Source organism: Chiloscyllium plagiosum, unplaced genomic scaffold (genome assembly GCF_037043375.1).
Source record: "Chiloscyllium plagiosum isolate Xiang-an unplaced genomic scaffold, Cpla_swu_hap1 HiC_scaffold_40, whole genome shotgun sequence".
Lineage (NCBI taxonomy): Eukaryota > Metazoa > Chordata > Chondrichthyes > Orectolobiformes > Hemiscylliidae > Chiloscyllium > Chiloscyllium plagiosum.
The window spans coordinates 19480339-19546946 of record NW_028270178.1 but is presented as its reverse complement, the minus strand read 5'-3'; the positions used below and the strand labels follow the sequence as shown (position 1 = coordinate 19546946).

Here is a 66608-nt window from a genome sequence, read left to right as displayed (position 1 = left end):
TTTGGGTGGTGGTGAGAGTAAAGGTTATGGGTGGGTGATGGGAGTGAGGATTATGGGTGGTGATGGGAGTGAGGTCCATGGGTGGGTGAGGGGAGTGAGGGTTGCGGGTGGTGATGGGAGAGAGATTTATGTGTGGTGATGGGAGTGAGGGTTACGGGCGGTGATGGGTGTGAGGGTTATGGGTGGGTGATGTGAGTGAGGATTATGGATGGTGATGGGAGTGAGGTCTATGGGTGTATGAGGGGAGTGAGGTTTACGGGTGGTGATGGCAGTAAGGATTATGTGTGGTGATAGGAGTGAGGGATATGGGTGGAGAGGGGAGTGAGTGTATGGGTGGTGATGAGAGTGAGGGTGATGTGTGGTGATGTGAGTAAAGATTCTGTGTGGTGATGAGAGTAAGGGTTATGGGTAGTTATGGGAGTAAGGGTTATGTGTGGTGATGGGATTGAGGGTTATGTGTGGTGATGGTGGTGAGGATTATGGTGGTGATGAGGGTAAGTGTTATGGGTGGTTATGGGAATAAGGGTTAAGGGTGGTGATGGGAGTGGGTGTTATGGATGGTGATGGGAGTGAGGGTTATGGTTGGTGGTGAGAGTTAAGATTACAGGTGGTGAAGGAAATGAGGGTTATGGGTGGTGATGGTTGGTGAGGCTAATAGGTGATGGGTGATGGGTGTGAGTGTTTTGGGTGTTGATGAAAGTTAGGATTATGGGTGGTGATGAGAGTGAGGGTTATGGGTGGTGATGGGACTGAGGGTTACGGCTGGTGATGGGAATGAGGGTTATGAGTGGGTGAAGGGAGAGAGGATTATGGCTGGTGATGGGAGTTATGATTATGGGTGGTGAGGAGATTGAGGGTTCTGGGTGGTGATGGGAGTGAGGGTTATGGGCGGTGATGGGAGTGAGGTTTATGGGTGGGTGATGAGAGTGAGGTTATGAGTGGTGATGGGAGTAACGTTTCTGGGTGGTGATGGGAGTGAGGGTTATGGGTGGAGAGAAGAGTGGGTGTTATGCGTGGTGATGGGAGTGAGGGTTATGTGTGGTTATGTGAGGAAAAAATCTGTGTGGTGTCTAGAGTAAGGTTTATGGGCATTCATTGGAGTGAGTGTTTTGGGTGGTGATCGGAGTGAGGAATATGGGTGGTGATGAGAGAAAGGGTAATGGGTGGTTATGGGAGTAATGGTTATGGGTGGTGATGGCAGTGAGGGTTATGGATGGTGATGGAAGTTAGGGTTTTGGGTGGTGATAGGAGTGACTGTTATGGGTGGTGATGGGAGTGAGGGTTATGGGTGATGATGGGAGTGAGGGTTTAGGGTGGAGGTGGGAGTGAGGGTTATGTGTGGTACCGGGAGTGAGGGTTATGGTTGGTGATTGGAGTGTGTGTTATGGATGGTGATGGGATTGAGTGTTATGGGTGGTGATGGGAGTGAGGGTTATGGGTGGTGATGTGAATGAGGGTTATGCGTGGGTGATGGGAGTGAGGGTTATGGATGTTAGGGTTATGGGTGGTTCTAGGAGTGACGGTTATGGGTGGTGATGGGATTAAGCATTATGGATCGTGATGGGAGTGAGTGTTATGGGTGGTGATGGGAGTGAGGGTGATGTGTGGTAACGGGAGTGAGCGTTATGGGTGATGATGGGAATGAGGGTTAGAGTGTAGTGATGGGATTGAGGGTTATGGTTGTTGATGGGAGAGAGTGTTATGGTTGGTGATGGTAGTGAGGGTTATGTGTGGGTGCTGGGTGTGAGGGTTATGCGTGGTGATGGAAGTGACTTTTATGGGTGGTGTTGAGAGAAAGGATTACGGGCGGCGATGCGAGTAAGGTTTATGGCTGGTGATGGGATTGAGGGTTACGGGCGATGATGGGAGTGAGGGTTACGGGTGATGATGGGAGTTAGGGTTATCGGTGGCGATGTGAGTGATGTTTATGGGTCAGTGAGGTTTGTGAGGGTTATGTGTGGTGATGGGAGTGAGGGTTACGGATGGTGATGGAAGTTAGGCTTATGGGTGGTGATAGGAGTGACAGTTATGGGTGGTGATGGGATTCTGCGTCATGGATCGTGATGGGAGTGAGGGTTATGGGTGGTGATGGGAGTGAGGGTTCTGGGTGATGATGGGGGTGAAGGTTTTCGGTGGTGATGGGAGTGAAGTTTATGGGTGGTGATGCAGTGAGGGTTTTGGATGGTGATGGGAGTGAGTGTTATGGGTTGTGAGGGGAGTCAGCTAGTTGTAGGTGGGAGTGAAAGTTATGGATGAGAGGGAGGTAATTGTTGAGGGGAGAGATGGTTACAGATGGGGATATGAGAGACGATTACAGATGTGGAGTGAGCGTTATTGAGGGGGTTGGGAGTGTGGATTATTGAGGGGAGTGAGGATAATGGAAGGGGATGGCGGTTAGTGTTACGGAGTGTGTTCTGTGTGAGGGTTATTGAGGGGAGTGGGTGTTATGGATGGTGATGTGAGAGAGGGTTGTGGAGGTGGATGGGAGTGAGTGTTTTGGACAGGGATGGGCGTGAGGTTTACTGAGGGGAGTTAGGTTTATGGAAGGTGATTGGAGTGATGGTTGTGGAGTTGGATGGGAATTAGTGTCATGGAGGGTTTGGGAGTGAGCATCATTGAGGGGAGAGTAGGTTATGGAGGAGAATGGAATTGAGGATTATTGAGGGGACTGAGGTTTATTGATGAAATGAGAGTGACGATTATTGAGGGGAATGAAGATTATGGAAGGGTATGGCAGTGAATGTGATGGAGGGGAATGGGTGTGAGTGTGATAGAGGAGAATGGGATTATGTGTTGTGGAGGAGAATGTTTTGAGGATTATTGAGGGGGTGAAGTGTATGGAAGAGGTTAAGAGTGTGAGCTTTTGAGGAGATTGAGGACTGTTTCGGGGAGTAAGGGTTATTGAACACTTCGGCCAGAAAACTTCATCTTTATTCTCTCTGTGGGTTTCAATGGGCCAGAAGTTGAACTGTGTCAGCCAATCAAATATTGTGGCTACAAGAGCAGGTCAGGCAATTGGTGTCCTGCAGCAAGGCACAAGTCAGAAATGTGATAGACTAATCCCACTTTCCTGGATGTGTACGCCTCCAATAACACACAAGATGCTTAACACCATCCAGGATACAGCAGCATGCTGAACGAGCATCATATCCACAAGCGTTCAGTCCCTCCCTGCACAGTAGCAGCAGTGTGTGACATCTACGAGATGCATTGCAGAGGTTTGCCAAGGCTGCTCAGACAGTACCTTCCAATCCCACCAACATTTCATGTGAAAATGAACAAAGGAGGCAGACGGTTGAATGCCACCATTTGCAAGTTCCCCTTCAAGTCACTCACCATCCTCAATTGAAAATATGTCAGAGTTCTTTCAGTATTGTTGGGTCAAATTCCTGGAATGCTCTCCCTAAAAACATTGTGGATACACTAACACCAGCTGGACTGTAGCAGTTCAAGAAGGCAGTTCAACCACGTTGAGGGGCAACTGGGGACTGCTGATAAATGCTGGTCCAGCCAGTGAAGTCCATATCACATGAATGAATCAAAAATAGAGCTTATAACCATCTGCATTTGACCTTCAATGATATTGCCAACAATGTATCCAAAATGCAAGCATTTTGGTGCTAGCCATTGACCAGGAGATTTCAACTTTGAAATTCTGTTGCAAGTAACTCTTAATTCCTCAAGGCTCTGTCCACTATTTTAAAGGTGCAAATATGTAGCCTGCTGGTAAACTGTTTTCATATTCTCATGTCATTGATGGTGCTATCAAGCAGTACCTGTTCAGCAATAACCTGCTCAGTGACACCCAGTTGGGTTCCACCAGGGCCACTCAGTTCCTGTCCTCATTACAGCCTTGGTTCAAACATGGACAAATGAGCTGAATCGATGTGGGAACTGATGAGGTGGGGGGAGGGTGGAGTGCTTTATTTCCTTTTCCAATTTCTGACCGGGCGCTCTTTCTGTCACACAAGAATTGCCCCAACCGGAGCTCTGCTTGTCACTGGTTCCTTGGACACATGGGTGCTTTTCCTGGTGATGGAATATTAATAAAGTTATTTGCGCAATAGTGTTTTTCACTATATCCTGCACCTACACACACAGCACAGTTACTGGGGATGGGCAGGGGGGAGGGCTGGGGATAAAGGTGCTACGGAAAATAAAGAGAATAAAATGTGAGCAAGAGATTAGAATTTCCTCAGTGGAAAACTGACTGCAAGGGAAAAAAGCTGAAATTGGAAATATATCGCTGTATCTTCACTGTTGCTGGCTCAAAATCCTGGAATTCCCTCCCTGGGGGTCACTGTGGAGCAAAATACAGCAGGTAGACAGCAGCGATTCAAGGAGGCAGCTCACCCCCACCTTCTCAAGGGCACCTCGGGACAGGAAATAACCGGTGGCACGACTAATGCGTACAAGTGAATAAAACAAAACATTGGTCGTTATCCAGAGTATGTCTCCTTGAAGATAAATGCTTCAGACGCAGCCCTGGGATACTCCCCCAGTGAGAGATTCATTTCAACCAAACCACACACCATAAAACATTGGGCTGGCTCATGTAATATTCAAAACAATTGACGAATTTTTTCAAAACATCTGTTTGTTACATTTAACTCATATTTATTTAGCATCCCATGAAAAGATTTAGATACAGATTCCTTTCCTTTATAACCAGAAAAAGCCCAAAGTCTATGCAAATTTATGCAAAAATATAATTCCTTATGTATTTCATTATTCTAAATCTTTTACAAATTCAGTGTATTCCATCAATATTTCTGTTCTCATAACTTTAGATGGATTAGATTACTTACAGTGTGGAAACAGGCCCTTCGGCCCAACAAGTCCACACCGACCTGCCAAAGCGCAACCCACCCCGACCCATTCCCCTACATTTACCCCTTCACCTAACACTACGGGCAATTTAGCGTGGCCAATCCACCTAACCTGCACATTTTTGGATTGTGGGAGGAAACCGGAGCACCCGGAGGACACGGGGAGAACGTGCAAACTCCACACAGAGAGTCGCCTGAGGCGGCGAATTGAATCCGGGTCTCTGGCGCTGTGAGGAAGCCGGGCTAACCACTGTGCCACTTGGGCGCCCGTGATACTTACTACAACACAAGACCATCCTGTTTGAGACCTTCTAACAACTTATTTAAGCAAGGACTTCTTTTGTAAAGCAATCCACTAGATGAACACTTGTGTCAAACGAGTTTAATTTTGAAAAGTTCTTTCATTCCAGTATCTGTTTTATTACTGTGAGATCAATCCTCACTCTCTTGGTCACTTCTCATTTTGTCGAACTGAGATTGGACCAGAGTAAAAGGTAATTAATATAACTTTTTTTTTTCCAGATCACCCTGTTATCCACGAAATCCTTTGAAAAATTAGGGCCTTAATTTTCCCAGGCCCTGGGAAGTTGATAACAGTTGTTCAGGATGTCTGGAGAATGAGGTTGGGTGGAATGAGAGGACACTGTAAGAATCAGAGGGCCCTCTATACTGTCCAAATCAAACACTCCCAACACAGGAACATCATGGGATTTTCTTATTCATTGATGGGAGGTCTGCTTTGCTGGCGAGGACAACATTTATTGCCCATCAATAATTGTCCTTAAGCCACTATCTTGAACCATTTAGTATAGGCCGACACACAAGGTCATTGAAGACACAGTTCCAGGACTTTGTCACAATAACAGTAAAGGAATGGCAACATATTTCCAAGTCAGGATGGTGAGCGGCTCGGAGTGGAACTTGTATGTGATGGTTTTCCGATTGTCCCTCCAAACGTAAGTGAACATGGGTTTGGAAGTCACTGTCCAGGAATCCTTGGAGATTTTCTGTAGTACATCTTGGGAACGCTGCCACTGATGTCAGTGAGAGAAGGGCAGCATTTTTGTGGATCCAGTGGATTCTTTGTCCTGGATAGTGTTAAACTTCCTGAGTGTTGCTGAAGCTGGACTCATCCAAGCAACAAACCTGGAGATCATTGCTGCTTCTTGTTGACCCATGTACTGTGAGGCCACTTTTCTCACTCCCCCATGGTAATTCCTCTTATGATCACTAAGTAACCATGCTTACTTTAGCGACTCTCTTTTATCTATCTTTAGCAGTTTGGCCTTGTATTCTTTCACCCCCTAAACTTTATCAACTTTTGGAATCCCTTTAATGGTTTCTAAAACGTTCTCAATCCTGATTTGTTTCGCAACATTATTAAGTGCACCTTTGTGTGTAAAACCTTCTCAAGTTGATTAACTTATAATTCTTTCTGAAGATTATTTTTTAAACGGAGTATAGTTTTGAACATTTTGAAATATCGATTTAAATATTCAGCAGTTTTTGAAATTTTGACCCATTTAATCAATCAAGCTTCGACAATTTTCCTGTCATGCTTATGTATTTATTTTTGATTCAGTTAAAACGTTTGCACTGTGACTGGAGTGTGCCACTCCTCAGTCCATTGCATTGCATTATATGGTTCTTTTTAAATAATATTACTAATTAGCTCAGCCTTATCTCACAACCCGACAATGTAAAAACAGCTTTTTCTCAATCCTTTCCACACTGCGTTGTTACAGAAAATGGGCACAAAGCATTCTACAAAATAAATCTCCAGTCCACCTCATCTAAATTTGCTCATCTAATGTATTAGACACTGCCAATGTGTGTTGAACTGAATTGATGACAACAATTCAATTATTTCTTGTGTGCTGCTCTGTAAAAAAGTATAACTACAATTCGACATTAGCCACCAGGGTGCAGAAAAGATCTACTGGGATGTTGCAAGGATTGGAGAATTAGTGTTGTCGGGAGAGGCTGAACAGGCTGGACTTATTTTTCCTGGAGCGTCGGAGGCAGAGGGGTGACCTTATAGAGGTTTATAGAATCGTGAGGGGCAAGGGTTGGGGAAATTGGCAAGGTTTTTTTCCGTAACGTGGGGGAATCCAGAACTAGGGGGCATAGGTTAAATGTGAGAGGGGAAATGTATAAAAGGGAACTCCGGGGAAATGTTTTCATACAGAGAATGGTGTGGGTATAGAATGAGCTGTCAGAGAAGTTTGCGGAAGCTGGTACAATAACAACATTTAAAAGGCATCTGGATGTGTATATTTACAGGAAGGGTTTGGAGGGATATGGGACAAACACTGGCCATTGGGACGAGATTTAATTAGGGTTATCTGGTCGGCATTAGGCATAATGGGCACATATGAAACACGTTCTTTACCATCCTGTCTACCTGCGACTCTATTTTCAAGGAAGTATGAGCCGACACTGCAAGGTCTCTTTGTTCAGCAACACTCCCCAGGACCTTACCATTAAGTGTGTAAATCCTGCACTGATGTGCTTTACCAAAATGCAGCACCTCACCTTTATCTAAATTCAACTCCATCTGTCACTCCTTGGCCCTTCAGCCCTGCTGATCAAGGTCCCATTGTACACTGCGGTAACATTCTTGGCTGTCCACTACACTACCCATGGGGCATATTCAATGGGCTGAATACTCTAATGCTGCTCCGGTATCTAATGGTCTTGTGGACCCTTCTTCAGAACTGACAGCAGCTCAGAAAAGGTGGTATAAATACTGATGAGAGGGTATGGTGCTAAAGGAGTCAGTAGCTGAGTAGACAGGGAAAGAGAGAAAGAAGAGAGACAGACCAAAGTATTGTTGATGGTCAACCAGGGATGAAGAGAAACTAGACGGGTAATAAGGAGGTGGCTGTGCTGGAAGGAAGCCATGTTATGGCAGGATCTGGGATTGTGGGGAGTGGAGAAAGAAAACAGAAGAAGGTGCTCATACACTAAAACTGTTGCACTCAATATTGAGGCCTGAAGGCTGTCGGGTCCCATGTGGAAAAGGAGATGCTGTTCTTCCAGCTGGTGCTGAGCTTCACTGGAGCACTGCAGCAAGCCTGAGACAACCATGGTGGCCAGGGAACAGGGTGGAGTGTTGAAGTGTCAGGCAATAGGAGCCTCTGGGTTATTATTATGGACAGATCATTGGTGTTCTGCAAAGCGGTCACTCAGTCTACGTTTCATCCCCCTGTGTAGAGGAGACCTCATTGTGAGCAGCCAATACAATAGCCCAGATTGAGTGATCTGCAGGTAAATCACTGCTTTACCTGGAAGGTGTTTCTCTGGAGCCTTGGGTAGTGAGGACAGAGGAAGGTAACAGGTGGGTGTTAAACTGTGTGGGGTTGCAATGTAAGGTGCCATGATGATGTCGGGAGGAGTTGGAAATGGGGGAGTGGATCAGGGTGTCCCAGAGGGAAGGCTCCCTGTGGAAAGCTGACAGGTAAAGGGAGGGGAGTGGAGTATGTATCTGGTGGTGGAATTCCGCTGGAATAGTGGAAATAATGGGAAATGATCCTATCAATGTGGAAGCTGGTGGGAGAGGGAGAGAGAACCGGGGTCCTGAACCTTGTTGTGGGGGAGAAGTGAAGGGGTACGGAGGGGTGACAGGCTACATATTGGGATCTGCCTCTCACCTTCTGGAGAAAAACCAACAAAATGGAAAATAGATATCGTCATTCTTAACGTGCACTGATTATTCAATTTCAATGACATAAGACTCGCTTCATAAACTGTGTACTGACAGCACTTTATACTTCAGCTCTCTGTGCAGTGATTAATGCTTCCTGCTTATAGAATTTGCACCTACTGATTAGCGACCTTATACTGTTATTAAGATTTATTTGGGTGACTACTATGTGTGCATTTCGAACTTTCAGAATCTTAACCAGACTGCCATTGCTTTATACTTCTTAAAGTTGTCAAATAGATCTTCTTGTTTGATGTGAGAACTGTTTCCCAAGAGGTCCCCCGACCCCATATTCACAATTTGGCCCTCAGTTAAGTAAAGCACCCTGTTCTCGGTCTGCCTGAACCCTGTGTGATGGCAAATGTTGCTTCGAGACAAGATTAAACATCACTTCAGAGGGCTGTTTGGTTCTGGAGCTTTCTGCCTCAGGCGAGAGTCAAGGCACGTTCTTTGAATTATGCTGATGGTGGTGGGAGGTAGATTCAGGGTCGGTAAGGCATCGAAGGTCACCAGGGACAGACAGAAATGTAAAATGTGGAACTTAGACGGATCAATCACGATCTTATTGGATGATGGAGCATGGCTAGAAGGATGAATGACCTGTTTCAGCTTCTTGTTTGAAGGTGAATGTCTATTATTTCCTTAGTTCCCAAGCTACATTCCCCAAATACATCCTTTTGAAATCAGATATTGGCCTTTTACTTTTTTGTTGTTCAAATGTGTCTTCAGAAATTCTTGCTATTTGTCGTTACATTTCCAGTGGTATTGTGGTTCCCCTTCCTTCTGCATTTTTTTACATCTAATGTTTGGTATACTACCTGTTCTTCTGTACGACCTACTCCTTTTTTTTTAATCAATGTTTTCAATGTTTCATTTCCTCAGTTCACTTTAGATAATTTTTTCCCTTGCATTCTTTTGTTCTTATTAAAATGCACTTCTGCTGAGCATTCCGAAATATCTTCTTCAATGTCAGACACTGTCTCTACTAATTTGACACAAAACCTGATTTCCAAATTCTCTTTGTTTTTATGCCCTCACAATCGCCCCAATAAAGCTGATATCACCATGTTTAGAACCTCTCAACTTCCCATCAAACCTGATGTGTTACATTGTTATGGTCACTTTTAACTCAAGCTACCTTCAAGATGATGTCATGAACCATCCTGTGTCTTTGTAATCATTCCAGGTCGAGTATTGCCTGCTCTTCTGTTAGCTCTAGAGTATGACACCCCTAGAAACTGTCTTGAAAACACATCACAAATTGGCATCTGTACTATCTCAAACTAAAGAGCATTTCTTTTCTGAAGAGAAACAAAAGGAGTGTGGATGCTGGAGATCTGAGACAAACAAAAACACAAATTTCAGGAGAAACTCAGCTGGTTTGGTGGCCCCTGTAGTACAATAATATAGATTAACTCTGTTTTCCCTCCATCAGTGCTATCAGATCTAAATGAAATTCATCAGTGTCAGCCAGTGTATACAATGAGGAAAACCATCCGTGATTATGCCAAGCCTTTCGCAAAATCCCCATTACTTCGCCCTAACCATCCCTGCTACAATTAGTTAATGTCAAAGCATCTTTATCCCAAAATTCCAAAAAACTTGTTCCTTTTACTCTTTCTCATCTCTAACCAAACAATTACAACACCTTGGTCTTTATGCTAAAGTTTCTCTCCATCGTATGAATGTCATCCTTGATTTAACAGTTACACCCACCCATCTTTCTCCAAGCTTCCCATATCTCACAGATTCTTGGTAGTCTCGCATATTTAGGTATCAGTGTTTGTCATCTTGGAACCAGGGCTGAGTACTGGATACCATTTCCTAATTATTCTATGTTTTTAATTGCTGATGTAAGTTTAACTATCTTCCTGATGAAAAACGAACATTATGTTGAACATCTGTTTCCACACTGTGAGTAATCTAATCTATTTCTAGCGATCAGAAGTCCTGAAACACTCGTATTTTTCAAATCAACATATTTACAGATGTTATTACACACCTCTGGAACTGCATTATTTTCCGTTAATGTGACATATGCAAAACAGATGACCTAACTCTATTTACTGAATGCTTGTAACTAACACTAATTATGATTTCATCATTGGTTGCCTGGAGAATCAAAATGTCTATAAATAAATGGTTATTTTCGTTGCCTTGGTTGTGCAGCAGCGAGAAGGTTAATCTCAAAAAGAATACTCCAACCACCAGAAGATGGGGCAACCAGTTATTCTGCTGATAAAAGGCATTTATTACCCAATGCTCGTGGCCATTGGAATTCCTGGTAAGCATTTCTAAGTCATTTGTTCCTTGCCACTTGTTGGATAATGTCAAATGATATAATTTTTTGAACAATGCATGTAAACATTATCAACCTGCACTCTCTTTCTCTTTCCAGCAAACACCTTGACAATTGTGATTCTTTGCAGGGGAAACTGCAGCCTTTCCAAGTGTATCTCTGTCTATATGTTGGCCATGGCAATAGCAGATCTACTGCTCATGATCAACAATGTGCTGTTATACCATATCATCAGTTATAATTTTCCCCTGTCATTCCTGTCACTCACTTCAATATGTAAGTTACTTCTGTATATAGCACCTGTCGCAATTGATTTGTCCATTTGGTTCACCGTTTCATTTACATTTGACCGATTCGTAGTGATCTGCTGGCAAAAGTTTAAGGCGAGGTATTGCACCAAGAGAACTGCAGTTCTGGTTATAACAACCCTCTTTGTTGTGATTATGTTCAAGAACATTCCCATCTTATTTGCCTATGAACATCAGCGAGTAATTCACAAGCTGCAGTGGGGGTGTCAAACACGTGTAGCATTTTTCTCCTCACCCCCAGGGGCTGCGTTTGCCTGGTTTCACACTGTGTGGGTCATCTGGCTTCCCTTTACATTAATTGCCTTGTTCAATTCTATGACAATCAAACATGTCTTGATTGGCAGCAGAGCACGGAACAGTCTGCGAGGTACCCACGGTGAGAATCATCGAAATCCAGAGATGGAGAACCGAAAGAAATCCATCATTTTCCTTTTTGCTGTATCAGGCTCTTTCTTACTGCTGTGGCTGACGGCGGTGATTAGTTTTGCTACAACTAGAATGGTAAACAGCATTTACTACAGAAGTGATTTCAGAAATCCTGGGTATATCGCCACCGAAACTGGAACCATGCTAAAATTTTTGAGCTCCTGCCCAAACACATTTATTTATGCTGCAACACAAAGGAAGTTCAGGGAGGAGCTGAAGAAGGTGGTGAACGCTCCATTGTTTCTAATTTTAAGTGTAATCCAAAACCGAGCAAATGCAAAGTAGCCTCTGTTTGGAATATTGGGTCTCAGTTTTGTTTCCCTTGCTGATCTGGCCTGGAACCTGATTTTCTTTAATCTGATAGTAACCTGATGGATTTCTGGACTGCAATCCGACCTCTCTCATATATCAATGTAATGCAGAGTCTCCTTGAGCATTGCTATGAATCTCCGTGGCTTCTCGATTCTTATTCCAACACTGAGACCACTGGAGCTTGAGAAAGGCTCAGGGAGAGCTCTCGTGCCACAGTGGTAGTGTCCCTGCCTCTGAGCAATGTGACAATGCTGTCACATTCAGAGTTATTTTGTCCAGGCTTTTTTTGAAGAGAGGTTGCAAGGCAGACATGTGGAGCTATCTGTAAGAAAATAAACGAGGTTTGAGGCCTTTGGGAGTGTTTTCCATGATAATGTTGGAACAATGGAAGCAGCCTGGGCATAGCCAGCTCTCATAGAGCAGCCTTTCTACTCTTATTTCGTGTTTAGGTTTGGTATTAAGAAAAAAGGTATTGGATATTAAAAGCTTTGGTATCTTCAGTGAATAACTCCTATCTGTTATACTCTCTGAATTCTCTCTTGTGTGTTCTTTGCCTCCTGGATTAGAAAACTGTATGTGAGAATCCTTGTCTGAATGTTTCTTTTTTGCCAGGAGGTGTGTTTATGGGATGGTTACTATATTGGAACTATAGTGTTACTGTATCTTTTATTCAGCGATGTTTTTCAATAGTTAAGCTGTTCTAAATTCCTCTTTCCTTTGTTTGTAGTTTAACAGCAGTGTTTAAATACATTGTTTTGCTGAACATCGAGGCTTTTGACCAGTTGCATCGCATTTGGAAAACGGCATTTCACATCTTCCTTTAAAATGGGAAAACATGAGGTTCTCGGCTTCTTTCTTAAAATATTTTGAAGGGGCCTGGCCTGGTCCAAAACAGCCAGGAGCCCCCAGGTTTCCATTTGTACCTGCTTCAGGGGTGAGTCATCCTGTTTCAGAGCATCTCAGTTAGGAAAATATTTACATAGTGCTTCAGAGGCCTGGGTTCAACAATATTTATAAAAGGCTTCAGGGCAAAGCTCATGGGTTTAACGATCCTTCGGTAGCTAGTTTCTCTTTGAAACAAGTTAGTTTCTATGGAGCTATTCAGCACCCTTTACCAGGGCCCATGTGCACAGTCAGACATTGAGTGTCAATCTGCATTGAGTGTCACAATATTTCTGGATAATGAGACCATTGTTCTCCCATCTGAGAGAGATGACCGCTCATCAGCTTTAACCTGATGTTGAGAAGGTGGGGCTTCCATGGTGACCTCATCCGATGCTATTGTCATCATTCCACATCACAGACCAGCCATTCAGCCAACTGAGCTAACCAACACCTGAGCAGTGTGTACAGTCTACAAGGTACGCTGTAGAAATTCGATAAGTATCAGCATCTTAACAGCATCTTCCAAATCCAAGGCCAATTCCATCTAGTAGTACAGGGTGGGGTTGGGGGGAAGCAGAAGATACATGGGAACACCCACCTCCCGCAAGTTCCCCTCCAAGCCATCCTGACTTGGAAAAGATATTGTGTCACTGTCGCTGAGTCAAAATCCCAGAATTCCCTGGGACTGTGGCGGTTCAAGAAGGCAGCCCACGCCACCTTCTCAATTGGCAACTGGCGACGGGTAATAAATGCTGACCCAGCCAGCGATGCCCATGTCCCACAGGTGATGGGAAACAATGGTCAGCATTTCTAAGGTGTGCTACCTTTTAGTGAGGAATTACACAACTCTATCTTAATTGTGACAAACCAACAGTCAGGTCAAAATTTGTTACTTGATCCTTTCAAAAAGATGAAACATAAAGGTTAAACAAAACATGTTTAAAAAGTGGCGCAGGTAACAGGCTCAATATGAAACACATCTTTTTTCATGATATTGATAAGCTGAAACAGAATGCAAGGCAGATGTGCAGAATCAAGAATGTTACCTGAGGTACACAGCCACTCAGCAGGTTTATTCACAGTGACTGGTCTTTATATCAGAGAGTGACAGGAACCTCCTAAATTTGAGTCTTTAAAGAAAAATAACAATTTATTTTCTTGACTCTAATAGTAAACACTAAATAAGAACTAGTCACAAATCCAAGTCCCGTTTTCTGAACTACTCAGTATCTGACCCCAAATCTGTAAATAAAAATGCTGTTCCAATAAGACATTTATTAAACATTACATTAACTTAATCTCAAGGCCACACAGTCTCTGTCTGCTCTGCTGTCTTCAATCTTCTGTCTCTGATTGCCCTGGGTCATCTGCTTCCTTTCTTTTTACTGGAAGTGGGTCCTCCACGAAAAGATACATTGATACACAGTGTTTTCTAATTTCTTTGAGAGCGAGATGTGCAATGGGCAGTTTGCTCTCTGGCTCTATGTAAATTAGCTGTCTGGCTCTATGGCCGTTAGCTGTTTGGCTCTATGGGAGTTAGCTGCCTGGCTATACGGCAGTTAGCTGTCCAACACTATGGCCGTTAATTGTCTGGCTCTATGGCAGTTAGCTGTCCGGCTCTGTGGCAGGTGGTCTGCAAATCAGTGGCAGTTGCTCTACCTCACCAATTTTCAAAATGCCTTCACTTTTTTATACTCCCCATCCCATTGGTCAAATGTTGCCAAACAATAAATTTAAACACAATTGGATTTTAGTATCCTGGGCATAATTCAAACTAATTGATTAAATTCCCATTTTTGTCAAAACAGCAACCAAAACTTGGGTATCCATTTTACAGCTATTTGTTATGTGTATCTATTTTGGGAACAGAGCTGAAAATGTGTTGCTGGAAAAGCGCAGCAGGTCAGGCAGCATCCAAGAAGCAGGAGAATTGACGTTTCGGGCATAAGCCCTTCTTCAGGAATCAGATTCCTGAAGAAGGGCTTATGCCTGAAACGTCGATTCTCCTGCTTCTTGGATGCTGCCTGACCTGCTGCGCTTTTCCAGCAACACATTTCAGCTCTGATCTCCAGCATCTGCAGTCCTCACTTTCTCCTCCTATTTTGGGAACAGCCTGTTTGCCATCCTTTCCATTCAGAAAGTTGAGCCTGCACTTGAACTTCACTTCAAACTTCAGGAAACGCTTTCTGTTTTCGAGTGAACATATATGCCTTCAACTTCATAACAGATACGACAGCGGAAAATATTGCAAAGATGATCAGTGTGGATAAGAACAAATATATTCCACTGGAAAGGCAGAAACATAGGCACATGGGAATGTATCTGTGAAATCCATATTCAATTGTATCTCAGGCCAATGCCAAAACACTGAATCTTACCAAATAGTGAGAGTTGGAGGGAAGTTAAAAGTAGCAAGGACAGCCTCTGACCACTGTTTGGGTGGAGTTTGCACTTTCTCCCCATGTATGTGTGGGTTTTCTCTGGGTGCTCCGGTTTCCTCCCATGGTCCAAAGATGTGCACGTTAAATGAAATAGCCGTGCTAAATTGCCCATAGGGTTCAGCGATGTGTAGGTTAGGTACATTAGTCAGGGATTAATAGAGAATAATAGGATAGGGAAATGAGTCTGGTTGGTTTACTGTTCAGAGTGTCGGTGTGTGTGTGTGTGTTGGACCGAAGGGACTGTTTCCATGCTGCAGGAATTCTATGATTCTATGTAAATTCAACAGGAATCTGAAGCAAAAGTAAATTATTCTGCTGACACTTTGATGGCTTAATTCATCCCTAATAAATGATTGGGCTTCTTGGGAATGATGAAATCGTTGATCATAACATTGCCCACAGGTCAGACATGACCTTCAATCCCAAGATGAAGAACAAGACCAAATCTTTAAGATGAAGGAGAGAAAATAACGAATAAATCAGTTAAACCCAAAAAAAAGGTGAGTCTAAGTCTGAGTGAGGTAATGTTCACACTTTCAGCAATAAAATAGAGGAATGATTGTTTTTCATTGCTCATTACCAGGCAGAGGGTGTCACTGGCTATAATCAGCATTAATTGCACATTCTCTTATTGCCCAGTGGACAGCTAAGTGTTAACCACATTACTGTGGGTCTGGAGTCCTGACTAGGCCTGAGCAGGCCTGGACACCAATTTCCTTCCCTAATGGGCATTAGTAACCCAGAGGGGTTCCTCCTGACAAATGTAAACTCATGTCGTCATACAGAACAGAAACTTACCCTTCGGTCCAACCAGTCTCTGCTGACAAACCCAACTAAACTAGTCCCACCTGGCTGGGCTTGGCCCATATCCCTTCCAATCTTTCTTATTCATGAATTTATCCAAATGTCTTTCAAATTTTGTAATTGTCCCTGCATCCACCACTTCCCCTGGCAGATCATTCAATACTGTTAAAAAATGTCCCTCATGTTTTGTTTAAATCTTTCCTCTCTGACATTAAAACAATATGCGCCTGGTCTTGAAATCCACCACCCTAGGGAACAGTCACCTGCCTTTCACCTTACCTGCACCCCTCATGATTTTATAAACCTCTAAGATCACCCCTCAACCTCCTATGATCCAGTGAAAAAAGTCCCAGCCTATCCAGCTTCTCCTGATAAAAAAATTTTTCCATTTGTGGTAACATTGTGGTAAATCTCTTCTAAACCCTCTCCAGCTTAATAAAATCCTTCCCAGAACAAGGTGACTAGAATTGTGCACAGTACTCCAGAGAGGCCTCACCAATGTCTGTGCAACTAAACATGATGTACCAACTCCAATACTCAAAGCTCAGAGCAATGAAGGAAAGCATGTTAAACACCTTCTTAACAACCCTGTCTACCCGTGATACAAAGAATTATCGACCTGAACCCGTGGGTCTCTCTCTGTTCTACGATGCTGTCTAAGGCCCCACTTATAATTTGTAAGTCCTGCCCCTTTGTTTGTTTTTCCAAATGCAATACCTCACACTTATCTAAACTAAACTCCTTTTGCCCCTCTTCAGCCCATTGAACTAATTGATGAATATCTCAATGTAATCTAAAATGACCGTCTTCACCAGTCTTGGTGTCACCCACAAACTTAATAAGCAGGCCTTATATATTCTCATCTAAATCTTTGGTGCAAATTACAAACAACACCAATTCCAGTGGATACCGCTGGTCACAGGCCTCCAGTCTGAAAAACAACCACCCCCCCATGACTCACTGTATCCTACAGTGAAGGCAACTCATATTCAATTGGCAAGCTCCCCCTGAATCCCATGTGATATTACTTTGCTAATTAGTCCACCAAGTGAAAGGCTCTTATAAAGTCCAAGTAAACAATGTTTACTGCTCTGACTTAGCAATCTTCTTGGTCTTGTGAATCTCGTCTACCTCCACTCTGCCTTCTCCTCCTACCCAGAGGGCATGTCTGTGGAGGAGGCAGTGACAAGGTTAGGCCTGTACTCACTGGAATGTAGAAAGAAGAGAGGAGACCTTATTGAAACATACAATATTCTTAGGGGACTTGAGAGAGTAGATGTGGAGAGATTGTTTCCCCTTTTGGGAGAGTCTCGGAATAGAGGGTATAATCTCAGAACAAGGTGTCATACCTTTTAGACAGAGATGAGCAGCAATTTCTTCTTTCAGAGGGCAGTGAATCTCTGGAATTCTTTACTGCAGCGGGCTGTCAAAGTTGGGTCATTAAGTATATTCAAGGATGAGAGAGACAGATTTTAATCAGGAAGGGAATGAAGAGTTCTGGAGAACAGGCAGAAAAGTGGAGTTGAAGCTTGTTAGATCAGACATAATCTCATTGAGGTGATGGAGATTACATGGAAGGACAAGTTACCTACTTCTGTATGTAATTTGGATTTTAATATCTGTCATTTCCTTATTTTTCAACATATATTCCCCAAATATATTATCCAGAAAACCAGGTCATGAAAATATTGCTTTTATGTTCAATAATGCCGATAGATACACTTCCTATCTGTTGTTACATTTCTCACTATTTTGTTTGTCTGCTAAACAAGTTTCCCTTCTTTATGAGCCATTTTAAAAATAAAATCCTTGCCATGTTCCAACTCTTTCACATTCTTCTTACTTTGGCAATGAATGTGTTTTCAATGTTTAAATTCTTCAGTTCACTTCATGCATTATCCCATTGCAAACATTATTCTTGTTAAATTGTACTTGTGCTGTGTATTCTGAAATATCTTCTCAACTGTCTGATACAATGTCTGGACTAACCTCGTGCATGACCTAATTCTCAAATTCACTTCATCCTGGTGTCCTCACAGTTGGCCCATTTAAGGTGAAATCACCACCTTTAGATCCACTCATTTCCCTCTCAAACCTGAAATGATACCTAATTATGTTAAGACCACTGTTACCTTGGGGTGCCTTCACTTTGTGGTCATGAATAACCCTGTGTTATTGCAACATTAGCAGATCTAACATTGTCTGCTGTGTGGTTAGCTGTAGAATCCGTCGTTCTGTGAAAGTGACCCACAACCAGGTGATGGACTATTTATTAATCTCCTTTAAGATAAAACAAAGAACTGCAGATGATAGATACCTGACACAAACAAAGACAGAAATTACAGGGGAAACTGAGCTGGTCTGACAGTACCTGTGGGGAGAGAAATGGAGTTGAATTCTGTATTTTCTCAAGCAATGTTGCCAGACCTAAACTACCTCGGTCTGCGTGTATGTACCTCTTGTATAAGTAGATTAAAGTCACTCATGACATATAGTATTTTTCACACAGTCATCAGTATTTCTTTGCATCTATTTCCAAGAGGGCGGTGCGTGCATGGAATGAGCTGCCAAAACAATTGTTGGAGGCTGGTACAATTACAACATTTAAGAGGCATCTTGATGGATATATGAGTAGAAATGGATAAGAGCACTATGGGCCAAATGCTGGTAAATGGGATGAGATTTGTTCAGAAAATCTGGTCGTCATAGAGTAGTTGGATGGAAGGGTTTATTTCTGTGCTGTGCTGATTGGTAAGTTTTCATATGACTCTAAAATATGTGGTATTGTGTACAATGAGGAAGGTTATCAGGAATTGCAGCCAGACCTTGATCAGCTGGGGAAGTGGGCTGCGAAATGGTAAATAGAATTTCATATGGATAAGTGAGAGGTTTGGAAAGTCAAATCAAGGTAGGAGTTTCATGGTGAATGATAGGATCTAAAGGTGTGTAATGGAACAGAGGGATCATGGCGTTCAGGTGCACTGTTCTCCGAAAATGGAGGCACAGTTAGAGCAGTGAAGAAGGCTCTTGGCTCACTGGCCTCCATCAGTCAACCCTATGACCTCTGACACTCAGCCCAAGCTCCTAACAACACCGCCCCTTCACTTTCTCATCTCGAACCAAATGATTTGACATCTTGATCTGAATGCTAAGGTTTTCTCTCTAATTGTATCAATAACATCTTTAGTTAACAGTTAAAAATACTGGACTTACGCTCAACTGTGTATCATTCACAGACAGCTTGTAGGCCTGGCTATTCAGTTTGTCATTTTGTCTAAGTGCTCGGAGTTCTGGATCCCAATTCTTATTGATTCCTTGTTTGTCCTTTATGTTCTCGGATTGTGAGAAACTAAACATTACATTGAAGCCTGATATCTGATTGTCACACTTTCTGGAGGAAAATGTATCAGCGCAGCACAATGGGATAATTTCCACATTGAACATTTTATTTCTTTTTACTGACTAATAGCAACTCAATTTTTCTTTAACCTGATACGTACAAAACAACTGAGCCGACTCTATTTACTGAATGCTTGTAGCTAAAGCTAAATATGATTTCATCATTGGCTGCCTGGAGAATCAAAGCTTCTATAAATAAAGGGTTATATTTATTGCCTCAGTTGTGCACCAGCTGGATGCTTCAAATCTGAGAGAATACTTTAACCACCAGAAGATGGGACAACCAGTTATTCTGCTGATAAGAGCCATTTATTACCCAACACTGGTGGCCATTGCGATTCCTGGTAAGCGTTTCCAAATAATTTTTTCATTGATATTTTTTGGATAATGTCAAATGATGCATTTCTTTCCTGGCAATGATTTGAGACATCATAACCCTCCTCTCTTTTTCCTTCCAGCAAACACCCTGACAATTGTGATTCTTTGCAGGGGAAACTGCAGCCTTTCCAGGTGTATCTGCATCTATATGTTGGCCATGGCAGTAGCAGATCTACTGCTCATGTTCAACAATGTGCTGCTGTACCATGTTATCAGTTATAACTTTCCGCTTTCATTCCTCTCACTCACTTCAATATGTAAGTTACTTCTGTATATAGCACCTGTCGCAATTGATGTGTCCATTTGGTTTACTGTTTCTTTCACATTTGACCGATTTGTAATGATCTGCTGGCAAAGGTTTAAGGCGAGGTATTGCACCAAGAGAACTGCGGTTTTGGTTATAACAACCCTCTTTGTTGTGATTATGTTAAAGAACATCCCCTTCTTATTTGCCTAAGAACATCAGCGAATAATTCACAAGCTGCAGTGGGGGTGTCAGACACGTGTAGCCTTTTTCTCCTCACCCCCAGGGGCTGCATTTGCCTGGTTTCACACTGTGTGGGTCATCTGGTTTCCCTTTACATTAATCGCCTTGTTCAATTCTATGACAATCAGTCTCCGAGGTACCCACAGTGAGAATCATCGAGATCTAGAAATGGAGAACCGAAAGAAATCCATCATGTTCCTCTTTGCTGTATCAGGCTCTTTCTTACTGCTGTGGCTGACGGCGGTGATTAGTTTTGCAACAACTAGAATGGTCAACAGCATTTACGATGGAGGGGACCGAACAAAATCTGGGTATATCGCCACGGAAACGGGAATGATGTTAAAACTTTTGAGCTCCTGCCCAAACACATTTATTTATGCTGCAACACACGGGAAGTTCAGGGAGGAGCTGAAGAAGGTGCTGAACTCTCCGTGGCGACTGGTTTTCAGAATCATTCAAAGCCAAAGAAATGCAAAGTAGTTTCTGTTTGGAAATTGTCTCTCGGTTTTGGTTCCCTTGCTCGTCTGGATCGGATTATGAGTGTCTTTTGTCTGTTAGTAACCTCAATAATTCCTGGTCTGCTATCATACCTCTCTTGGCTCTGAGTGCCAACTATGACTGTGCATTTGCAACTAAAAGGAAATAAAGTGTGGATGCTGGAGAGCTGAAATAAATATGAAAACGGCAATCACTGAACAAACCCAGCAGCGACTGGTGAGAGAAAGCCAAGTTAATGTTTCGAGTCCAGTTACCATTCTTTAGGACTGGACAATAAGGTTCCCTTTCCACAGATGCTGCCAGACCTGATGAGGGTTTTCTGAGCAACTTCTGATTTTAAGTTATCCAAATGTTTGTTCCTGTTTTGTTTCCCACTGGAACTCATTGGGAATAAAGTGTTTGGGGGCAGGCTGGTGGATGTCACCGCTGTTATATTTTCTTACATTGCTCTTGTCTAGTGAGGTTATGTTCCCAAGAACATAATTTATTCTTTTTGTGGTTAATGGCAAGATATTATTGTTACATTCTGAGAATACAATTTATCTGACCGCCCTACCGAGTAGGCATTCCTGAAATAAAACCAATGAACACTCGGAAACAGAATTATCCACTGTATCCATTGCTCCTGATGTGGTCTCCTCTGTCTTGGGGAGACAGAACGTCTACTTGTAGAATGCTTCAGAGAATATCTCTGGGAAACACGCACGAAACAAACACCACCGCCCCATGGCCATACACTTTAACTCCCCCTCCAACTCTGCCAAGGAAATGCCGGTCCTGGGCCTCCTCTACCACCAAACGTTTACCACCTGACGCCTGGAGAAAGAACACCTCATGCTCTGCCTTGGGAACCTCCAACCACAGGGATCAATGTGGATTTGACCAGTTTCCTCATTTCCCCTCCCCCCACCTTTTCCCAGGTCCAATCTTCACTATCACCTTCATGACATGCCCTACATGTCCATCTTCCTTCCCACCTATCTGCTCCACCCTCCTCACTGACGTATCACCTTCCACCCCCATCTCCATTGACCTATCAATTCTTGGCTACCTTTCCCCCACCCTCTCCCATTTATCTCTCAACCCCCTTGGGCTCTCCCCACATTCCAGATGAAGAGAGCATGCTTGAAACGCCAATTCTCCTGCTCCTCGGATGTTGCCTTACCGGCTGTGCTTTCCAGCACCACACTCTTCCACTCTGATCTCCAACATCTGCCGTGCTCACTTCTTCCCAGAAAACAAAATTGCCCCAAGTCAGTCAGGTGCTCATGGATACTCAAGAATGAAATCAAACAGATTGAGGCATGACCTCCCACTGACAAAGCCATGCTGACGATCCTTAATTAACCCATGCCTTTCCAGTTGTGTATTAATTCTCTTCTTCAAAATTGTCTCCAATAATATCCCTACCAGTGATGCAAGACTGGTAATTTCCTGAGTTCATCTCTACTTTCTTGAAAAGTGGAACCACAGCAGCCGTCCTCCAGTTCTCTGGCACATTCCCTGTGGCCAGAGAGGAGGTAACAATTTATGTGGGATACCCTACAGTTTCCTGGCTCCCTTCCCACAGTGGCCTGGGATGGAAATCACCCGGACCAGGGAACTTGTCTGTTTCGAGCCATACTCTCCCATTCTCTCAGTCAAACTATGGAAGTTCCTCAGTCCCTTTTCCTGAATTCCATACCTATGTCCTTCTTTACCAAAGTGAAGTTGAGGAGAAGCATTGATTTCACACCCTTGGAATATCCTGCTGCTTACACACAGGCTGTCCCTTAGTCACTAACGGACTCTACTCTTTCCCTGGTAAACCTCTTCCCTTTAATGTATTTATAAAGCATCATAGGACCCTCCCTAATCCTGTTTGCAAGTCCTTTCTCATGCCCCCTTGTTGTTCTTCTAACAGCTTTCTCAAGTTCCCTCCTGCACATCCTGTCTTCCTGTGGGGCTACAGCTGAATTGCTCACTTTGGATTTGCTAAGAGCCCTACTCTTCTCTCTCATTCAGTCCCGAATTGTCCTGGACATCCAGGATTCTCTGAACTTATTGCTGTTACATGCCCGTCTGCAGGTACAACTTGGAGCTGTACCCTCCCAGCTCCTGTTTGAATGCCCACCACTGCCCTGCTGTAGAGTTACCCACAAGGATATGTACTGAGTCAACTTAGGCTAGAAGCTGCTTTATTTTAATAACATTTGCCTTTCCCCAATCCAAAGCCATTTCTCTGTGACCGTCTTTTCCCTCGTCCATAAAAAATTTGAACCGTGTTGTGGATGCTTTTGCTAAAATGTTCCCCTGCACTTAGCTATTTCGGACACTTGTCAGGTTTTAATCCCCAGAACTAGATACAGCACTGAACCATCTCTTTTATGCATTGTTAGAAAAACACTCTCCTGCATGCATTTCAAGAAATCCACTCCCCTAACCTTTGACTCTATGACTATCGCCCTTCATGTTGGGAAAGGTGAAATTCCCCCGTATAATTACCGATTCTTGCTTTGCACACACGTCTGTGAGCCGTCTATATATTTGCTTCTCTATTTCCTGCCAGTTCTTCAAGGGTCTATAATACATTCCCAGTAAACTGGCTGCTACTTGACATTCTCAAGTTCAACCCACAAAGCCTCGTTTGAGGATCCTTCCAAGATGTCATCTCTCCTTATTGCAGTAATTGATACCTGAGTTAATTGTGATACAACGTCATCTATTTTTACACCCTCCTCTGTCTCACCTGAATATCCTTAACCCCAGAATGTTGAGTTGGCAGTACAGCCCTTCCCACAGCCATGTTTTTGTCAGGGTAACATCAGCACATTTCCATGTGTCAATGTCATCAGTCTAATCTACTGCACTCCTTGCATTCAAGTAACGATGACCCAGCGTTGCCTCAGTCTCTTGACATACAACATCGCTGAATTCACGCAGACCTGTGACCTTTGCTGTCGCATGATGTGGCTCTATTTCGTCAATATTATGGGACCCCTCCCCCTGCCAGATTAGTTTTACAATGTGCACATATTAATTCTTTTGTAGCTAAATGACTGACTGTCCATTCAGTCCATCTCTCTCCCAATGTTGTAAACTTCTATCATGTCGCCTCATCTTCCTTTGATGCCCCAATGAAAAAAAACAAAGTGAGGGATGATTTTTTACGGAAATATGTACACGTGAGATTGGCAGGTTTGGTTGAAAAACTAAAATGGTAGCTAATTGCAAGCAATGTGAACATTCTCTAAAACCCTGAACATAACAGTTTATAACCTTCAAAATCCATAGCAGAACAACTTCCAATCTATTCCCTAACACCATCATTTTACTACTGGGCAAAATAAAGATACATTGTCTTTCCCTGTCCATGAGCTAAGTTTGAATTAACAGCTTCTTCTCCTTTTCTCTCCATTGAGATGAGAATTCTTTTCCCCTGAATACATGCAAAGTTGGAAACATGGATTTTTCAGTCATTAATAATTGTGACCAAACACTTAGGGTCTCCAATTCTCAAAAATCACCCTCTTCCTCCTGTGTATTTATTACCCTGTCTGCTCTGAACAGCTGATGTGTTCCAACAGAGATGAGACTTGCTTCTGATTTCAAATAGGTGTCTTTGAAACTTACGCTGATAGGATTCAAACCTAATAAATAACTGTTCATCGGGTCATACAGAACGGAAGCAGACCCTTCAGTCAAACCACTGCATGCCAATCATGTTCCCAAACTAAACTCATCCCACCCTGTCTGGGCTTGGCCCATATCCTTCCAGACATTTCTTATTCATGTTCTTATCCAAATGTCTTTCAAACATTGTAACTGAACCTGCGTCCATTAAATCCTCTGGAAGTTTATTTCACACACGACCACTCAGTTATAATTCTGTGTCAAGATGTTGTGTGACTCTGTGAGCTACAGCTAATGGTCGTTCTCTAGAATACACACTGAGACAAACATCCACTGCACAGGGAGGAATGTCAACTCGGTGAAAGACGCTCTCTGGCCTTTCTGAAATTTGTTGGTCTTTCAGAGATAGGAGCTGGAAATGTGTTGCTGGAAAAGCGCAGCAGGTCAGGCAGCATCCAGGAGATTTCAGAGATAGGAGTTGACCATATCCGAGTGTTGCAGACTGGCACAGTCCAAGGTGCAGGCAACATGCTGAGGGGATGTACTAAAGCTTGGGGCAGCTACCACCAAGGCACAGTGGAGATAGACCACTGTCTGAGGTCATTCAGCTGAAGGGAAATGGGGGTCAGTTTAGTTAGCAGACCCTCCGGGTGCCTTAATATATGTAAATATGTTCTTACATAAATAAGAGATGTCTTTGATTTGTTTACTGGATAGAGTCAAACTCCAATATTTGTTTTACTTTCCTCACATGCCAAAAAATGCTTCAGTAACTATGTATGTGTATATGGAATAACGTTTATTTTTGAAATAACAAGATTTGAAACAGTGATTATCGCAGAGATGGTGACGAAATTACAGCTGTGACTAATTTATGTTTGTTTGCCAAACAGAAACATGTCCTTAGTGGAGAATATCAACCAGCAGAACTGACCGTTCCTGCTTCTAAACAAACCAATTGCTTTAACACAAGAAGCATATGTATACAAAAAAAAAACAGAAGGCAAAGTAAAATTTCAGATTGATCAAGAGGAGTTTGTTTCAAGAGTCTTGGTCTCACACACAGTTCGCTCCAGTCCTCATGTTCAAATGTGGAACATATTCAATATTGGAAGCTAATAAAAAGGGATAGAATTACCTAAAAGGAAACTTAATCTCATTAACTAACATATTAGTTTCAGGTGTTTTGTGCATATTTTTCTCTTGCACGCTGCTTCATTTAAACTGCAAAGTAGTTTTTGTCTCTTGTTATCTGTGACCTTTGACACTCAGTTAATAAGTACACAAACAATGATCAGTCGCTGAAAGTTAAGGATTCAGGATTAATGCTACCAACAGACACAGAACAATTTGCTTCAGGCTCAATGTCAAGTTTTACTATAAAATGGTGGGACATTTTCACTGGTGTTTTGGGTAAGAGACCAACATTTGATGAAAAGGTTTTGATTGAGAAGAATGTGCATGTTAAAACCGAGCGCTTAGTCAAACAGTTACAGCAGGGAGCACTTAGGCTGATCTGGCTGAAGATAATCTTTATCATCACGTTAATTAGTTTTATTTTTAGAAACGTAATGACTTGCCTTTACTCAGGGTGTATTTAGCAAACAGCTGAACCTCATTGTTCCTGATAATGAGGAATATAAAGCATTGGAAAGATTGGAATACATGAAACAAGAATCACCTTGCAGCGATAACATTTATCAGACAAAACAAAAGTCCAACCGTAAGGTCAGGTTTTGGAGTGAAACCTTTGCACTGGGGTTTGGAATGAATTGATTAAGTATCATCCGTTTTGTGTTTCGAGGTTCTGTACAATCAGCACATTCTGCTGCAGTGTCTGCTATTAATTCCCAAGTGGTGTTTATAACATGCAAGAGAAAAAGGAACCCCTTGTGGTGCAGTGTTAACGTTCCTATCCTAAAGCCAAGATGCCTGGCTTCAAGTCTCACCGTACCCCGGTGGTGTGTAATTGAATCCCTACTGTGTGATCCCTACAGGCCCATACCAAATCTTCAAAGAGCATCCCTCCCAGACCAGCACCCTGCTATATCCCCGTAACGCTGTATTTCCCACAGCTAACCCACCTAACTTGCACACCTCTGGACATTACAGGGTATTTACAGATGATCAATCCTCCGGAACAGCGCACCTTTGAATTCTGGGAGGAAACTGGAGCATCCAGAGGAAACCCAGACTCCACACAGACAGCCATCCGAGTGTGGGATCAGTACCAGGTCCCTGGCGCTGTGAGGCTGCAGTGCTAACCACTGAGTAAATATGCTATGCATCCCTAAACCAGTTGGTAAGGAAAATAAGTCAAACTAAAGAATGATAAGTTGCAAACATCCAGTAAATAGCCAACTTCTGAAACTGCGACAGAAAATAGGGTTCAATAATATTTTTGTATTAATACTATGCGAACAGAAAGTCATTTATATCCAACTCCATTTAGAGTGGAGATGACCTTCAGTTTGCAGTAAATAATACTGGTTACTGATAATCATGTTCACAGAAATCCTAATCGTTGATCAATTTGTTACATATTAACTAAAGAGTATGGGTTAGGGAGAGCCATGTTATGCCCATGTTCCATAATTACAATCAGTCAGTCTGACAGGTTTGTGTCGGGGAAGTAACATTCCAGATCTTCAGCCTAATTTTCCAGCAGCAAAGTTCCACATTCCTGAATGATAAAAGTTTGAATTCAACAAACCCTCATTATTTTTTTAAAAAATACGTCAGCATAGTAATGAGCATTGACGATTTTTGTAAACTTATCCGAATAATGTCCTTCAGTCTGAGTAAGTTAAGGGCCTATGGTTTTCGAGGCAAGGTACCAGCCTGGATAGACGATTGGCAGGCTGGCAGAAAGCAGAGAGTGGGCATAAAAAGGTCTTTCTCAGGATGGCAGCCGGTGACACGTGGTGTTCCACAGGGGTCAGTGTTGGGACCACAACGACTCACTTTCTCCATTAACAGGCTAGACGGATGAACTGTGGGCATTCTGGCTGAGTATGTAGATGATACAGAGATAGGCGGAGGGACTGGTTAGGAGCGTGGGCAAAGAAGTGACAGATGGAATATAACGTGGGAATGTCATGCACTTTGGTAGGAAGAATTGAGACACCAATTATTTTTGAAATGGGGAGAAAATTCTGAAATCTGAAGTGCCAAAGGATTTGAGAGTTCTAGACCAGGTTTTGCTTATGGTAAACGAACAGGTTGAGTTGTTAGTTAGGAATGCAAATACAATGTTGTCATTTACCCGGAGAAAACGAGAATATGAAAACAAGGATGTACTTCTGAGGCTTTATGAGGCTCTGGTCAGACCACAGTTACAATATTGTGAGGACTATTGGCCTCTATTACTCAGGAAGAATGTATTGGCTGTGGAGCGGTCCACCAGAATGATCCCAGGAATTAAAGGTTTAACATAGGAGGAACGTATGAGAATTCTGGGTCTATACTCGGGTGGGGAGGGGGGGGGGCGGTTTAGAAGGACGAGGGGGTATCTAATTGAAACTTCCAGAATACTAAATGGCCTGGAGATAGTGGATGTTTGAAAGATGACTCCATTGGCAGGGGAGAGGAGACCTGAGGGCGCAGCCTTCGAGTAAAGGGAAGACCCTTCAGAACTGAGAGAGGGAAAAACAACTTCAGCCAGAGAGTGGTGAATCTGTGGAATTCATTCTCACAGAAAACTATGGAGGCCAGCCACTGAGTATATTTTAAACAGAGCTAGGTAAGTTTTTGATTGTCCAGAAGATCAAAGGTTACAGAGAGAAAGCAGGAAAATGAAGTTGAAAAATCTATCAGCCATTATTGAATGGCTAAGCAGTATTGATGGGCTGATGGCCAAACTTCTGCTCCTATGTAACATGGTCTTTGTGAAGGACATCTGCAAGTCTTATATGGTCTGGCCTATGTTTTTCTCCAGACACAAAGCAATGTGGCTGAATCTAACGTGTCAACTGACCACAACGATTAATTGTAATTCATTGTACAAACGCGTTGAATTAACTGGTATCAAATGAAACTCCGAGATTGATCCTGAAAATCCATCATAAACAAAGATCAGGACCTTTGCCAATGTTGGGAGAACTGTCCCACAGACAAAACACAGAATAGCCTGCCATATCCATGAACACTGAACCCGATGTGACAGGCCTGTTAGCAGACACCATCATTCCTGATAATGTTCCTACCCAGTGCCGGGACTGAGCCTCCAGTAGCGAAGCCACCCCACTGTGGAATCAGGATTGAGCTGCCCAGGGATACCTCTTTGTGGACACGGAGTCCCGTAAAATGTCATGGGCAAGGAAACCTTGTGCTTCATCTCTGGGGACATCCGGGAGTTTTCTGTTCAGATATAATTTTCCTTTTACAATTTTTTACTCCAAGTCCTGGTTGCAGCAGTGGGGTTACCTCAGGCTATGGCACTGAGGAAGGCCAGGCTGCAGCAGTTGGGTAAGTGCCAGGCTGCAGCAGTGGTGTCAGGTCCAGGCATCTGCAGTGGCATCAGGTGCATTCTGCAGCAGTGGTGTCAGAGCCAGGCTGCAGCAGTGGAGTCAGGCTCAGGCTGCAGCAGTGGATTCAGGCCCAGGCTGCAGCAGTGGGGTCAGGCCCAGGCAGCAGCAGTGTTGTCAGGGGCAGATTGCAGCAGTGGAGTCAGGCCCAGGCTGCAGCAGTGGAGTCAGGCCTAGACTGTAGCAGTGGAGTCAGGCCCAGACTGCAGCAGTGGAGTCGGTCCCAGGCAGCAGCAATGGAGTCAGGCCCAGGTTACAGGAGTGGGGTCAGGCCCAGTCTGCAGCAGTGTTGTCAGGCCCAGGCTGCACCAGCAGTGATAGTGACTGCTTGCGCAGCGGAATACAGCCCAATAAAAGGAAAGACACCCAGAAACACAAAAACAAAAATCAAAAATGTAAGACAACTGATTTATTCCCCACAGTACACTGGCTGTGGCTAGCTAGCTTGGAGTCAGTCCACAGCTGACGAGATTGCCTGATTATGAATAAGATTTTTTATTTGCTTTATATAAATCCCCACACTATTGCCAAACAGCGGTAGGGTTTATTTATTCCCAGCAGCCATGTTGTGTGTATGCAGGTGTAGTACACAGTGAATAACAATGAGCGCATCAATCTTTATTCGTGATCCACCACCAGGAAGTAAGTGGCCAGCGACAAGCAGTGCCCTTCTCATCAAAGGGCAATGCTGGGTGACCAAAGAAGGGAAGGGGACGGCAGGGACTGAATCAAAATAGAGTTGGAAGGGGAAATACTACATTCCTCTCCCTGTGTTGTCCACCACTCCCTGAGCAGAGCAAGGGTGTTCGTAGACACCCTCTGCTCTATCTCCAGGGACACCCACCAGTCAACACCACACTCCAAGCAACCTCCCCTGCCAATGCAGGAAGTGCAAAACCTGCAACCACACCATTTCCCTCACCTCCGCCCAAGGCCCCAGAGTATCCTTTCACATCTGACAGAAATTCACCAGTACCTCTATTGATGTCATCTACTGTATGTGTTGAATCCAACTTGGTCTCCTCTATATCGGGGAGACAGGATTCCTACTTGTGGATCATTTCAGAGAACATTTCTGGGATGCCTGCACCACCTAACCCCACTGCCCCATGGCTGAACACTTCACCACCCCCTCCCACTCCATTAAGGACATGCAGATCCTGGGTCTCCTCCACCACCAAATCATTACCACCCAATGCCTGGAGGAGGAACCCCTCATATTCAGCCTCGGGATCTTGCAACCACATGGGGTCAATGTGGATTTCAACAGTTTCCTCATTTCCCCTCCCCCCACATTTTCCGAGTTGCAAGCCTGCCTCCTGACCTGTCCATCACCTTTCCCATCTATTCCCTTTTCCCTCCTCTCCGGCCTCTCCCCTTCTCCCTCACCTTCATCTACCTACTCCATTTTCAGCTGACTTCCCCCCAACCCCACCACCCACTCATTTATCTCTCAGCTTCCCGGCCCACAGTCCTCATTCCTGATAAAGGGCTTATGCCGGAAACATCAATTCTCCTGACCCTCCGATGCTGCTTGACCTGCTGTGCTTTTCCAGCATCACACTCTCAAAGCTGTCCTTATGTGCTGAATGCCATTTCACTTTAGGAAATGTTCAAATTGCCTGCTGGTAAATGACATTCCATTGTCAGTGACTCATACTTCCGAGGATCTGTGTATCACGAATAATGCTTGCACCTTGTCAATCATTACCCCTGAGTTTGGTGAAAGAATCTTACACACATCCAACATTTTTGAACGGGCGTCTGAACCAACCAGGAACACTGAGCCAATGAAAGGATCCGTATAGCCAATGTGTCCAGGGTGTGTTCCCGGACATTCCCGTGAATATAGAGGTACTGTTGGTGACAAATCATGTCGTTGTTTTCACTCGGGGCACTATCCCACCAATGCAGCTACGTTGGCATCCAATCCTGGCCACCATAGCTCCTTACCAGCATCTCCATCTTGGAAATCCCTGGATAATCCTGGCAGAGATCGGCTAGTATCTAGTGGTGACCATTACTTGAGACGATCACATTTGCCCCTCAGCTGTTTCTGTCCACAGGACAGGATATTCTTGTGTCCACAGTCACATAATGTTCACAGTGGGTGGACGTGCATCAAGAAAGATTGAGCTAAAACAGATTCTTCAAAGGAAGACACCAACGGGGTGAATATCTGTCACTGGGAGGGAGGCCCAAATCATCTATATTAGCCACTTGGCTTCCACGACGGTGTTCGAACTTGTCCTTGTAGGCGCTGAGAATCAGGATCCAACGTTGAATTTGACTGGAAGCTGCATCACCTTGTCTTCCTTCAGTAGCCCGAGCAGACATTTGTGATCGATACAATGACAAATTCTCATCCATAAAGACACTGGTGGAACTTTCTCGCGCGTGGTTTGTATTGTACTAAATAAATATCGAGAGGCAGGTAATTCTCTCGATGGAAATCCAACTCACGTAGGTAACGTAATGTGGATAATATATGATGGGGGGTTTTGCACAGTGTTAAATCTTTGGGAATAAATACATCAACCAGGTTATTAAACAAAAGAACTAGCAAACGGGAGGCAAGAGCATCCAATAGAAAACTCGACTAATCACAACTTCTGCAGAATATTCCAAAGGAGGCTGTGACAGAGCAGGTAACTTTGTCATGGGAGGTGTTTGAAATTGATGAGGAAGGAGTGTTGAATGGACTGATGATAGTTAACATTAACAAGGCATCACGACCTGGTGAAGTCCATCCCGACATACTGAAGGTAGTGAGAGTGAGAACTGAAGGGACACTGGCCGTAATCATTCAGCCTTCCTGGAGGCAGGACAAGGGCCAGAGGGCTGGAGAATAACAAACTTTACAGCCTTGCTCAAGAAAGGTTTTAAGGATAAAGGCAGCAGTTACAGGCTGGAGTTCTGGATCACTAGCCCAGTAAGATTACCACGACTCCACTACCTGCCTCTGTGAAAAAATTAGATTAAATCAGTTGATCAATATACCACAAGTTTCACAATTACAGAGATCGGCACAAAAGCAATTGCAACGTGTTTCTTTGTGAAAGATATTTCTGTAATTTATCGGTTAGCATTTTGTTCATAGTATCATTCTGATAAATATTAGCAATATGAATGGTAATGGTAAACTTGTTGAATAATTTAATTTAGATATAAAACGGCAGCACAAAGATTACCTTCGCAAAAAGAACGAGAATCTAACAATCACAGGAGAAAACAGAAGAATTCGGAGATTTCCACTGAGGGAAAGTTATACCAAAGTAACAATTGTTCCTTCACTGGGTGAGCAGGAACAAACAGACAATACACTGAAGACCAGGAGTACGGCAGGTGGAGAAATCTGGAGGAAAGCTGAGCAACATCATCGGGAAGAAATACCGTTAGATAGGTTACTGAGAAAACATTGTAATCAGACGGGAGGCACTGGGACCACTCTCATCATTGGACCGTCAGGTTTTGGGAAAAGTACCACAATACAGAAAATAATACATGGCTGGGCAGCAGGTGAAATGTACCGAGAGATTGATGTGATCTTTCCATTTAAAGTTCAGAAATTGAATTCCATCGATGGGGAAACCTGCTGAAATGAACTGATATTAGATTTCTTTCCCAATTTCACAAACTACTTAGAGTTTCTGTGGAACAAACCAGAGAAAATATTATTCATATTCGATGACTTGGATCTTTTCCAGAAACCCATCGACATCACTGAGATGCCAAGTGCCAATGGTGATGGATCTCAGAGTTTCGGGCCTGAACATTTGTGTGAAATCTCCCACATTGTGTGCAGTCTGATAAAAGGGCAGTTGGTGAAAGGCTGCTCAGTGTTGGGAACGAGTTCCCCATGGAAACTGCAGACTCTTGGGAAAGTCGGATTAAATCGGGTTGTCGATATCCTGGGCTTCAGTGCAGACACGATGAAACAACATTCACATCGCTGCTCAGCAGCTGGACAGTTTGCTTCAGATTTTATTGATCAGGATGAGAAATTATACTCCATGTGCCATAATCCTCGCTTCTGCTCGGTTCTGTGTTCAATACTGGAAGCCCAGCAGAAAGAAGGAGCCCAGATACCAGCATTCACAACCTGTACAAGGGTGTTCCTCACTTATGTCACTTGTCTTTTGAAGAAATGTTTTTATGATGATGTTAATGCTCACAATGTGCTTCTGAAATTGGGTAGCTTAGCCTACTGGGGAATTTGCAACAAAACCATTGTGTTTAAAAGTGGCCAATTCAAACAGCACAAGCTCCCAATTTCCAACTGGATCTCGGGATTTATGATAGAAATTCAAGACAATGATGGTATTGGCTACATGTTCACTCACCCCATTTTGAAGGATTTTGTTGCTGCCCTGTTTAAATGTCAAAGTACACCAGCTGACCAAGTGAAAAAAATACTTACTGAATGGTACAGCTGCAAGGACGACAGGTTTAAATTTGTTTCCCGTTTCTTCATTGGCCTCTCATCACCAAATTCATTGAAACAGGTTGGGTTTTACTGGGAAGAACTACAGTCTGAAACAGCTTCAAATGTATCAGACTGGCTGAAAGAAAAATTCAACAGTTATGTGCAGAACCTGGAAAGTGAGAGAAACCAAAAAGGTCTCCTTGAAATGTTGCATTGTCTCCTTGAATTTGGAGATGCCATGCTGCTAAAAGATGTCTTAACTCCAATGAAGACATTACGATTCACAAAGTGCCCTCTTAAAACCTTTGACTGTACGGTTCTGTCAAAAGCTTTAATGATGGTTCAGGAGATTGAGGAGCTGGATCTGGACGGTTGTGGGATAGGAAATGAGGGCATCCACCAGCTGGAGTCAGTGTTACATAAATGCGAGGTACTCAGGTAATGCAACACCGTTATTTAATAACGTTGTAACATCATAACGGGATGCAGCAGTATCTGGGGCAATATCTATAAATAACTCATGTTACATTAATCAAGGACAGGATCTTGTCAAACCATTCATGAAATCATGATGACATGAAATCGCTAAACATAATCAAACCATCGGTATAATACCACCTCATGCAATGATTTGTCAGTAAACAGATCTTAAGAATAGAAAATCTGACTACACATTGAAAAGACCTTTTGCTTCTTTGATTTAATCACTCAAATTGTCTCCCCTTTTGCACATTGCCCATATCTGTAGAGTTATAGAGGCGGACAATAAAATACTACTGTATATGGAAGATGTGCATCTGTGATGCCAAAGTGTACAACACTGTTCCCAGCGATGCTGGGTAATGTGATGAGAATAATGAGGGGGTTGTTTATGGGATAGTTTTATCCACACACTTTGTGATTAGAAAATAGCACCCGATGGCATTATTTGGTCAGACATGACAAGACTTTGATTACCTTGTTGGTCATGTTTGAACAGTCATCAGAACAGGAGAAGGCCATTCGGCCCCTTGAGGCTGTTCTGCCATTCAAAGGCTGATCCGTGTCCTAACTCCACATAGCTGCCTTTGGCCCATATTCATTAGAACCTTTGTTCAACAAACAGATACCTAACTCCAATTTAAAATCAACAACTAATCCACTGCCATCCGTGGAACAATGTTACAAAACTCTCCCAACCTTTGTGTGTAGAAGTGATTCCTCACGTCTTTCTTAAACAGTCTGGGTCCTAATTCTCAGATTATGTCTAGCTCTAGAATACTCTATCAGCGGAAATCGTATACTGGAATTCTTTTTTTTCCCTGAGCACCAACCTCTCGGCCATTAACACATCTGAAAAGAAGCGAGACTCCGAATAAAATGCCGCGGTAAAACCCAACTAAACCTTCCCTTCATACCATTAAAAACCCATCAAGATTGCTTGCTGTTCCCTTTTACTCTGTAACTTGGTTTTGAAGATTCTTCTGTCCTTTCAGTGCAATTAACTTTGTTCAGCCATCCATTCTGGTGCGCATTATGCATCTAATTTTTCTTAAGTGTCATACATTCTACTTCCAGACATCAGAAATACAATTGAGTGAAGGATCTGTACCCTCTGACGCTCAGTAATATTTTCATACCAAAACAAATAGATACAAGCCTTAAAACTAAATCAAATTTCACTTCACTCTTTCCTATCGTGTATCTCCAAACCACCAGTAACACAATAGACCTGTGAACATTTCCAATCCTACTAATTTTTCCCTATGTGTTATTTCTTTTTATTTTTTGTCAGACTCAACATGAATAACCTGGGTGATTTGGGAGTGACACATCTCTCTGCCATTCTAAAGTATTTATATTGCAAAATAGAGACATTGTCGTAAGTAATTACTATATCAAGCAATACAAGTTATTTATCTACACAAATTTTAATGTACATGTTAGTAATTATCAGCAAATGTTACACTTCCATTTCTAGTATTCTGGTACTAATTTAGACATAAGAACAGCTGATAAAACAACAATTACAATTAACTTGGAAGTTTAATGTGATTGCTTGCAAGTTTGTCTTTATTTTGACATTTTCATCTCTGAATGTTACTGGGAATGTAATTTGTGTTTTTCCTTCAATCAATACAGCTTAAAATCCAATAATCTCACAGATGGCTGTGTGGAAATCTTAACCTCTGCTCTTCGTGAAAATACTGTGTTGTTAAAACTGGACATCAGCAATGATGATCTGAATGGTGACCATGCCAACAGGCTGACAGATCAATCTGTTCCTGCACTATCCCAGTTCATTCAGAATTGCACACAAATGACTGAAATCAAGTGAGTTTGTAATGTAAATGTTCTTCTTCCATAATTTATGTGCTCTGATTTGTGGAATAAACACAGATCGAAGAGAACCACAACAGTGAAGAAACAAGCCATTCGGCCCAACAAGTCCACACCAAACCTCCAAAGAGTATCCCACCCAGACCCATTTTCTTACCATATTGCTGTGCATTTAGCACTGACTATTGAACCTAACCTACATATCCCGGAACACTATGGGTGATTTAGCATGGCCAATTCACTCAAACCTGGAATGTGGGAGGAAGCCGAAGTACCTGGAGCACAGCGACATAGACACAAGGAGAATGTGACAGTCACCGAGGCTGGAATCGAACCCGTGCCTCTGGTGCTATGAGGTAGCAGTGCTCACCACTGAGCCACTGTGCTGTCCTGATGATTTGATTTTTAGTAAATGTATCGCCTCCGACAACAGTAACTGAAGGGTACCAGGTATTTTGCAGGCCTAACATAAAGGCCGAGAACATTTTCTCAGACGTCTATGTTAACGCAAACAGTTTTCCACCAAGACACACAGAATACTGATTTAAACTTAATTTTTGATCCTTCGCAAGTATATGATCGGTCTCACAAATAGTTACCCTGCCAAATGTGACGAAATTTGATTGGGATATCTGGGCAGCATTAACAAGTTGGAGAGAAATGTCTGTTTCCATGTTGTATAAATCAAGATTCTAAATCACAATTAGGAAATCTCAATAGCTGTATACTCACCAGCTGGATATCTCTCTTTGATAAATACAACAGTACTAAAAAGTGCAGTAAATAAAATCAGTTTTAAAAGTTATATCTTTCAGCATCATCAATGTAAGAAGCTACTCTTTATTGATTATTGCAATTTATTTTTCAGCTTGAAGAATAATCTATTCTCTGGGGAAGGACTGAAAAGATTTAAGTGGGTTCATCCATCAAGTGATTTAACTGTAATAACAGAGTGAAAGAGGGTGAATAAATTATTTTCTCATGATTTGGTCCGCATTGTGGGGGATGCTCATTAGAATCAGTCCAGTTACGGAAGTGCATTTCGGGACTTGTACCACAGACTGGAAATGGCGTCTGTGTGTGTCAAGGGAAGAGATACAAAATCAACCATCTCACTGCCTCCTTTCTCAGTCCCTGGATCCCAAAGAGTCCCGACAGAAATCCATCAAATCTGTTGCCCCTTTTAAAATGTCGATACACTGTCCTCACTGTTCAATAATCCACTTCCTGTCTTTGTGGAAAATAATTCCAACTTGGTGTTCACTTGACTGAGCACTTGTGTTCATTCAGGAAACATGACAATAACAGCCCAATCGTGTCACATTGTCATTCTCCATCCCACCCTCACTCTGATCTGTCTGATCTCAGTCTTCGAAGGCTCAAACACATGTGACGTTTTATTTTCAGCTCTTTGCAATGTGTTGGGGTGACATTGAGGGCCAGCATTTTATCATGTGGTAGTTCCTCCCACGGGGGCAACTGGGGCTGGTAAACCTTCCACTGTACGACAGAGGCACTGGGAGCTCTTTTGGGAGTGGTTGTGATCCTTTCTTTGAGCCATGAGACCTGGGGTCCAGACCCATCTGCTCTAGCTTGTGTAATAACATCTCTGATCAGCATGACTGAAAAGTTGTGGATAAAAGAACCAAGGGGCACAGCCACTGGTTAGCAGCATGATATTGTGAGGAGTTAAAATGTGAGCTGTCTGTGACAAAAGACCTTATTCTCCAATTTTTGTTTCAGGGACAAGAATATTAAGACAAGTGCTAAGTCCAGAAATGAACTGGATGTATTTCCAAGGAGGGAGGGGCTTACTGGCTGGCATTTTCAAAGACCAGCAATTATCATAGAGTAACAGAGATGTACAGCATGGAAACAGTCCCTTCCACCCAACTCGTCCATGGTGACAAGATATTCCAAGCTAATCAAGTGCCCTTTGCCAGCACTTGGCCCATGCCCCTCTAAACCTTTCCTGTTCATATAGCCTTCCAGATGCCTTTTAAATAATGCAAATGTATCAGCCTCCACCACATCCTTTGGCAGCTCATTCCATACACGTACCACCCTCTGCGTGTAAAAGTTGCCCCTTAGGTCCCTTCTATACCTTTCCCCTCTCACTCTAAACCTATGCCCTGTAGTTCTGAACCACACTCTCACACCAGGGAAAAGACCACTTTTCCTATCCATGCCCCCCTATGAACCTCTATAAGGTCACCCCTCAGCCTCTGACTCTCCAGGGAAAACAGCCCCAGCCTGTTCAGCCTCTCCCTGTAGCTCAAATGCTCTAACCCTGGCAACATCCTTGTAAATCTTTTCTGAACTCTTTCAAGTTTCACAACATCTTTCCGATAGGAAGGAGACCAGAATTGCACACAATATTCGAACAGTGGTCTGTACATCCTGTACAGTCACAAGATGACCTCCTAACTCCTATACTCAATACTCTGACCAATAAAGGAAAGCATACCAAACGCCTTCTTCACTATCCTTTCTACCTGCGACTCCACTTTCAAGGAGCTATGAACCTGATAGTGACAACAGTAAGACTGTATAACCAAATAATTTTATAAACCCTCACATCAGCTGAACAGCAAAACAGCTTCAGGATCTGTTTGGAAAATGCAAATTCAGTGTGTTCAGCTAAAACAGGAATGCAATCAGCTCTGCAAGCCTTGAAACAAGAATTTGTAGTCTACATTTAGAACCCTGACTTGCACATGAGTATCATGTGGTCAGCCTGCATGCTTTCTGGTGAAGAGTTTCATAAAAGGTACAGTGCTATTGTCAGTAATCTTAGTACTCATGTGGTAAGTTCACAATAATATATGTATAATTTAAAGATTTAATTAGACTATGCTACATTTGTTAGGCTAACTATTTTTGTTTGGACTTTACTAATGCTTTGTGGTTCACCCCTAACTCTTTCCTGTATGAACAATTACTTATATTGCACAATTTTCTAATACACCAACTTGCATGAGAACTGCGTTATCGAACTACCTGTAAAGGAAAGCATTTATTTGGAAGCACTAGCTTTCAGAGCACTGCTCCTTCACCCAGTAACTGTGGAGCCGGACCATAAGACAATTTCTAACAAAAAAAGATGAGTGTCATGACGAATACTTCCAAACAAACCTGTTGGACTATAACCTGGCATTGCATGTTTTAACTTTGTCCACCAACCCTAGTCCAACACCAGCTCCTCCCAATGTGTGAGCAGAGCAAAACTGCATATTCCTCCACTGGTAGTTTTTGTCCACACCTGGAGGATTTGCAACACATGCCTATCGGTTACTCCAGTCCACATGGGGAACACACCCACAATCGCAGTCACTGCGGCTGACTCCATGGTGTTGCCTGTTTGTTTTGTTTGATTCGATTAATTGTGTTGTTTCAGATGAAATTCATACCAGTGGTGGGGCAAAAGCAGGAGGGTTAGATATATCATAGTTTCAAGTGTCACTTGTACTGGAGGGACGTGCTGACCCTTATTATAAATGTAAGTGAGTGAGAGGCTGAGATGGTCAGCTCAAGTTGAAGTGAAGCATATCATTAAGCAGAGGGCCTCAGTCATTACTTGTATTGTGGGATCGAGTTATTCACAGGTTTGTTCGAATTGATGTCACTGCCTGGTCTGAAACTGTCTCCTCATTTAGAATATGGGGTCCCTGGGTTGTAATGATGAGACTCCAAGTGGCTGTTGTCATTCGTCCCGTAGAAACAGATTTAGCAGGTGCACAGGGGGATTTAATTTTCTCAGTAAACACCGTTGTAATAGTGTCTTCTGCAATCTGATGTATCAAACATAACAACCTACTTAAGTCCATGCATTGCTCAATCATAATTATTACCAACTGTAATTACAAATGGTTGACTCTTGGGAGAATTGAAGCATCTATAAACACAGGTTTCTCCATTAACCAGAGGCTTAGAGCTAACATAGAATTATCTCATCCACATAAAATGGGACAGTCAGTTATTCTGTTGATAAAAACAACTTACTACCCGATTCTTGCTGCCTTTGGTATTCCTGGTGAGCATTTCGAATTCACTGTTGCCAGTATCATGACTAATGCTAATTAATAGATTTTTTTAACAAGGTATTTCAGTAATTGTGCTTTTTTTTAATTCTACAGCAAACCTGATGACGATCGTGATTCTTTTCAAAGGAAACTGTGGCCTTTCCAAGTGTATCTCTGTCTACATGGTAGCCATGGCAACAGCAGATCTATTGGTGATGCTCATCAACGTGATGCTATATCACATTTTCACCTTTCATTTTCCATTTTCATTATTGGCCTTAACTCCCATTTGCAAGCTAATTTTATATTTAACCACCGTCACCATTGACTTGTCCGTTTGGTTCACCGTCAGCTTCACATTTGACAGGTTTGTAATTATCTGCTGCCAAACGTTTAGAACAAGCCATTGCACCCAGAAAACTGCAGTGACCGTTACAGTAGCATTCTGTGTCATGATGGGGATAAAGAACATTCCATTTCTCTTTGCATTTGAACCTCAGCAAATCATCAATAAGATGCAGTGGGGTTGCAGGACAAGGGAAAGCTTCTTCTCTTCACCACCAGGGGCAGCCTACGCCTGGTTTCATGTTGCCTGGGTTGTCTGCCTTCCCTTCACATTCATCATACTGTTTAACTCTCTGACAATCAGACGCATCTTGGTCGGCAGCAGAGCCCGCAGTGGACTGAGAGGGACACGTGGGAAGAATCATCAAGACCTCGAGATAGAGAACCGAAAACATTCCATCCTTTTACTCTTCGCCGTATCAGGCAGCTTCATCCTGCTGTGGCTGATGGCAGTTGTTAGTTTTGCAATAACAGGATTAATGAACACCTCTTATTACCGAGGTGATCGCACCAATCCTAGATACATCATCACTGAGGCTGGAAATATGCTGAAGTTTTTGAGTTCATGCCCTAACACGTGCATTTATGCAGCAACCCAGAGGAAATTCAGAGAGGAACTGAAGGAAGTATTTAAAGATTTATGGAGACTGAGTTTTAAGACTTTTTCTAAACTAAGACATGCAAACTAAGATTCCCTTTGTAAGTTTAGACTGCAGTTTCAGTTCAGTTTCTGACTGAGGCTGGGTCTCTCTCTGTCTTTAACATTAAAATGCACATGGATAGCAGTGAGTTGGAGGGTTGCCTAGGTTACGTTGTTATATTTTGCGTCAGAATTAATCCTCGAGATAACATCGTGGGCCAAAGGGCCTGTTCTTTTCTATGTTCTATTTTCTATTAATTTTAACTTTGGAATTTTACAGATACACGGTATATTTCTGTCCTTTTTTAACACTTATTGTCTAAAATGTCAATGACTCGCCACAGTCTATTCCACGGTCGCTCTCCAGTGATTGTGTTTCTCAGCCACAACTCACGTAGACAACTGAGATTATTCTGCTACAGGCTATACATTGTACATTATCAGTTTATAATAAAGGTTCAAAGTTTGTGCGAAGATTTGTAGCTCGGGTGCTCGTTGTGGTTCTGTTCGCTGAGCTGGAAATTTTTGTTGCAAACGTTTCGTCCCCTGGCTAGGCGACATCATCAGTGCTTGGGAGCCTCCTGCGAAGCACTTCTTTGATGTTTCCTCCGGTGTTTATAGTGGTCTGTCCCTGCCGCTTCCGGTTTTCAGTTTCAGCTGTCCGCTGTAGTGGTTGGTGTATTGGTCCTCACAAAGGACCCGATACCCAACATGAGCAAGAGGAATGTAGTGTACAAAATACCATGCAAGGACTGCACTAAACACTATATAGGACAAACAGGAAGACAGCTAACGATCCGCATACATGAACATCAACTAGCCACGAAACGACACGACCAGGTATCCACACACGCAGACAACAAGTAACATGAATTCGACTGTGACAACACTACTATCATAGGGCAAGCCAGACAGAGAACAGCCAGGGAATTCCTAGAGGCATGGCATTCATCCACAAACTCCATCAACAAACACATCGACCTGGACCCAACATACCAACCACTACAGCGGACAGCTGAAACTGACAACCGGAAGCGGCAGGGACAGACCACTATAAACACCGGAGGAAACATCAAAGAAGCGCTTCGCAGGAGGCTCCCAAGCACTGATGATGTCGCCTAGCCAGGGGACGAAACGTTTGCAACAAAAACTTCCAGCTCGGCGAACAGAACTATCATGAAGTTGGGTTCGTAAGAAAGACTTTGTCTTCGTTATTTGATGAACAAATAGTTCGTTGATAATCTTGTTACCATGGTATTTGTAATCAATGAGTCTTCCGTGAAAATGTGGTTGAATCATAGAACCATTCAGTACAGAGGAGGACCTTCAGCCCGTCAAGCCTGTCCCTGCCAAAATGATACAACTTCCTCTCCTCAGCCCACAGTCCCACTTTAGACCAATTGCCTTGAATATTGTGATATTTAATGACATCATCCAATTTCTTATTAAAGCTTGTGTGGTTCCCGGCCTCCCAGGCAGCACATTCCAGTTCCCCTGAACCCTCTGGAGGAAAAGGTTATCCCTCAAATCCCCTCTAAACCTCCTGGCTTTCACTATGAAACTACATCCCCTTGTTATTGATCTTTGAACGAAGGGGACCAACTGGTTTCTATCTGCAGTGCCTGTGCCACTCATTCTTATGCACTTCCACGACGCTCTGCTCCAAACCTTTCTTGCTTCAAAAAAACAACAATTGAAGCTTCCCTCCTGGTCACTGAGATGCTCCACCTTTCCGGTACAATCATACCCCTCCGACAGTATTGGGACTGCAGATCCACAAAGTACTCCAGTTGTGCGAGAACCAACATTCTGTGCAGTTCCAACATGACCTCCATGTTCTTATAATCCAAGTGCCCTGCCTGATAAAAGCAAGGGTCCTGGATGTGTCCTGATCTATGTACTTCAGGGCAAAAGGAGAGACAGAATCACAAGGGATCTTTAAGGTAGGATTTCCATGAAGATGTTGTTGCAATAGGAATGTTGGTGAAGTGAACTAATGCCATCCAGATATTCAAGTGAAGTTTAAATATTAGCTCAAATGTAGCAGATCATCAGCATGGTGTCAATCATTGAGGGTCTTTCACTCAAAAACAAACCCCTAAACACTGTAGGGAATATATCATTGAACAATTCACCGATCATGTACATCATTGGATTGTGGGTGGAAACCAGAGCACCCAGAATAAACCCACGCAAACGCGGGGAGAATGTGCAAACTTCACACAGACTGTCTCTGAGGTGGGAAGTGAACCTGGGTCCCTGGTGCTGTGACGAAGCAGTGCTAACCACTGAGCAGCTGTGAGGAGGATCCAGAGATGTTTCAGTGTGATTTGGATAGGCTAAGTGAGTGGGCAAATGGATGCAGTATAACATAAAGAAAGGTGAGATTTCCCACTTCCTGAGCAAAAACATGTAGGCAGATCATTATCCAAATGCGATAGAGGGAAGGGGATAAAGAGATCTGGCTGTCCTTGTATACCAGCCAATGAAATGTAATGATGCAGCTGAACCAAGCAGTGAAGAGGGCAGCTTTAGACGTCAGGTACGTGGCCACCACCATCCGATGTCTTAAAACAGCGGTGCTCAGACCTGACGTAGTGCACCAGTTGGAGGATGCTCAGGTGTGCAGTGGGATCCCGTCTGCGCTCACCACTGCACAAATGGAATTTCACATTGGCCCCAACACTCCCAACACAGGAACATCATGGTATGTTCTTATTCAATGATGGGAGGTCTGCTTTGCTGGTGAGGACAACATTTATTGCCCATCAATAATTGTCCTTAATCCACCATCTTGAACCATTTGGTATAGACTGACACACAAGGTCATTGAAGACGCAGTTCCAGGACTTTGACCCAGTGAGAGTAAAGGAATTGCAACATATTTCCAAGTCAGGATGGTGAGCGGCTAGGATTGGAACTTGCATGAGATGGTTTTCCCATTGTCCCTCCAGATGTAAGTGGTCATGGGTTTGGAAGTCACTGTTCAGGAATCCTTGGTGATTTTCTGTAGTACGTCTTGGGAATGCTGTCACTGATTGTCAGTGAAAGAAGGGCAGCATTTTTGTGGATCCAGTGGATTCTTTGTCCTGGATTGTGTTAAACTTCCTGAGTGTTGCTGATGCTGGACTCATCCAAGCAAAAGACCTGGAGATCATTGCTGCGTCTTGTTGACCCACCTACTGTGAAGCCACTTTTCTCACTCACCCATGTAATTCTTCTTGTGATCACTAAGGAACTATGTTTATTTTAGCCACTCTCCTTTATCTATCTTTAGCCAGTTTAGCCTTGTACTCTTTCATCCCCAGAACTTTATCAACTTTTGGAATCCCTTTAATGGTTTCTAAAACGTTCTCAATCCTGATTTGTTTATCAACATTATTGAGTGCACCTTTGAGTGTAAAGCATTCTCGAGTCGATTAACTTATAATTCTTTCTGAAGATTATTTTTTAAATGGAGTATAGTTTGAACATTTTGAAAAATCGATTTAAATATTCAGCAGTTTATCAAATTTTGAACCATTTAATCAATCAACCTTCGACAATTTTCCTGTCATGCTAATGTATTTATTTTTGATTCAGTTAAAACGTTTGCACTGTGACTGGAGTGTGCCACTCCTCAGTCCATTGCATTGCATTATATGGTTCTTTTTAAATAATATTACTAATTAACTCAGCCATATTTCACAACCCCACAATGTAAAAACAGTTTTTTCTCAATCATTTCCACCCTGCGTTGTTCCAGAAAATGGGCACAAAACATTCTACAAAATAAATCTCCAGTCCACCTCAGCAAAATTTGCTCATCTAATGTATTAGATGCTGCCAATGCATGTTGAACTGAATTGATGACAAAAATTCAATAATTTCTTGTATGCAGCTCTGTAAAGCAGTATAACTGCAATTTGACATTAGCCACCAGGGTGCAGAAAAGATCTACTGGGATGTTGCAAGGATTGGAGAATTAGTGCTGTTGGGAGTGACTGAACTGGCTGGGCTTATTTTTACTGGAGCATCGAAAGCTGAGGGGTGACCTTACAGAGGTTTATAAAATCGTGAGGGTCAATGATAGGGTAAATAGGCAAGGATTTTTTTCCCTAGCGTGGAGGAATCCAGATCTAGAGGGCATAGGTTAAAGGTGAGAGGGGAAAGGTATAAAAGGCAGCTCAGATGCAATGTTTTCATACAGAGGATGGTGTGGGTATAGAATGAACTGTCAGAGAAGTTTGCGGAAGCTGGTACAATAACAACATTTAAAAGGCATCTGTGTGTGTATATTTACAGGAAGGGTTTGGAGGGATATGGGCCAAACACTGGCCATTGGGGTTAGATTAAATTAGGATTATCTGGTCGACATTAGGCATAATGGGCATATATCAAACACCTTCTTCACCATCCTGTCTACCTGCGACTCTATTTTCAAGGAAGTATGAGCCTACACTGCAAGGCCTCTTTGATCAGCAACACTCCTCAGGACCTTACCATCAAGTGCATGAGTCCTGCTCTGATGGGCTTTACCAAAACTCAGCACCTCACCTTTATCAAAATTCAACTCCATCTGTCACTCCTTGGCCCCTCGGCCCTGCTGGTCAAGGTCCCATTGGACTCTGCGGTAAACTTCTTGGCTGTCCATTACACTACCCATGGGGCACATTCGATGGGCTGAATTCTCTAATGCTGCTCCGGTATCTAATGGTCTTGTGGAGCCTTCTTCAGAACCGACAGCAGCTCAGAAAAGGTGGTATAAATACTGATGAGAGGGGATGGTGCTAAAGGAGTCAGCAGCTGAGTGGAGAGGGAAAGAGAGAAAGAAGAGAGACAGAACAAAGTATTATTGATGGTCAGCCAGGGATGAAGACAAACTAGCTGGGTGATAAGGAGGTGGCTGTGCTGGAAGGAAGCCATGTTATTTCAGGATCTGGGATTGTGGGGAGTGGGGAAAGAAAACGGAAGAAGGTGTTCAGACTCTAAAAGAGTTGAACTCAATATTGAGGCCTGAATGCTGTCGGGTCCCATGTGGAAAAGGAGATGCTGTTTCTCCAGCTGGTGCTGAGCTTCACTGGAGCACTGCAGCAAGCCTGAGACAACCATGGTGGCCAGGGAACAGGGTGGAGTGTTGAAGTGGCAGGCAACAGGAGCCTCTGGGTCATTATTAAGGACAGAACGTTGGTGTTCTGCAAAATGGTTGCTCAGTCTACGTTTCATCCCCCTGTGTAGAGGAGACCTCATTGTGAGCAGCCAATACAATAGCCCAGATTGAGTGATGTGCAGGTAAATCAATGCTTTACCTGGAAGGTGTTTCTCTGGAGCCTTGGATAGTGAGGACAGAGGAAGGAAACAGGTGGCTGTTACACTGTGTGGGGTTGTAATATAAGGTGTCATGAGGATGTCGGGAGGTGTTGGAAATGGGGGAGTGGATCAGGGTGTCCCAGAGGGAAGGCTCCATATGGAAAACTGACAGGCCGAGGGAGGGGAGTGGAGTATATATCTGGTGGTGGCATTCCGCTGGAATAGTGGAAATAACGGGAAATGATCCAATCAATGTGGAAGCTGGTGGGAGAGGGAGTGAGAGCCGGGGTCCTTAACGTTATTGTGGGAGAGAAGTGAAGGGGTGCGGAGGGGTGGTAGGCTACATACTGGGATCTATTCATCACCTTCTGGAGAAAATCCAATAAAATGGGAAATAGATATCGTCATTCTTAAGTTGCACTGATTATTCAATTACAGTGACATAAGACTCGCTTCATAAACTGTGTACTGACAGCACTTTATACTTCAGCTCTCTGAGCAGTGATTAATGCTTCCTGCTTATAGAATTTACACCTACTGATTAGCTTCCTTATACTGTTATTAAGATTTATTTGGGTAACTACTATGTGTGCATTTCGAACTTTCAGAATCTTAACCAAACTGCCATTGCTTTATACTTCTTAAAGTTGTCAAATAGATCTTTTTGTTTGATGTGAGATCTGTTTTCCCAAGAGATCCCCCCTTACACCATATTCACAATTTGGCCCTCAGTTAAGTAAAGCACCCTGTTCTCAGTCCGCCTGAACCCTGTGTGATGGCAAAAGTTGCTTCGAGACAAGATTAAACATCACTTTAGAGGGTTGTTCGGTTCTGGAGCTTTCTGCCTCAGACGAGGGTCAAGGCACGTTCTTTGAATAATGCTGCTGGTGTTGGGAGGTAGATTCAGGGTCGGTAAGGCATTGAAGGTCACCAGGGACAGACAGAAATGTAAAATGTGGAACTTAGACAGATCAATATCAACCTTATTGGATGATGGAGCATGGCTTGAAGGATGAATCACCTGTTTCTGCTTCTTGTTTGACTGTTAATGTCTATTATTTCCTTAGTTCCCAAGCTACATTCCCCAAATACATCCTTTTGAAATCAGATATTGGCCTTTCACTTTTTTTGCTGTTCAAACGTGTCTTCAGAAATTATTGCTATTTGTCGTTAAATTTCCAGTGGTATTGTGGCTCACCTTCATTCTGCACATCTTTTAAAATCCAATTTTTGGTATACTACCTGTTCTTCTGTACTACCTACTGTATTTTTTAATTGTTCCTATTTGTTTTATCAACGTTTTCAATGTTTCATTTCCTCAGTTCACTTTAGATAATTATTCCCTTGCATTCTTTTGTTCTTATTAAAATGCACTTCTGCTGAGCATTCCGAAATATCTTCTTAAATGTCAGACACTGTCTCTACTATCTTGACACAAAACCTGATTTCCAAATTCTCTTTGTTTTTATGCCCTCGCAATCGTCCCAATAACGTTGGTATCACCATGTTTAGATCCACTCAACTCCCCATCAAACCTGATGTGAGAACTTGTTATGGTCACTTTTAACTCAAGCTGTCTTCAAGATGACGTCATGAACAATCTTGTGTCTGTGTAATAATTCCAGGTCGGGTATTGCCTGCTGTCCCGTAAGATCTAGAGTATGACACTCCTAGAAACTGTCCTGAAAACACATCACAAACTGTCATCTGTACTATCTCAAAATAAAGAACATTTCTTTTCTGAAGAGAAACAAAAGAAGTTTTGATGCTGGAGATCGTAAACGAACAAAAACACAAATTGCTGGAGAAACTCAGCTGGATTGATGGCCCCTGTTGTACAATAATAGAGATTAACTCTGTTTTCCCTTCATTAATGCTATCAGACCTTAATGAAATTCATCAGTGTCAGCCAGTGTATACAATGATGAAAACCATCCGTGATTATGCCAAGCCTTTCACAAAACCAACATTACTTCGCCCAAACCATCCCTGCTACAATTAATTAATGCCAAAGCATCTTTGTCCCAAAATTCTAAACAACTTCTTCCTTTTACTCTTTCTAATCTCGAACCAAACAATTACTACACCTTGCTCTTTATACTAAAGTTTTCTCTCCATCGTATGAATGTCATCCTTAATTTAACAGTTACACCAACCCATCTTTCTCCAAGCTTGCCATATCTCACAGATTCTTGGTAGACTTGCATATTTAGGTATTAGTGTTTGTCATCTTGAAACCAGGGCTGAGTATTGGATACCATTTCCTAATTATTCCATGTTTTTTAATTGCTGGTGTAAGTTAAACTATCATCCTGGTGAAAAATAAACATTATGTTGAACATCTATTTCTAGCGATCAGAAGTCCTGAAACACTCCTATTTTTCAAATTTTTCAGATGTTATTACACATCTCTGGAACTGCACTATTTTCCGTTAATGTGACATATGCAAAACAGATGATGTGACTCTATTTTCTGAATGCTTGTAACTAACACTAATTATGATTTCATCATTGGTTGCCTGGAGAATCAAAATGTCTATAAATAAATGGTTATTTTCATTGCCTTGGTTGTGCAGCAGCTAGAAGGTTAATCTCTCAAAGAATACTTCAACCACCAGAAGATGGGGCAACCAGTTATTCTGCTGATAAAAGGCATTTATTACCCAATACTCGTGGCCATTGGAATTCCTGGTAAGCATTTCTAAGTCATTTGTTCCTTGCCACTTGTTGGATAATGTCAAATGATATAATTTTTTGACCAATGCATTGAAAAATTATCAACCTCCACTCTCTTTCTCTTTCCAGCAAACACCTTGACAATTGTGATTCTTTGCAGGGGAAATTGCAGCCTTTCCAAGTGTATCTCCGTCTATATGTTGGCCATGGCAATAGCAGATCTCCTGCTCATGATCAACAATGTGCTGTTATACCATATCATCAGTTATAATTTTCCCCTGTCATTCCTGTCACTCACTTCAATATGTAAGTTACTTCTGTATATAGCACCTGTCACAATTGATTTGTCCATTTGGTTCACCGTTTCATTTACATTTGACCGATTTGTAATGATCTGCTGGCAAAGGTTTAAGGCGAGGTATTGCATCAAGAGAACTGCAGTTTTGAATATAACAACCCTCTTTGTTGTGATTATGTTAAAGAACATCCCCTTCTTATTTGCCTATGAACATCAGCGAGTAATTCACAAGCTGCAGTGGGGGTGTCAGACACGTGTAGCATTTTTCTCCTCACCTCTCGGGGCTGCGTTTGCCTGGTTTCACATGTGTGGGTCGTCTGGCTTCCCTTTACATTAATCGCCTTGTTCAATTCTATGACAATCAAACATGTCTTGATTGGCAGCAGAGCACGGAACAGTCTGCGAGGTACCCACGGTGAGAATCATCGAGATCCAGAGATGGAGAACCGAAAGAAATCCATCATTTTCCTCTTTGCTGTATCAGGCTCTTTCTTACTGCTGTGGCTGACGGCGGTGATTAGTTTTGCAACAACTAGAATGGTCAACAGCATTTACTACAGAGGGGACCGCACAAACTCTGGGTATATCGCCACGGAAACTGGAACCATGCTAAAGTTTTTGAGTTCCTGCCCAAACACATTTATTTATGCTGCAACACAAAGGAAGTTCAGGGAGGAGCTGAAGAAGGTGCTGAACTCTCCATTGTTTCTGATTTTAAGAGTCATCCAAAACCGAGCAAATGCAAAGTAGCCTCTGTTTGGAATATTGGGTCTCAGTTTTGTTTCCCTTACTGATCTGGCCTGGAACCTGATTTTCTTTAATCTGACAGTGACCTGATGAATTCCTGGACTGCAATCCGACCCCTCTCATATATCAATGTAATGCTGAGTCTCCTTGCTATGAATCTCCGTGGCTCCTCGATTCTTATTCCAACACTGAGACCCACTGGAGCTTGAGAAAGGCTCAGGGAGAGCTCTAGTGCCACAGTGGTAGTGTCCCTCCTCTGAGCCATGTGATAATGCTGTCACATTCATAGGTGTTTGGTCCAGGCTTTTTTTGAAAAGAGGTTGCAAGGCAGACATGTGGAGCTATCTGTAAGAAAATAAACATGATATTGATAAGCCGAAACAGAATGCAAGGCAGATGTGCAGAATAAAGAATGTTATATCAGGTACACGGCCACGAAGCAGGCTTATTCACAGTGACTGATCTTTATATCAGAGAGTGACAGAAACCTCCTAAACTTGAGTCTTTAAAGAAAAATAACAATTTATTTTCCTGTCTCTAATAGTGAACACTAAATAAGAACTAGTCCCAAGTCCAAGCCCCGTTTTCTGAACTACTCAGTATCTGACCCCAAATTTGTAAATAAAAATGCTGTTCCAATAAGACATTTATTAAACACTTCATTAACTTAATCTCAAGGCCACACAGTCTGTGTCTGCTCTGCTGTCTTCAATCTTCTGTCTCTGACTTCCCTGGGTCATCTGCTTTCTTTCTTTTGACTGCACGTAGGTCTTCCATGAAAAGGTACTTTGATACGCAGTGTTTTCTAATTTCTTTGAGAGCGAGATGTGCAATGGGCAGTTTGCTCTCCGGCTCTATGTAAATTAGCTGTCCAGCTCTATTGCAATTCGCTGTGTGGATCTATGGCAGTTAGCTGCCTGGCTCTGTAGCAGTTAGCTGTCGGGCTCTGTGGCAATTCGCTGTGTGGATCTATGGCATTTAGCTGTCGTCTCTGTGGCAGTTAGCTGCCTGGCTCTATGGTAGTTAGCTGCCTGCCTCTATGGTAGTTAGCTGTCTGGCTCTATGGCAGTTAGCTGCCTGGCTCTATGGCAGTTAGCTGCCTGGCTCTATGGCAGTTAGCTGTCTGGCTCTATGGCAGTTAGCTGTTGTCTCTATGGCAGTTAGCTGTCTGGCTCTATGGCAGTTAGTGGCCTGGCTCTATGGTAGTTAGCTGCCTGCCTCTATGGTAGTTAGCTGCCTGGCTCTATGGCAGTTAGCTGCCTGGATCTATGGTAGTTAGCTGCCTGCCTATATGGCAGTTAGCTGCCTGGCTCTATGGTAGTTAGCTGCATGGCTCTATGGTAGTTAGCGGCCTGGCTCCATGGCAGTTAGCTGTCTGGCTGGATGGTAGTTAGCTGCCTGGCTCTATAGCAGTAAGCTTTCCGGTTCTATGGCAGTTAGCTGTCTGGCTCTATGGCAGTTCGCTGTCCAGCTCTTTGGCAGTTTGCTGTCCAGCTCTATGACAGTTAGCTGTCCAGGTCTATGGCCATTAGCTGTCTGGCTATATGGCAGTTAGCTATCCGGCTCTATGGGAGTAAGCTGTCCGGCTCTATGACAGTTCACTGTCTGGCTCTGTGGCAGTTGCTCGGCAAATCAGTGGCAGTTGCTCTCTCTCACCAATTTTCAAAATGCCTTCACTTTTTATAGGCTCCATCCCATTGATAAAATGTTGCCAAACAATAAATTTAAATGCAATTGAATTTTAGTATCCTGGGCATAATTCCAACTAATTGATTAAATTCCCATTGTTGTCAAAACAGCAACCAAAACTCGGGTATCCATTTCTCAGCTATTTGTTATGTGTATCTATTTTGGGAACAGCCTGTTTGCCATCCTTTCCATTCGGAAAGTTGAGCCTGCACTTGAACTTTACTTCAAACTTCAGGAAACGCTTTCTCTTTTCGAGTGAACACGTATGCCTTCAACTTCATAACAGATACAACAGCGGAAAATATTGCAAAGATAATCAGTGTGGATAAGAACAAATATATTCCACTGGAAAGGCAGAAACATAGGCACATGGAAATGTACCTGTGAAATCCATATTCAATTGTATCTCAGGCCAATGCCAATACACTGAATTTTGCCAAACAGTGAGAGTTGGAGGGAAGTTAAAAGTAGCAAGGACAGCCTCTGCCCACTGTTTGGGTGGAGTTTGCACTTTCTCCCCATGTCTGTGTGGGTTTTCTCTGGGTGCTCCGGATTCCTCCCACAGTCCAAAGATGTACAGGTCAGGTGGATTGGCCATGCTAAATTGCCCATAGCATTCAGCGATGTGTAGGTAAGGGTACATTAGTCAGGGATAAATAGTCATTTATAGGATAGGGAATGGGTCTGGGTGGGTTACTGTTCAGAGGGTCAGTGTGGACGTGTTGGACTGAAGGGCCTGTTTCCATGCTGCAGGAATTCTATGATTCTATGAAAATTCAACAGGATTCTGAAGCAAACGTAACCTATTCTGCTGACACTTTTATGGCTTAATTCATCCCTAATAAATGATTGGGCTTCTTGGGAATGATGAAATAGTTGATCATAACATTGTCCATAGGTCAGACATGACCTTCAACCCCAATATGAAGAACAAGACCAAATCTTTAAGATGAAGGAGAGAAAATAACGAATAAATTAGTGAAACCCAAAAAAGATGAGGCTAAGTCTGAGTGAGACAATGTTCATATTCACACTTTCAGCAATAAACAGAGGAATGATTGTTTTTCATTGCTCATTACCAGGCAGAGGGTGTCACTGGCTATAATCAGCATTAATTGCACATTCTCTTATTGCCCAGAGGCCAGCTAAGTGTTAGCCACAATGCTGTGGGTCTGGAGTCCTGACTAGGCCTGAACAGGCCTGGACACTAGTTTCCTTCCCTAATGGGCATTAGTAACCCAGAGGGGTTCCTCCTGACAAATGTAAACTCATGTCGTCATACAGAACAGAAACTTACCCTTCGGTCCAACCAGTCTCTGCTGACAATAAACCCAAACTAAACTAGCCCCACCTTTCTGGGCTTGGCCAATATCCCTCCCAGTCTTTCTTATTCATGGACTTATCAAAATGTCTTTTAAATTTTTTAATTGTCCCTGCATCCACCACTTCCTCTGGCAGTTCATTCAACACTGTTAAAAAAAACGTCCCTCATGTTTTGTTTAAATCTTTCCCTTCTCACATTAAAACAATATGCGCCCAGTCTTGAAATCCACCACCCTAGGAAACATTCACCTGCATTTCACCTTACCTGTACCCCTCATGATTTTATAAACATCTAAGATCACCCCTAAACCTCCTATGATCCAATGAACAAAGTCCCAGCCAATCAAGCCTCTCCTTATAAAACAAACCTTCCATTGGTAGTAACATCGTGGTAAATCTCTTCTGAAACCTCTCCAGTTTAATAAAATCCTTCCCAGAACAAGGTGACCAGAATTGTGCACAGTACTCCAGAGAGGCCTCACCAATGTCTGTACAACCTCAACATGATGTACCAACTCCAATACTCAAAGTTCGGAGCAATGAAGGAAAGCATGTTAAACACCTTCTTAACAACCCTGTCCACCCGTGACACAAAGAATGATCTACCTGAACCCTTGGATTTCTCTCTGTTCTACAATGCTGTCTGAGGCCCTACTTATAATTTGCAAGTCTTGCCCCTTTGTTTGTTTTTCCAAATACAATACCTCACATTTATCCAAACTAAACTCCTTCTACCCCTCTTCAGCTCTTTGATCTAATTGATGAATATCTCATTTTAATCGAAAATAACCTTCTTAGCCTGTCTTGGTGTCACCCACAAAATTAACATATTCTCATCTGAATCTTTTGTGTAAATGACAAACAGTACCAATTCCTGTGGGACACCACTGGTCACAGGCCTCCAGTCTGAAAAACAACCTTCCCCCATGATTCTCCGTCTTCTGCAGTGAAGCCAAATTTATATCCAATTGGCACGCTCCCCCTGAATCCCATGTGATATTTCTTGGGTAATTATTCCACCATGTGAAAGGCTCTTATAATGTCCAACTAAACAATGTTTACTGCTCTGGCTTAGCAATCTGCTTGGTCTTCTGAATCCCGTCCACCTCCACTCTGCCTTCTCCTCCTACCCAGAGGGCCTATCTGTGGAGGGGGCAGTGACAAGTTTACGCCTGTACATACTGGAATGTAGAAAGAAGAGAGGACACCTTATTGAAACATACAATATTCTTAGGGGACTTGAGAGAGGAGATGTGGAGAGATTGTTTCCCCTTTTGGGAGAGTCTAGGAATAGAGGGTAAGATCTAAGAACAAGCAGTCATAACTTTCAGACAGAGATGAGCAGTAATTTCTTCTTTCAGAGGGCAGTGAATCTCTGGAATTCTTTATTGCAGTGGTCTGTCAACGTTGGGTCATTAAGTATATTCAAGGCTGAGAGAGACAGATTTTAATCAGGAAGGGAATGGAAAGTTCGGGGAAAAGGCAGAAAAGTGGAGCTGAGGCTTGTCAGATCAGACATGATCTCATTGAGTGATGGAGATTACATGAAAGGACAAGTTACCTATTTCTGTATCTAATTTGGATTTTAATATCTGTCATTTCCTTATTTTTCAACATATATTCCCCAAATATATTATCCAGAAAACCAGGTCATGAAAATATTGCTTTTATGTTCAATAATGCCGATAGATACACTTACTATCTGTTGTTACATTTCTCACTATTTTGTTTGTCTGCCAAACAAGTTTCCCTTCTTTATGAGCCATTTTAAAAATAAAATCCTTGCAAAGTTCCTACTCTTTTACATTCTTCTTACTTTGGCAATGAATGTGTTTTCAATATTTGAATTCTTCAGTTCACTTCATGCATTATCCCATTGCAAACATTTGTCTCGTTAAATTGTACTTGTGCTGTATATTCTGAAATATCTTCTCAACTGTCTGACACAATGTCTGGACTAACCTCGTGCATAACCTAATTCTCAAATTCACTTCATCCTGGTGTCCTCACATTTGGCCCATTTAAGGTGAAATCACCACCTTTAGATCCACTCATTTCCCTCTCAAACCTGAAATGATAACTAATTATGTTAAGACCACTGTTACCCTCGGGTGCCGTCACTTTCTGGTCATGATAACCCTGTGTTATTGCAGCATTAGCAGATCTAACATTGTCTGCTGTCTGGTTAGCTGTAGAATGCGTTGGTCTGTGAAAGTGACCCGCAACCAGGCAATGGACTATAATTTAACCTCCTTTAAGATAAAACAAAGAACTGCAGATGATAGGCACCTGACACAAACAATGACAGAAAATACAGAGGAAACTGAGCTGGTCTGACAGTACCTGTGGGGAGAGAAAGGGAGTTGAACTCTGTATTTTCTCCAGCAATGCTGCCAGACCTAAACTACTTCGGTCTGCGTGTATATACCTGGTGTGTACGTAGATTAAAGTCACTCATGACTTTTTTCACACAGTCATCATTATTTCTTGGCAACTATTTCCGAGAGGGTATTGCGTGAATGGAATGAGCTGCCAAAACAATTGTTGGAGGCTGGTACAATTACAACATTTAAGAGGCATCTTGATGGATATATGAGTAGAAATGAATAAGAGCAATATGGGCCAAATGCTGTTAAATGGGATGAGATTTGTTCAGAAAATCTGGTTGTCATAGAGTAGTTGGACCGAAGGGTCTATTTCTGCGCTGTGCTGATTGGTAAGTTTGCATATGACACTGAAATATGTGGTATTGTGGACAATATGGGAGGTTATCAGGAATTACAGCAGGACCTTGATCAGCTGGGGAAGTGGGCTGTGAAATGGTAAATAGAATTTCACATGGATAAGTGTGAGGTTTGGAAAGTCAACTCAAGGTAGGAGTTTCATGGTGAATGATAGGATCTAAAGGTGTGTAGTGGAACAGAGGCATCGTGGCGTTCAGGTGCACTGTTCTCTGAAAATGGAGGCAGAGTTAGACAGAGCAGTGAAGAAGGCTCTTGGCCCACTGGCCTCCATCAGTCAACCCTATGACCTCCAACACTCAGCCCAAGCTCCTAACAACACCGTCCCTTCACTCTATCATCTCGAACCAAATGATACGACATCTTGATCTGAATGCTAAGGTTTTCTCTCTAATTGTATCAATAACATATTTAGTTAACAGTTACACACACCGGACTTTCGCTCAACTTTGCTATAGCCTGGCTATTCAGTTTGTCATTTTGTCTAAGTGCTCTGAGTTCTGGATCCCAATTCTTATTGATTCCTTGTTTGTACTTTATGTTTGTACTTTATGATTGTGAGAAACTAAACATTACGTTGAAGCCTGATGTCTGATTGTCACACTTGCTGGAGGAAAATGTTTCAGCGCAGCACAGTGGGATAATTTCCACATTGAACATTTTATTTCTTTTTACTGTCTAATAGCAACTCTATTTTTCTTTTACCGGATATGTACAAAACAACGGAGCCGACTCTATTGACTGAATGCTTGTAACTAACACTAATTATGATTTCATCACAGGCTGTCTGGAGAATCAAAGCTTCTATAAATAAAGGGTTATATTTATTGCCTCAGTGTTGCACCAGCTGGATGCTTCAAATCTGAGAGAATAGTTTAACCATCAGAAGATGGGACAACCAGTTATTCTGCTGATAAGAGCCATTTATTACCCAACACTGGTGGCCATTGCTATTCCTGGTAAGCATTTCCCAATAATTTGCTCATTGATATTTTTTGGATAATGTCAAATGATGCATTTCTTTCCTGGCAATGATTTGAGACATTATAACCCTCCTCTGTTTTTCCTTCCAGCAAACACCCTGACAATTGTGATTCTTTGCAGGGGAAACTGCAGCCTTTCCAGGTGTATCTGCATCTATATTTTTCCCGGTAAACTAGCTGCTCCCTTGGAATTCTCAAGTTTGACCCACAAAGCCTCGTTTGAGGATCCTTTTCCAAGGTATCATCTCTCCTTCTTGCAGTAAGTGATACTTTCGCTAATTGTGCTACAACGCCAACTATTTTTACACCCTCCTCTGTCTCACCTGAAGATCCTTATCCCCAGAATGTTGAGTTGTCAGTTCAGCCATTCCCACAATCATGTTTCTGTCAGGGTAACATCAACACACTTCCATGTGTCAATGTCATCAGTCTAATCTCCTGCACTCCTTGCATTCAAGTAACGATGACCCAGCATTGCCTCAGTCTCTGATACACAACATCGCTGGATTCATGCTGACCTGTGACCTTTGCTGGAGCATGATGTGGCTTTATTTCGTCAATATTATGCGACCCCTCCCCCTTCCAGACTAGTTTTATAATGTGCAATATTAATTATTTTGCAGCTAAAAGACTGACTGTCCATTCTGTCCATCTCTTTCCAAATCTTTTAAACTTCTATCACGTTGACTCATCTTCCTTTGATGCCCCCCCAAAAAAACAAAGTGAGGGATGATTTTTTTACTGGAATACGAACACGTGAGATGGCAAGTTTGGTTGAAAAACTAAAATGGTAGCTAATTGCAAGCAATGTGAACATTCTCAAATACCCTGAACACAACAGCTTATAACCTACAAAATCCATGGCAGAACAACATCCAATCTATCCCCTAACACCATCATTTTACTATTGGACAAAATAAAGATACATTGTCTTTCCCTGTCCATGAGCTAACTTTGAAATAACAGCTTCTTCTCATTTTCTCTCAATTGAGGTGAGAATTCTTTTCCCCTGAATACATGCAAAGTTGAAAACATAGATTTTTCAGTCATTAATAATTGTGACCAAACTCTAGGGGTCTCCAATTCTCAAAAAACACCCTCTTCCTCCTGTGTATTCATTACCCTGTCTGCTCTAAACAGCTGATGTGTTCCCACAGAGACTAGACTTGCTTCAGATTTCAAATAGGTGTCTTTCAAACTTACGCTGATAGGATTCAAACCTAATAAATAACTGTTCATCGGGTCATACAGAACGGAAGCAGACCCTTCAGTCTAACCACTGCATGCCAATCATGTTCCCAAACTAAACTCATCCCACCCTGTCTGGGCTGGGCCCATATCCTTCCAAACATTTCTTATTCATGTTCTTATCCAAATGTCTTTCAAACATTGTAACTGAACCTGCGTCCATTAAATCCTCTGGAAGTTCATTTCACACATGACCATTCAGTTTTAATTCTGTGTCAAGTTGTTGTGTGACTCTGTGAGCTACAGCTAATGGTCGCTCCCCAGAATACACACTGAGACAAACATCAACTGCACCTGGAGGAGTGTCAACTCGGTGAAAGACGCTCTCTGGCCTTTCTGAAATTTGTTGGTCTTTCAGAGCTAGGAGTTGCCCCTGTCCGAGTGTTGCAGACTGGCACAGTCCAAGGTGCAGGCAACATGCTGAGGGGATGTACTAAAGCTTGGGGCAGCTACCACCAAGGCACAGTGGGGAAAGACTGAGGTCATTTAGCTGAAGGGAAATGGGGGTCAGTTTAATTAGCATACCCTCCGGGTGCCTCAATATATGTAAATATAGTCTCACACAAATAAGAGATGTCTTTGGTTTGTTTACTGGATAGAGTCAAACTGCAATGTTTGTTTTACTTTCCTCATATGCTATTGTACAGAACCGAAATGCTTAAGTAACTATGTGTGTGTGTATATGGAATAAAGTATAGTTTTGAAAAAACAAGATTTGAAACAGTGATTATCACAGAGATGGTGACGAAAATACAGCTGTGTCTAACTTTGTTTGTTTGCCAAACAGAAACATGTCCTTAGTGGAGAATATAAACCAGCAGAATTTACCATCCTGCTTCAAAACAAACCAATTGCTTTAACACAAGAAGCATATGTACACAAAACACCAGAAGGCAAACTAATATTACAGATTATCCAGAGGGGTTTGTTCCGAGAATCTTGGTCTTGCTCCAGTCCTCATGTTCCAATGTGTGACATAGTCAATGTTGAAAGCTAATGAAAGCTAATAGAATTATCTGAAAGGAAACTTAATCTCATTAACTAACAGATTAGTTTCAATTGTTTTGTGCATAATTTTCTCTTACACGCTGTTTCAGTTAAACTGCAAAGTGGTTTTTGTCTCTTGTTATCTGTGACCTTTGACATTCAGTTAGTAAGTACACAAACAATGATCAATAGCTGTTAGTTAAGGATTCAGGATTAATGCAACCAAAAGACACGGAACAATTTGCTTCACGCTCAATGTCAAGTTTTACTATAAAATGGTGGGACATTTTTACGGGTGTTTTGGGGAAGAGACCAGCATTTGATGAAAAGGTTTTGATTGAGAAGAATGTGCATGTTAAAACCGAGCTCTTAGTCATACCGTTACAGCAGGGAGCACTTGGGCTGATCTGGCTGAAGATAATCTTTATCATCGCGTTAATTACTTTTGTTTTTAGAAATGTAATGACTTGCCTTTACTCAGGGTGTGTTTAGCAAACAGCTGAACCTCATTGCTCCTGATAATGAGGGATATGAAGCATTGGAAAGATTGGAATACATAAAACAAGAATCACCTTGCAGTGATAACATTTATCAGACAAAACAAAAGTCCAACCGTAAGGTCAGGTTTTGGAGTGTAACATTTGCACTGGGGTTTGGAATGAATTGATTAAATATCACACGTTTTGTGATTCGAGGTTCTGTACAATCAGCACATTCTGCTGCAGTGGCTGCTATTAATTCCCAAGTGGTGTTTATAACATGCAAGTGAAACAGGACCCTCTTGTGGTGCAGGGGTAACGTTCCTATTCTAAAGCCAAGGGGCCTGGCTTCAAGTCTCACCGTACCCCAGGTGGTGTGCAATTGAATCTCTACTGTGTGGAAGCAGGCCATTTAGCCCATATCAAATCTCCAAAGAGCATCCCTCCCAGACCAACACCCTCCTGTATCCCCACAAGCCTGTATTTCCCACAGCTAACCCACCTAACTTGTACATCTCTGGACACTATGGGGTAATTACAGATGATCAATCCTCCGGACCAGCACACCTTTGAATTCTGGGAGGCAACTGGAGCATCCAGAGGGAACCCAGACACCACACAAACAGCAATCCGAGTGTGGGATCAGTACCAGGTCACTGGCGCTGTGAGGCTGCAGTGCTAACCACTGAGTCACTGTGCTACCCATCACTAAACTAGTTGGTTAGAAAAATAGATTAAGTGTAAAGAATGATATGTTGCAAACATCCAGTAAATAGCCAAGCTCTGAAACTGTGACACAAAATAAGGTTCAATAATATTTTTGTATTAATACGATGCAAACAGAAAGTCATTTATATCCAACTCTATTTCTCAGAGTGGAGATGACCTTCAGTTTGCAGTAAATAATACTGGTTACTGATAATCATCTTCCAGAAATCCTAATCGTTGATCAATTTGTTACATATTAACTAAAGTGTATGGGTTAGGGAGAGCCATGTTATGCCCATGTTCCATGTGTACACTCAGTCAGTCGGACAGGTTTGTGTCGGGGAAGTAACATTGCAGATCTCCAGACTAATTTTCCAGCAGCAAAGTTCCACATTCCTGGATGATAAAAATTTGAATTCAACAAACCCTCATTATTTTTTTAAAAAAATACATCAGCATAGTGATGAGCATTGACGATTTTTGTAAACCTATTCGAATAATGTCCTTCAGTCTGAGTAAGATAAGGGCCTATGGTTTTCGAGGCAAGGTACCAGCCTGAATCGACGATTGGCAGTCTGGCAGAAAGCAGAGAGTGGGCGTAAAAAGGTCTTTCTCAGGATGGCAGCCGGTGACACGTGGTGTTCCACAGGGGTCAGTGTTGGGACCACAACGTCTCACTTTCTCCATTAACAGGCTCGACTGATGAACTGTGGGCATTCTGACTGAGTTTGTAGATGATACAGAGATAGGCAGAGGGACTGGTTAGGAGAGTGGGCAAAGAAGTGACAGATGGAATATAATGTGGGAATGTGTGATGTCATGCACTTTGGTAGGAAGAATCGAGACACCAACTATTTTCGAAATGGGGAGAAAATTCTGAAATCTGAAGTGCCAAAGGATTTGAGAGTTCTAGACCAGGTTTTGCTTATGGTAAACGAGCAGGTTGAGTTGGTAGGTAGGAATGCAAATACAATGTTGTCATTTACCTGGAGAGAACGAGAAAATAAAAACAAGGGTGTACTTCTGAGGCTTTATGAGGGTCTGGTCAGAGCACAGTTACAAAAGTTTGAGGAATTTTGGCCTCTATAACTCAGGAAGAATTTATTGATTGAGGAGCGGTCCACGAGAATGATCCCAGGAATTAAAGTTTTAACATATGAGGAACATTTGAGGATTCTAGGTCTATACTCGGGGTGGTTTAGAAGGACAAGGGGGTATCTAATTGAAACTTCCAGGATATTGAATGGCCTGGAGAAAGTGGATGTTTGGAAGATGATTCCCTTGGCAAGAGAAACGAGACATGAAAACACAGCCTTCAAGTAAAGGGAAGACCCTTCAGAACTGAGAGAGGGAGAAACAAATTCAGCCAGAGAGTGGTGAATCTGTGGAATTTATTGTCATAGAAAGCTGTGGAGGTCAGCCAATGAGTATATTTTAAACAGAGCCAGGTAAGTTCTTGATTGTCAAGAAGATTAAAGGTTACAGAGAGAAAGCAGGAAAATGATGTTGAAAAATCTAATCAGCCATTATTGAATGGGCTGAATGGCCTAAATTCTGCTCCTATGCAATATGGTCTTAGTGAAGGACATCTGCAAGCCTTATATGGTCTGGCCTATGTACGTCTCCAGACACAAAGCAATGTGGCTGAATCTAACGTGTCAACTGACCACAACAATTAATTGTAATTCATTGTAATAAACTCGTTGAATTAACTGGTATCAAAAGAGACTCCGAGATTGATCCTGAAAATCCATCATAAACAAAGATCAGGACCTTTGCCAATGTTGGGAGACCTGTCCCACAGACACAATACAGAATAGCCTGCCATATCCATGAACACTGAATCCAACGTGACAGGCCTGTTAGCAGACACCACCATTCCTGGGTATGTTCCCACCCAGTGCCGGGACTGACCCTCCAGAGGCGAAGCCACCCCACTGTGGAATCGGGATTGAGCTGCTCAGCGATTCCTCTTTGTGGACACGGTCTCCCGTAAAATGTAATGGGCAAGGAAACCGTGTGCTTCATCTCCGGGGATATCCGGGAGTTCTCTGTTCAAATATGCCCTTCCTTCTAAGTCCTGGTTGCAGGAGTGGGATCATCCCCAGGCTATGGCAAGGGAGGAAGGCCAGGCTGCAGCAGTGGGGTAAGGCCCAGGCTGCAGTAGTGGTGTCAGGCCCAGGCAACAGCAGTGGTGTCAGGTCCAGGCATCCGCAGTGGCATCAGGTGCATTCTGCAGCAGTGGGGTCAGACCCAGGCTGTAGCATTGGGGTCAGTACCAGGCTGCAGCAGTGGAGTCAGGCCCAGGCTGCAGCAGTGGAGTCAGGCCAGGCAGTAGCAGTGGAGTCAGGCCCAGGCTGCAGCAGTGGAGTCAGGCCCAGGCAGCAGCAGTGGAGTCAGGCCCAGGCAGCAGCAGTGGAGTCAGGCCCAGGCTGCAGCACTGAAGTCAGACCCAGGCTACAGCAGTGGTGTCAGGTCCAGGCATCTGCAGTGGCATCAGGTGCATTCTGCAGCAGTGGGGTCAGACCCAGGCTGTAGCAGTGGGGTCAGTACCAGGGTGCAGCAGTGGAGTCAGGCCCAGGCAGCAGCGGTGGAGTCAGGTCCAGGCAGTAGCAGTGGAGTCAGGCCCAGGCTGCAGCAGTGGAGTCAGGCTCAGTCTGCAGCAGTGAAGTCAGACCCAGGCTGCAGCAGTGGAGTCAGACCCAAGCTTCAGCAGTGAAGTCAGGTTCATCTGCAAAAGTGAAGTCAGGTCCAGGCTGCAGCAGTGGCGTCAGGTCCCGGCGTTAGCAGTGGAGTCAGACTAAGGCTGCAGCAATACAGTCAGGCCGTGGATGCAGCAGTAGAGTCAGGCCCTTGCTGCAGCAGTGGAGTCAGGCCCAGGCAGCAGCAGTGGCATCAGGCCCAGGCAGCAGCAGTGGAGTCAGGCCCAGGCAGCAGCAGTGGAGTCAGGCCCAGGGTGCAGCAGTGGAGTCAGGCCTAGGGTGCAGCAGTGGAGTCAGGCCCAGGCAGCAGCGGTGGAGTCAGGCCCAGGCAGTAGCGGTGGCGTCAGGCCAAGGCTACAACAGTGGAGTCAGGCCCAGGCTGCAGCATTGATCTCTCCACGCTTCAGGCTCACTGCCTTTATTCCTGATGAAGGGCTTTTGCCCAAAACGTCAATTTAGCTGCTCGTTGGATGCTGCCTGAACTGCTGTGCACTTCCAGCAACACTGATCCAGAACCTGCAGCATTGATGTCAGGTACAGTATGCAGCAGTGGAGTCAGGTCCCGGCAGTAGCAGTGGAGTCAGGCCCAGGCTGCAGCAGTAGAGTCAGGCCCAGGCAGCAGCAGTGGTGTCAGGCCCTTGCTGTAGCTATAGAGTCAGGCTGCAGCGGTGGAGTCAGGCCCAGGCTTCAGCAGTGGAGTCAGGCCCAGACTGTAGCAGTGGAGTCAGGTCCAGGCAGCAGCAGTGGAGTCAGGCCCAGGTAGCAGCAGCGGAGTCGGGCCCAGACTGTAGCAGTGGAGTCAGGTCCCGGCAGGAGCAGTAGAGTCAGACCAAGGCTGCCGCAGCAGAGTCAGGCTCTGTCTGCACCAGCAGTGTCAGGCCCAGGGTCCAACAGTGGAGTCAGTCCCAGGCTGCAGCATTGATCTCTCCACTCTTCAGGCTCACTGCCTTTATTCATGATGATGGGCTTTTGCCCGAAACGTCGATTTCGCTGCTCGTTGGATGCTGCCTGAACTGTTGTGCTATCCCAGCACCACTGATCCAGAACCTGCAGCATTGATGTCAGGCACAGTATGCAGCAGTGGAGTCAGTTCCCGGCAGTAGCAGTGGGGTCAGGCCCAGGCTGCAGCAGTGGAGCCAGGCCCAGGCTGCAGCAGTGGAGTCAGGCCCAGGCTGCAGCAGTGGAGTCAGGCCCAGGCTGCAGCAGTTGAGTCAGGCCCAGGCCGCAGCACTGGAGTCAGGCCCAGGCATCAGTGATGGAGTCAGGCCCAGACTGCAGCTGAGTAGTCAGGCCCAGGCTGCAGCAGAGGAGTCAGGCCCAGGCTGCAGCAGAGAAGTCAGGCCCAGGCTGCAGCAGTGGAGTCAGGCCCAGGCAGCAGCGGTGGAGTTTGTCCAGGCTGCAGCAGTGCGTCAGGCCCAGGGTGCAGCAGTGGAGTCACGCCCAGGGTGCAGCAGTGGAGTCAGGCCCAGGGTGCTGCAGTGGATTCAAGCCCAGGCTGCCGCAGTGGATTCAGGGCCAGGCAGCAGCTGTGGGGTCACATCCAGGCTGCAGAAGTGGGTTCAGGTCCCTGCAGCAGCAGTGGAGTCACACCCTTACAGACACACACTCCCAAACTCACAAATGCTCCCCCTCACAGACTTAAGATACTCTACACTCACTACACACACACGCACACTTTCTCTCATTCACAACCCCCAACCCAGACAGACACACGCACACAGACAGACAAAGTCCCACAAGCACACATATATTTTGTGGGGTGAATTTGTACTTGCAGGATTACATTGTACTTTGCCCAAAAACTGCATGCATTCATGTAGAACTCTGAGCTGAAAAACTGCATGAATTCATGTAAACTCTGTGATCTCACATTTTAGATTAGAATCAATCTAAACATCATGGCATAGACAGAGAACAAAAGGGGCCAACACCTTCAACATATTGTCTAGCTCTCACCATTGTTAACAGCTAACCTGAGAATGCAACTTTTTCAAAAAAAGGTTTTGTGATTTACACATGAAAGAAGTGAAACTATCATGGTAATTGAACAGATGAAAGGTTTAACAGACAATCAATTTTTCAATGTTTAATTTCAGTTACATCACACTGTAAATTTTTGCTAGAAATTCTGTGTGTTCGGATTGAGCCCTCCACTATCATCTGATGAAAACAGTATGCTTCCAATTAAACCTGTTGGACTATAACGTGGTGTTGTGGGATTTTTAACTGAGTGGAAGAATGCTTTAAAAAAAAGGACAACATAACCCTGTTAAAGGAACTGCATCGCCTCACCACCCCCCTCTAAAAACATGAACCATCCATATCCAGAGATGGCTTCGTTTGAAAATCCCTTAATCAAAACGTGTTAGGACACTCCAACACCCGCATACATTTCATTGATTATAAGCATGCAAACATGCACTACTACATTCTTTTCCAGTCTGTTTTACTCCTGCCGCTGACAAGTCTTGACAATGCATCGGCAGTCATATTTTCTCGTCCTGCCACATGCACAATTTTTAAACTGAATGGCTGTAACAACATGCTCCACCTAAACAGTCTGGATATTTTGTCCTTATATTTCTCCACAAACTTCAATGGGTCACGGTGAGTTTATGTGATTATCTCAGACACGTCACTCGTAGCATACGCGTCAAAATGTTATAGGGCCAACACCAAGCTCAAAGTGCCCTACACAACTGTCAAACATTTCTGCTGAATTTGGACTGGAGCATGATCTGTTAATCTGTTAGTAATCACCTGAATTAGTAATTACTGGACTGCATTGCTACCTCTCTTGGCACTGAGTGCCAGCTATGACTGTGCATTTGCCAGTGACAGAAAGAAGTTCAGATGCTGGAGCTCTGAAAGAAGCAAAAAAAAAAACCGGAAATGGCTGGAGAATCTCGTTTCATTTTTTGAGAGAAAGCATTCCACCTCCTCCTGGCCATAACAAAAAACAATTTGTGAGACTGTTGCTCAGAAAACAACAATAATTCAGTATGGCTTATTCCCTGTGACTGTCAATTCAGTCATGATTCACATATACCTTTTCCCATACTCTGACTGTTCCGACAATGCCCAACTGGAAAACAAAGGCATATGTATTTGCTTGGAATCATTGCTCCACATTGGCTGAGCATCATAACACAGAAAATACCCTTTGGTCCATCTCGTCTACACCAAGGAGAAAGACCAATAAAGGGTTTTTCATAGAGTCATAGAGTCATAGAGATGTACAACACGGAAACAGACCCTTCAGTCCAACCCGTCCATGCCGACCAGATATCCCAACCCAATCTAGTCCCACCTGCCAGCACCCGGCCCATATCCTTCCAAACCCTTCCTATTCATATACCCATCCAAATGCCTCTTTAATGTTCCACTGTACCAGCCTCCACCACTTCCACTGGCAGCTCATTCCATACATGTACGACCATCTGCGTGGAAAAGTTGCCCCTTAAGTCTCTTTTATACCTTTCCTCTCACCTTAAACCTATGCCCTCTAGTTCTGGACTCACTCACCCAGGGAAAAGACTTTGTCTATTTATCCTATCCATGCCCCTCATAATTTTGCAAACCTCTATAAGGTCACCCCTCAGCCACTGACACTCCAGGGAAAACAGCCACAGCCTGTTTAGCCTCTCCCTATAGCTCAAATCGTCCAACCCTGGCAACATCCTTGTAAATCTTTTCTGAATCCTGTCGAGTTTTTCAACATCCTTCTGGTAGGAAGGAGACCAGAATTGCATGCAATATTCCAAAAGGGGCATAAACAATATCCTGTACAACCACAGCATGACCTCCCAACTCCTGTACTCAATACTCTGACCAATAAAGGAAAGCATACCAAATGTCTTCTTCACTATCCTATTGATACGTGAATCCACTTTCAAGAAGCTATGAACCTGCACTCCAAGGTCTCTTTCTTAAGCAACACTCCTGAGGAACTTACCATTAAGGATACAAGTCTGCTAAGATTTATTTTCCCAAAATGCAGCCCCTTACATTTATCTAAATTCAATTCCATGTGCCACCTCTCAGCCCATTGGCCCATTTTTAGATTAGATTACTTA

At 43.2% G+C, this 66608-nt stretch overlaps 2 protein-coding genes and 3 pseudogenes across 3 annotated transcripts; all 5 read left to right on the top strand.

Moving 5' to 3' along the window:
- Positions 1 to 10749: 10749 nt before the first annotated feature.
- On the top strand, positions 10750 to 11853 carry LOC148138378 (putative G protein-coupled receptor 139). Its single transcript, XM_087981661.1, has 2 exons — positions 10750 to 10819; positions 10934 to 11853. The coding sequence occupies exons 1-2, from the start codon at positions 10750 to 10752 to the stop codon at positions 11851 to 11853; spliced, it is 990 nt and encodes a 329-aa protein (XP_087837787.1).
- Positions 11854 to 19683: 7830 nt separating this feature from the next.
- LOC148138377 (putative G protein-coupled receptor 139) lies at positions 19684 to 20754 on the top strand (annotated as a pseudogene).
- Positions 20755 to 25726: 4972 nt separating this feature from the next.
- On the top strand, positions 25727 to 36858 carry LOC122544090 (NACHT, LRR and PYD domains-containing protein 12-like; annotated as a pseudogene). Its single transcript, XR_015753892.1, has 6 exons — positions 25727 to 25797; positions 26497 to 26686; positions 32076 to 33774; positions 35111 to 35197; positions 35458 to 35649; positions 36524 to 36858. The product of XR_015753892.1 is annotated as an NACHT, LRR and PYD domains-containing protein 12-like (transcript).
- Positions 36859 to 39352: 2494 nt separating this feature from the next.
- On the top strand, positions 39353 to 41159 carry LOC148138376 (putative G protein-coupled receptor 139). Its single transcript, XM_087981531.1, has 2 exons — positions 39353 to 39688; positions 39792 to 41159. Exons 1-2 carry the CDS (start codon positions 39481 to 39483, stop codon positions 40709 to 40711), a joined length of 1128 nt encoding a protein of 375 aa, XP_087837657.1. The 5' UTR covers positions 39353 to 39480; the 3' UTR covers positions 40712 to 41159.
- A 3190-nt stretch (positions 41160 to 44349) lies between these two features.
- Positions 44350 to 50011, top strand: LOC148138375 (putative G protein-coupled receptor 139; annotated as a pseudogene).
- Positions 50012 to 66608: the final 16597 nt, after the last annotated feature.

Coding starts and splice junctions, on each gene's coding strand:
- LOC148138378 (XM_087981661.1), top strand. CDS start 10,750: ATGGGGCAACCAGTTATTCTGCTGATAAAAGGCATTTATTACCCAATG. Junction 10,820..10,933: donor CGTGGCCATTGGAATTCCTG/GTAAGCATTTCT, acceptor TTCTCTTTCCAG/CAAACACCTTGACAATTGTG.
- LOC148138376 (XM_087981531.1), top strand. CDS start 39,481: ATGCATTGCTCAATCATAATTATTACCAACTGTAATTACAAATGGTTG. Junction 39,689..39,791: donor TGCTGCCTTTGGTATTCCTG/GTGAGCATTTCG, acceptor TTAATTCTACAG/CAAACCTGATGACGATCGTG.